At 33.0% G+C, this 71,556-nt stretch overlaps 6 protein-coding genes, 1 long non-coding RNA gene and 1 other non-coding gene across 19 annotated transcripts; 4 read left to right on the plus strand and 4 right to left on the minus strand.

Annotated features, from left to right (window-relative positions):
• Positions 1–15,333: 15,333 nt before the first annotated feature.
• LOC146939597 (F-box protein SKIP19-like) lies at positions 15,334–17,002 on the minus strand. The gene is made up of 3 exons (XM_085749789.1): positions 16,659–17,002; positions 15,726–15,948; positions 15,334–15,615 (listed from the first exon to the last, which is right to left on the minus strand). The coding sequence occupies exons 1-3, from the start codon at positions 17,000–17,002 to the stop codon at positions 15,334–15,336; spliced, it is 849 nt and encodes a 282-aa protein (XP_085605915.1).
• Positions 17,003–24,138: 7,136 nt separating this feature from the next.
• On the plus strand, positions 24,139–29,279 carry LOC146939598 (alpha/beta-Hydrolases superfamily protein). Its single transcript, XM_085753203.1, has 5 exons — positions 24,139–25,008; positions 26,426–26,484; positions 26,646–26,774; positions 28,206–28,341; positions 28,695–29,279. The coding sequence occupies exons 1-5, from the start codon at positions 24,307–24,309 to the stop codon at positions 29,028–29,030; spliced, it is 1,362 nt and encodes a 453-aa protein (XP_085609329.1). The 5' UTR covers positions 24,139–24,306; the 3' UTR covers positions 29,031–29,279.
• Positions 29,280–30,805: 1,526 nt separating this feature from the next.
• On the minus strand, positions 30,806–35,220 carry ALY4 (ALWAYS EARLY 4). 2 transcript variants are annotated; one of them, XR_015031705.1, is made up of 7 exons: positions 35,085–35,220; positions 33,966–34,250; positions 32,958–33,101; positions 32,787–32,855; positions 31,993–32,180; positions 31,412–31,681; positions 30,806–31,358 (listed from the first exon to the last, which is right to left on the minus strand). XR_015031705.1 is itself a non-coding variant. In XM_085753204.1 (7 exons), exons 2-7 carry the CDS (start codon positions 34,194–34,196, stop codon positions 31,034–31,036), a joined length of 858 nt encoding a protein of 285 aa, XP_085609330.1. In that variant the 5' UTR covers positions 34,197–34,250; positions 35,085–35,220; the 3' UTR covers positions 30,806–31,033. The 2 variants fall into 2 exon arrangements, 1 of the variants encoding a protein (XP_085609330.1); XM_085753204.1 differs by having other exon boundaries at positions 30,806–31,208; positions 31,631–31,681.
• Positions 35,221–36,864: 1,644 nt separating this feature from the next.
• Positions 36,865–43,277, plus strand: LOC146939600 (uncharacterized). Of its 11 annotated transcripts, none has more exons than XR_015031707.1 (8): positions 36,865–37,228; positions 37,601–37,789; positions 38,826–39,581; positions 40,193–40,311; positions 41,214–41,362; positions 41,668–41,748; positions 42,813–42,942; positions 43,065–43,277. It is a non-coding gene; the product is annotated as an uncharacterized LOC146939600 (long non-coding RNA). The 11 variants fall into 11 exon arrangements; XR_015031708.1 differs by having other exon boundaries at positions 40,207–40,311; XR_015031712.1 differs by having other exon boundaries at positions 40,207–40,311; positions 41,231–41,362.
• A 1,172-nt stretch (positions 43,278–44,449) lies between these two features.
• Positions 44,450–44,522, plus strand: TRNAA-UGC (transfer RNA alanine (anticodon UGC)). The gene has a single exon. It is a non-coding gene; the product is annotated as a tRNA-Ala (tRNA).
• A 3,834-nt stretch (positions 44,523–48,356) lies between these two features.
• On the minus strand, positions 48,357–49,708 carry LOC146939602 (uncharacterized). Its single transcript, XM_085757937.1, has 3 exons — positions 49,621–49,708; positions 49,314–49,528; positions 48,357–48,725 (listed from the first exon to the last, which is right to left on the minus strand). The coding sequence occupies exons 1-3, from the start codon at positions 49,696–49,698 to the stop codon at positions 48,464–48,466; spliced, it is 555 nt and encodes a 184-aa protein (XP_085614063.1). The 5' UTR covers positions 49,699–49,708; the 3' UTR covers positions 48,357–48,463.
• Positions 49,709–60,926: 11,218 nt separating this feature from the next.
• On the plus strand, positions 60,927–61,568 carry LOC146939603 (protein AGENET DOMAIN (AGD)-CONTAINING P1-like). The gene has a single exon (XM_085757938.1). The coding sequence runs from the start codon at positions 61,012–61,014 to the stop codon at positions 61,450–61,452; it is 441 nt and encodes a 146-aa protein (XP_085614064.1). The 5' UTR covers positions 60,927–61,011; the 3' UTR covers positions 61,453–61,568.
• Positions 61,569–68,127: 6,559 nt separating this feature from the next.
• On the minus strand, positions 68,128–70,054 carry LOC146939604 (HMG-Y-related protein B-like). Its single transcript, XM_085753202.1, has 2 exons — positions 69,878–70,054; positions 68,128–68,853 (listed from the first exon to the last, which is right to left on the minus strand). The coding sequence occupies exons 1-2, from the start codon at positions 69,929–69,931 to the stop codon at positions 68,353–68,355; spliced, it is 555 nt and encodes a 184-aa protein (XP_085609328.1). The 5' UTR covers positions 69,932–70,054; the 3' UTR covers positions 68,128–68,352.
• Between the last annotated feature and the right edge of the window lie 1,502 nt (positions 70,055–71,556).

The raw sequence follows: 71,556 nt of genomic DNA on the forward strand, positions 1-71,556 counted from the left end.
TCATTTCACTTAGTCACTAAGAAAGTCAATATGTGTTTGTACTCACTCGAGTTCTCTCTCTCTCTTCTTTCATATCTCACACTTTTAGTCTTTCTCTTTCCTCATTACAACATTGCTCTAGGGGATGGAAAAACTTCTTTTTGTGTTTAAAAAAATAATTCGCTTTGGGCACGGGGATACCCTAACCTACTAGAGACAGGGATGAAGTTCTACTTCTCATCCCCGTTGGATATGAGTAGGGTAACATGTAAGTGTATGCTAATCGAAGACGGGGATGGGAAAGGTAAAACCCGTCCCACCTTGCCCCATTGTCATGCCAATGTAATTTGAAGTTTGATCGTGAGGGAAATATAGCCTGACCAAAAATTGTTTCATCAAATGATCAAATTCGGGTTCTCCTGAACATTTAGTCATTTAGTGAAGCTCATTAATCACGTGAGCCCAATTAATTTAGTTGTTGTAGCTCATCTTTGAACCTGAATAACCTTTTTTTTACAATACCAAAAAAATGAAATAATTTTTTGTTTTTAGTTGTGTTAAAACATTACATGTTTTTAGTTGAATGTTTATTCTATGTTGAACGTAGGTTTTGGATGTCATTATTATTTTTTTGGTATGACGTTTGTAATTTGTATTTCTATTTCAAATTTCAGTTAGTTTTTGTTTTTGTGTTTAACATATAATTTATCTTTCACTCTGTGCAAGAACTATTTTTTCTTTTTACATTTGTGTGTGCGAGTCAATTTTTTTTCATTATGTGCAAATAAATATTTATCACCGTATGCAAGTTAGAGCTGTCAAAACGGACGGCCACGGGCCGAGCCAAAAAGCCCGGTTGAAAAACGGGCTCGAAATATACTACCCGAGCCCGGCCCTACACGGGCCGCGGGGTAAGCGGGCCGTTCCGTATTAAAAATTATATTTTTTAAAAAAAGTATAATAAAATACTCCTAATAATTTTTTATGAATAATATTTTTAATATGTTTAAATAATTCCTAGGATAAAAATAAATTGTAAACATTTTCGTACAGACGTCGTAAACTAAAACGGCGAGGAAAGAAATTTTAAATAAATTAGATACGTTATAGTTATAGATATTTATATATTCGATCTTTAAAATTATAAATAACGAAACGAGTAAATTTTATATTACATTTATATTTGTGTTAATTCATTGAATTTTCACTTTTATTTTTTACTTTGATAATCAACTAAGTAAAGAATTATTTGAAAAATATATAAAATTTATAGAATTATTTTTGTTACTTGTGTGAATCCTGACTCTTTAATTATAGCTATTTGTATTATCATATTTCTAATATATGTTGTAATACGCCAAAAGTTATGTTGAATTGAGATGTGGCTTGATACTTAACCTCCCAACTATTATTTGACGTGGCCTTTTTTTGTGTGTTAACCATCTGGTGTTTTAGGAGAATGGATCCTGGTAATTAGGTATGGCACCAAAACCCATACTTGTGGGTACCCGCGTAAACACACTCCGATTGGACAGGTTTTCCCGCTTTGATTGGGTTTGGCTTTTCCTTGATTCCAAAACATAGGTACGGGACATGTTACATGGATATATATACTCACCCGGAACCCATACACAAACCCGTCCTTCGGATGTTAAAAATTACTATATTACTCTTTTTTATATAAATAAAAACTCAAATCCTAAACCATTTCACTCAATCAGTAAAAATGTCAGTGTGTCTGGACTCACTCGAGTTTTTGATCTTCCTTTTCCACATGTCACACCCTCGGTCTCTCTTTTCTGCAGTACAACATTGCCCTAGAGGCTGGAGAAAACTTCTTTTTGTATTAAAAAAAATCATTCGCTTTGGGTACAGGGATGAGATACCCAAACCCGTCGGAGACGGGGACGAGATTCAATTTCTCATCCCCATTGGGTATGTGTACGGTGGTAGGTAAATGTATGGGAATTGGGGATGGGGACGGGGACGGGGACGGCGAAGGTAAAATATGTCCCCATCTCGCCTCATTGGCATGCATACTGGTAATTTGGAGTTCGATTGTGAGGTAAGTATAGTTTGGCCAAGAATTATTTCATCCAAGAATCAAACTCAGGTTCCCCCGAACAATTCATCATTTGGTTGAACTCATTAATCACTTGAACCCAATTAATTTAGTAGTTGTAGCTAATCTTTGAACCTAAATGACATTATTTTTTACACTAACAAAAATGAATTTTTTTGTTTTGTTTTTAGTTGTGTTAAAGCATGTAGCGTTTTTAGCTGAATGTTTATTCTATGTTGAACGTAGGTTTTGGATGTCTTTTTTTTTTATGATGTTTGTAATTTGTATTTCTATTCCAAAATTCCCGTTATTTCATTTGTTTTTTTGTTTTTGTGTCTAACATATGATTTATCTTTCGTTTTGCATATGAACTATTTTCTCTTTTTACATTTGTTTGTGTGAGTCAATATTCTATTTTTATATTTGTTTGTGCAAATCAATATTTATTACTGTAAAATTTGCTGGGCTGGTCCGCGCTGTTTTGAATTGTTGTAATGTTTGCTTTTAACTTCGTCTCAAACGTTTGGTGGTTTATTTTTTTTTTTTATGCAATTTGAAGTCTATTTTGGTTATATTGGATTGTATTTTGCTGATTTTATTTTCATCCCAATCATCTTTGTAACAATTAATTTTCTTGCCGAATCTTTGTATTTTGCTTTGCACATGTGCGTGAGATACATGGCTTGAATTTGGACTATATTTTATTTTCGGAGACAGTACTTTAGTTTTAAATTATTTTTGCTGTGTGAATATTAATATCTGAAGAATTAATGGTTGGATGATGCGGTACTGGGATTAATTTATAGTCAACCAAATGAAGTAGTTTTAACCGTGCGACGCACGGGTTAGGTCACTAGTTGAAAGACATGTGTTTTGGTTCTTTGGGAATGGAACACCATGACAAAGTGAAATTGGATTTGTTTTTTCTCAAAAACATTTTTCATTGTTTTTCCTTTAATATTATTTTCTTCTTTGTTCTATTTTCTTTTTACAGTATGTCAATGTTTCTTTTTTATTGATTTGTTTCATATTAAAAATATATACATAAAGTTTCTATTGTATTTAATTTATGGTTAAATATATTCTTGATTTTTATAAAATTGGGAACTTATAAGTTTAATCATTATATAATTTTAATAGTTTTTTTAGTTCTTAGAAAAAAAAGATTACTTATAATTTTAATTGAATAGGGACTAATACTAAGTGCATAATTTTTTTTGAAGAACTAAAATAACTATTAAAAATTAAGTAAGGACTAAACTTAAAATGTTCTAATTTTATAGGGACCAAAAATATATTTAATCCTTTAATTTAAGTCTAAATAAATGATTGATTAATTAAACTAAATATTAATTAAATCATTAAGATAAAATTTAATTAAACATTAATTATTTAATTAATTATATTTCAATTAAACTCAAATTATTAAGTCTATGTCCGCGTTATCTCATCTAAATCTCAATCAACCAAACATATTTTGAATTCCTCTGACGTCGGTGATGACGTCAACATTATTTTATTCAAATCTCAGTTAACCAATCAAGTTCAGATTACGGATTACGCTGGCGTAAGCGCTTACGTCAGCATTATCTTATCCAAATTTTAGTCAGTCAATCAGATTGCATTTACAGATTACGAGACGCCAGCGTTATCTTAATCAAATTCAATATAAATAAATTGCATCCTCCCACATTCACTGCACATTTAAACTAATCATCATCTTCACTCAAAACTATCTTGCGAAATCCAACCCATGATCATGCCTCCAAAAGAGTTTTTTGTCCAAGGATATTACGAGGGACATTTTCAAAGGACAGACACATAAGGTGTTGTATTTTCATGTAATAATTCATCCTTGTTTAAAGTGAAGAAAAACATCAAACTTGATGGACTTATCCAATGTATCCAGACAAAGATTAACCCAGACAACTCCAATAGGGTGGTGGATCTTGTTGATCGATACCCTGCAACTTTTGCACAAGGACTTGTCTGGTATGAGTCATTAAATCTTGTAGGAGATGGCGATGTTCAAATGATTTTTGACATGTTCATGACATGTAAGCATCTTGGTATTTCAACAATGGAGGTTTATGCAGGTTTGGTGGATGCCCCATGTGATGAAACCCACGTAGAACCACCATATTTGGAACCAACACCTTCGTCATACCCTCACTCCATAACCATTTCATATCCTTTGATTGAAACACAAACCAATCATAACTCCATGCCCTCTTCATCAGCACATCGATCATATGAATCCATTTACAACATTTTTAAATGAATCTACAAACTAAAAATTTGCTTACATTTGAGACCGGATGAGTTAATATTTATGACTAAGTAAATAGTTAATAGGGCACTTCTACGGTGCAGGAATCTGACTTTTAAAAAAAAAAAGTTATTTTGTTTATGGTTACATGACTATGTACATTATCATGTTGATGGTTACGTAAAAGAACAATTAACAATTTGAATGATCCCAATTAATTCCTTTTGAAAAATGCTAAATTTTGTTACGCTTTGGCGTAAAATTGTTAATTTTTATTACACTTTGACGTAAAATTGCTCAAGAAAAATGGTATCATATTAGTATTTTAGTAGCTTCCCTCATTGCCTCATCTCCGTCTACTGCTGCCAACTAGTACATGACTCATCTGTTACGAAACTTGTTTCTGATTTAGCCTCAGTTTATTTATATAAATATGAATTTTGGAGAAGATGAGTTTTGATTAAGCAAGATGGTATGTAATATCCCGCCTGTCAGCATCGGTATATTACCGTTGATCGTGCCAGAGGAATTAAATTCATGGAAAGTAAGTGTGATGGAAATATTTTATGACATGTCAGCTTTTTACGGGAAAAGTATCAGAGTCGTTTTAAACACGTTCAAGGCAAGGGCAATTTGGTAATTGCACGCTAAAGAGATATTTATTTGGTTTTGGTCCCAAACTTATCCATTTTCCATTTACTTTCTCTCTCTAGGGTTGAGAGAAAGATTTTGGCTCTCCCTTCTCTCTAACCCATCACCCTCTTCCTCTCTTCATCTCCATCAATCCTTTGCGAATCTTCTTTCTTCAAGGCAAGGCTTTAACCTATGTTTCTTCAAGATCATAGAAAAGTATGCAAGCTAGAATTTTGTTTGAATCTTTCCTTTCCTCTCATCTCTCACGCCACTCTCTCTTTTCCTCTTCACCAATCTTTCATGATACTTCATCCTCTCATGGTAAGCTTCCAAACTTGTTCCTTTATGATCATTTAAGATTAAGGAAGTATGACTTATGTTTGATTTCTTCTATTTCTCCTCTTGAAGAAGTGATTGGAAATCTAGGGTTTTGGAAGGAATCAAGGCAAGGATTAGGGTTTTAGTGAAAGTGATGATTGGAGCATGAATTTGAGCATGGTATGGTTTCTTGAAGGTTAAGAATCAAAGAAGAAAAGATTCAAAGTTGGAAGCAAGAACTAGGGTTTGATGGCTTGAGCTTGGAGCTTGGAGCCGTTACAAGATAATGTTTAGGTGAGTTCCATAGATAGATATCCTACCCTTGGGATTATGTTTATGTCATGTAAGATTAACATGAAAATTCTAGGTTCCAAATATTATGTTTAGTACCCCTTTTGTACCATTTATGATCAAATATTGTTAATTGATGCCATGCACAAGTTATAAGCTGTTTTTATGATGTTTTGGCTGATTAGAATGAATTAGAACACTTGAATTGAGGTTTTATATGCAAAATCACGTTTTCTGCAAAATTCTGGACTGCTACAGTTCGCCAGGCGGAATTTAGCTCGCCATGGCGAGCTGGGGATCAGGGCTCTCTGGAGTAGCTCGCCATTTAGCTAGCCATGGCGAAATTTTTCGCCATGGCGGAGAGAATTTGGCCTGGCGAAATTGACTGCACAGCATGTGTTGTCAATTCGTTTTGTGGCCAGCATGGGCTATCCGAGGCTCGATCTTGCAGTATCTTTTTAAACTATGAAACCCCCCAATTCCAAGTGTCTAAAGTACAATTCCAAACAAGGTTTGAACAAGAGTAAGGCATGGCAAAACACTAACAATGTTTGATGATAAATGATATGTGAGAGATATATCAAGTCATGTTCGGGTAGTAAGTTATACTTTAAGTAAGGGAAACCTAGAGCCTCGACATAGTTGTTGAGAACTAGCAAGTTAAGCAAGAATCCCTAGAATGATAAGACGCGAAGTGTAATCTCTTCGCATAAGAGTTAAGTGCCATACGAGTATGGCAAGACGTGAATCGATTCCATATCCATTCACGAAGTAAGTTAAGCAAGCATTAAGCTTACCTCTAGTGGGATCGTTTAAGGGTCCGAGGTAAAAGAGAAGGCATGTTTAATTTTATTTTTCATGCATAAGACTAAGACTTATAAGAAAGAGTGTCATGTCTCTTGTTATCCAAATTGGATTCAAGGGGTTCCCCAAGGGGAATGGTTAAGCCGCAAGGGAGCCGCATTTCACTAAGCTAAGGTGCCGTGTCTTTTGTATTCCATCCAAGGTTGGGTACAAAAGGTTCTCCAAGGGGAACGGGGTAAGCCGTAAGGGACCCGCACGTTCACTAAGGGAGTCCGGTGCGCTCTTGCTAAGCATTTCACCGGTAGTAAGGGATTATCTTCCGGGGTTACTCCACTCGGGACTAATCCATAAAATGAACCAAGATAATTGTTTGTTACACGCTAACATAATCAATGAAGCTGACTATGCATATTCATCATACATTTATGTGTTATGTCATAGAGCCTTGGCATAGACTGTCAAGAACTAGAAAGAATATAGAAGTAAGTAGTCAAGAACTAGCAAGCTAGGAAGAGTCACTTTTGTGGCAAGAGATGATATGTTGTTAGATGCAACATATTCAAGTAAGCAAGTTAAGAGAGTTATACTGACGGCGATCATAGGTTTCCCTAATCGTCCGGTTTAGAGTTGTGTCATGACTTTAGCAAGTGAAGGCCTTGATGCGTAGATCGTATCTTGGCATTGCGGTTTTAGTTTTCCCCTTAACCGCCATGACACGTGTAAGATGAGAAGCCTATAACAAGTAAGATAAGCCTATGACGGGTTTAGCATGCACTACCGTCTAGGAAAGCAAGACTCCACACACGTATAATCAACCGCCAGGTTGTATTGTAGACACGTGGCGACTATAGGTTTTCCCCCGAGGTTGCCTATAGCCTAGGGTTAGGTGGAACTCACTGAGACATTATGTCTCATCCCAATCCTTATTTGTTTCAGATATCAGGATGGTTTGCAAGCTAGTAGCCGAATGGATGCTGTGACAAGTGTTGGTTCGTACCCGATGCCGGATGATGTGGATCTTCAAGGATGTATACATTATGTATTAGGAAAGTTAAGATGTAATCTCTTGTACGAACGCATGTTGTTGTATAAACATTCATTCGAAGTTTTATTGTTGTAAATTTTAATGTATCCAGTATTAAAGATAACGCACGTGCTAGACTTTCTAGATACGTCTAGTGTGGGTGTTACATGGTATGGTTGGTGTTGGAGCATATGAATTTTGGAGAGAAAGGGATGAAAAAAATTGATTTGGAAAAAAAGATGATAGGATAATGAATGTTGGAAAGTTTTATCCAATTTTGATGCATAAGATTTATGATTTACAAAATAAAATAATAATAAAAATGTTTAATTTTGATTTAATCGGAGACACGCCTTATGAGCAAATGTACGATACACCGCGTAGTAATCTGACATGGCATGAATTAAATTCACAAATGCTCAATGATTGATCATAAGATTAACTTCACAAGAAAAGTCATTCTCATGACTTCATGATAGAATTTTCCTAGTTACTAATACAATTTTGAAATGGAAGTAGTAAGTAATATAATTTGAATTTAATCGACACAATTAATCATGTGCACCAATTTTCTTTTTTAAAATGCATTCCCTTACCCCTTAATTATCAACATATTCCACAAGCTTCCCTACTTATTGAAATTGTTTATTCCATTTTGATCCCCACAATTTCTACTTACTAATAAACATGAGGAGAAATTGACCCCATTACAAATTAAATTATATTAGTCTTAGGTTTCAAATTAGGAGCCTTCAAATATTTGATATTGCTTAGATGAATGTACGGAGGCGGATCAGTAACATTTCAAAATCTAATTAGGATTATTTTCTAATGGCGAGGATTGTAAAGATGTGTCTCGTGACTGAAATTTCAAAATCTCAAAAGTCACGCTCATTTGAAATGGTTCTAATGGAAGTTGAGGTTATCTTTAATTTTTTGTTTTTAGTGTTCTTATACTAAATTAAGAATGTTTATTGGTAAATCTAATTATGGATTTTTGTTTTTTTTTCTCGGGGAAATAAGATTCATGCAATAGCCAAAAAGAGGTTCATATACGTGTTTGTAAAACAATTGAGAGAATGTGTTGTATGTAGTATCAATTTGTTCCATGTTGTCTAGAACACGTGAGAATATCAGACTGTTAGGGACAATTTCAAGATAGACAAAGTGTATGACACTAAATTTACAAGGGTTGACAATAATGATTTACCATAAAATTTGTATCATTTCACTCTACGGGTTGGTATCTTCCAAGATGATTTTGACATAAATTTGGTGGTTGGTGAATTTGTTTATAAACAGCTTCATTGTAATAATGTAAACTATCACACTATGATGCTATTGTTTATTCTATTCAGATATTATTGGTCTATTAACCATTATTGAAAGAAAAAAAAAGATAGAATATGTTAGAAATAACTTCAATGCCAAAATTGTTGTCATTGAGTTAGCACTGTTTGTTATTGAAACAATTCATCAACATAGTCAATTCACAGATGTTTCTAGGGTTTGGTGATTGAAGATTTTTCTCCAAAGTTGTATTGAAACAACGAAAGCTTGCATGGATGAGAATATGAAAAAGGGTGTGAAATCACGAATGTTCTAGGGTTTGGTGATTGAATATTTTCCTCCATTGTTGTATTGAAAAAGGGAAAGGTTGCATAGAAGAGAATATGAAAAAGGGTGTGAAATATGTAATTGAATTTGATTTTTCATCCCTAAAATCAAATCTAGCGATTAGTCATTATATAAGTAGTGTGTGTTTGCAACGATATTATCAAATCTCTCTCTCTCTCTCTCTCTCTCTCTCTCTCTCTCTCTATATATATATATATATATATATATATATATATGTATGTATGCATTAGTTTTTTTATGAATAAATTCGTCCTTAAATTAGTTATGCGATGAAACAAAAGTTTTTTATTTTTTTTAACATGGGTTTTTGTCAATTTAAATTGATTTAGGCAGTTACAAGTAGGTGGTTTTTTTATATGTTTTTTTGCATGTATATCACATTGATATTTGGATCAAGTTCTTCCATTTCTAATTCTGAACAAACATGATAGATTATTTTTTTCTAAAAAAATATGTTTAAATAGGGCCCACTTCAATTTATATTAATCAAACTAGAGATTTTCTATTGCACTCAAATATAAAAATAATAATTTTGGGCAAATAAGATTAAAAAAATGTCATAAAAATAACAAAATACTTCAAATTATGTTATAAAAAATAGCCAATGTAGGTTAGCACACTTCGTAGGGAGTAAACTTACCCGCAAGGTCATGTGTTTAACTTCCGCCGTCAGTGTGATGATCTTTTTGATGGGTGATATGTAAGTACCTCTACTAATGTTTACTGAGCCTACTCTAACTATGGTAAACCTTCAAAGTCTGAAACCCGAAATGATAAAAAAATTTAAATGAAGGGAAACAGTGAAATAAAAAAATCACTTCAAAGATATGTGTATTCCCTTTATATATAAGATATATATACATTTTGACATGTATTTTACTTTTTTTTTAAACAAATATTATCAACATAAATTAAAATATATAATAAAAAAAAAGTCAGCGCTAATTTTCCCGTGCATGGCACGGGTTTCAAACTAGTATTTGATATTGCTTAGATGAATGTACGGAGGCGGATCAGTAACATTTTAACATAACATAAATAATTATTCCTCTTCAAAAAACATTAATTTGAGACCAGCCTTAATAACAACAAAATTGATCACATTTTGTGAGGATGAAACTTCAATCAATCATTCAACCTAAACTTTTCACAAGGTTTTAGTTGACTTCTAACATAAAATTTGATGAATAAATGACACAAAAATGCCAGTAGAAAAGAATTTGAGATCATACAAAATTATTAACAAATAGTGAAAATCTTAGTAACTTGTAAATTCATCGATCAAATAACAGGTGTAGTGTACTAAATTATTATCAAATACACCAAATAATTTTAACACAGAGAACTTAAACAATTTTAGCGCGAAGAGAACTTTTCCATTTAAAAGTGGGATTAAATGAGAGGTCACTTGGTTTGGAATCTTTCTCTTTAACCTCGAGAAACTCAGTTCAAAACCCGACATCATATAAACATTAACATAGGCAGATGAGCTTGGTTAACTCCTAAATCATTAGTTAAATATGTCTAGCTCTATATGTCGTCCAAACATAGAATCTTAAACAAAAACCAAAACTGGAATAATTAATCAAGAAAAACATAGAAAATCCATAAATGATTAATAAAGTGTTGCGAATTCGATGAAAAACTCACACCAATAACAACTTGATGTGTGAAGCAAGGGATAATTAAGCAACCAAAATCAAAGTGTATGGAACAGTTATAATCACAAGCCAAAAGTAGAAAACAACAGCGAGAGAAAAGGAAAGAGAGAACACAAAAGAATTTGTTGACCCAGTTCGGTCCAAATTGACCTAGTCTGGGGGAGAGAGCAGCCCTCCGTTCCACTATATGATGAGTAACGTTACAAAAGAGATATCAATGGGTTACAAGAATAAGTCTCCCGCCTAATTCTACCAAAAACCCAGCCTCTTCCCGTAACCAAGAGACTCAATCCTAATAGTGTTTCCCAAGGTGAATCAACCCTCAAAACCTAGTGTTTGTTCCAAAGAGACAAACTCTATACAAACCTTAGTTTTGTTGTTGCCTTTCTAAACCCTTGTTTCAGCCCCCTCTATCTCAAGGTTTACACTGATACAATGCCTATATTTATGGTAAAAGAAACTCCCATAAAATTGTAACAAATCTGGCCCAAAAAATACGTTTCTGAAAAATAACAACATGCAAAATCGGCCACCGATTTTTCCAGAACAGGAAGCCTCCCAAAAGGCAGCCAAAATCGGCCACCGATTTGTACTTTCAGCAAACATCAATTTTGGCCTCCAAACTCCAATTTTGAGTCACTTTCACAACAATCTCCACCTTGACTCCAAATTAGTGATGATGCCCATTTAACATCAACACCTTGCTGCTCTTTCCCTTGCTTCCCACTACACCAAGTAGCTCCACAAGTTTACACCCTAACCCCTTTAGCCATCAGAATGTCTTCCGCCTTCTCGAAGGTACTTGCAGTCTAACTACACTAGGAATTTTAGGTAGTTCCACAAGCCTTTACCATAACCTCTTCAACACGAGACATCTCCCGCTTCCTTGAAGATCTACTTGTTCCCAATCACCCTTGGCTTTTAGAATAATCCACAAGTATACACCTCCCATCCCTTCAGCCCTCAGAATGTCTTCCGCCTTCTCGAAGGTCCTTGTAGTCTAACTACGCTAGGTATTTTAGGTAGTCCCACAAGCATTCACCATGACATCTTCAACACAGGACATCTCCCGCTTCCTTGAAGGTCTCCTTGCATCCAATCACCCTTGGCCTTCTTTTAGAGTAATCCCGCAAGTTGTGCTATCCCTATAGCACCCAAGGTCCTCCATAGTCGTACCATTACCGGTGTGTTCAACTCCACCTCACGCTGAGCGTACTCTACCTCAACTAGCAAATGTGTACATCCCACTATGTCTTCAACCTTGAAACTCCACCTCAACAGGTAGATCATCAGTATTGTTGCCTCCGCCTCTCCAGACTGATCATGAGTATTCTTACCACCGCCTCTCCAGGCTGATGTTGAGTGTTTAACGTCTCTCCAGACGATCACCGCTCCACTAGGCATCAATCCCAAGGTGACTGATGACAGTCCGTCATACACTGTTTTTAGAGTCTTTTTAGTTAAGTTTTTGATGTATTTTTATTAGTTTGGTGTTTAATTTAGAGTCATTTTGATTAAATCATCGTTTGTAAGTTATTTTGTCACATAGTAGACTTTTATCATATTTAAGTGATATTGATGGTCAAAGGAGCAATTATGTATTGTGAAACAAAGAAGGAAGTGCCGATCCATTTTGTGTGAAGGAACATGGGCAATTCATTGTTTATTAAGTGACATCCATTTGTTTATTAAGAGGCATGTGGTTAAAGAAGAACATATGTGGCTTAACATATGCTATTGCCGTGAAAGAATATAAAGAAGGAAGGCACCATGTGAAGAAGCATTTGTTTATTGTTTCTATGTTACATGCCATCATGGAATAAACAAGTAAGCATTTGCCAACACCTAGCCATTTGTTTATTGAGAAATGAAGAGATTGTGTGATCTCTAGCTTGCTAGTGCCGTGAAGATGAATAAAGAAAAGCATCATGTAATGGAATTATTTATGACAAGCAAGCAGCCAACACTACATCATGCCTTTATTTTATAGTATTTCTTTGTTGAGAAGCATGGGAATGAGAATGGATGGTCCGATCCATAGCAGGACATGTGACAAGTAGAATAACTTTTGATGCAACAAAATGAGAAATGTGATTAAACAAAAGTATATAAAAGCCAGCAGCAGCATAGTAAAGGAGATACACGGTTTGGAACAAGAAGGTCATACGGCTTTGGCAGCAAAGCAGAGCTTGGAAAATGAAGATGAAGAGAGGATGCTAGCTACAGCAGCCACATGATGAGAAGAGAATGATTGCTATGATGAAAGAAGACTTCAAGAGGTTAACCAATCTGTTGTATTTTCTTTTATTCATGTTGTTTAATTCTCTAATTATGAGTAGCTAGTATCCTTATGGTTGAGACTTAGATGAATCTAATGTAGCTCTTTGGAAACATAATTTGTATTTGACAAAAGGTCTCTCTTGAATTTGAATGGAAGTCTAGTTATAATTCAGTTTTACTTGTGTTCATTGCCTTTCTAAAATGATTGTTGTAGGACCACTAACCATAACTACCTCAATTATATATATGAATTGATCTTAGGAATTGAATGACCACTAACCCTGGCTTTTGATCTTGATCTAGTAACTCTGTTTAACTCAACATTAGGAGCCCAGAGATGGGAAATTGAGGGTTATGACACATAAGTTAACGTTCCATAATTGCTTGCTAAGTTATTGCTGCCACGTAGACTCGGGATAGAGTAGGCGATTCTAACTTAGGAATGGGTGTTGATGCGCGAGAGCGATTAGCACTACTTTGTTAACTTGTCGTTAGACTAGATGAACATTGATTGAATGGGGGTACAAATTACCATAGAGAAACATTAGAGGATTCGAAGGTCTTGACCATACTTCTCTTTAATTTCCATAAACAAGCTTTTATTGTTTCAAACAGTTTATCTACATAAACCAATCCAACTGCCTAGGGCAACTATATAAACTTTACAGTGACCAACATCACCTTCATCCTCCAAGCAACACCACACCATCAGAGCACCTGCATCCTCATAACCCTCAGTGACAATTTGTGCGGAGTTACCATTAATCTCCGGACAATCCTTCATGAAGTGACCCATCTTGTGACAGTTAAAGCATTCAGACTTTGACTTCTTACCACTCTTTCTCCGGTTACCTCTACCTCTACCATTCCCTCTTGAGACACTTAGGCCTTCACCGTTTTCATGAATTCTCAAGTCCTTGGACTTGGTCAACTCCTTGGTTCTCAAAGCCGCTTGAACTTCTTCCAAGGTAACAGTGCCTTCTTTGCCATAGAGCATGGTATCTTTGAACGATTCATAAGATTTCGGTAGAGCACACAACAAGAGTATAGTTTTATCTTCATCCTCAAGTTGCACCTCAATATTCTCCAAGTCATCAAGGATTTTGTTGAACTCTGTAAGTTGCTCCATGATGGCCTTTGACTCCACCATTGAGTAGAGTTGTTGCTTTATAATTGCCGATGAGCCAAAGACTTTGTCATATACAAAGATTCCAACTTTGCCCACATCGATGCCGCGGTTGGTTCCTTTGCTACTTCTCTCAAAACTTTATCTCCGAGGCACAAGACAATGGCACTCCTGGCCTTGTACACCATCTCGGTCTTCTCCGCTCGTGACATGGTGACCGGTAACGAACCTTCACCCTTCAAAGCTTTCTCACACTTCTGCTGTATTAACACCGCTTCCATCTTTACCTTCCATAACCCAAAATCGTTATCTCCGGTAAACTTCGCAATATCCCACTTCGAACCCATGGTACTTGATTATCCTTTGACCCTTGCCCCACGGTGGGCACCAATTGTTGCGAATTCGATGAAAAACTCACACCAATAACAACTTGATGTGTGGAGCAAGGGATAATTAAGCAACCAAAATCAAAGTGTATGGAACAGTTATAATCACAAGCCAAAAGTAGAAAACAACAGCGAGAGAAAAGGAAAGAGAGAACACAAAAGAATTTGTTGACCCAGTTCGGTCCAAATTGACCTAGTCTGGGGGAGAGAGCAGCCCTCCGTTCCACTATATGATGAGTAACGTTACAAAAGAGATATCAATGGGTTACAAGAATAAGTCTCCCGCCTAATTCTACCAAAAACCCAGCCTCTTCCCGTAACCAAGAGACTCAATCCTAATAGTGTTTCCCAAGGTGAATCAACCCTCAAAACCTAGTGTTTGTTCCAAAGAGACAAACTCTATACAAACCCTAGTTTTGTTGTTGCCTTTCTAAACCCTTGTTTCAGCCCCCTCTATCTCAAGGTTTACACTGATACAATGCCTATATTTATAGTAAAAGAAACTCCCATAAAATTGTAACAAATCTGGCCCAAAAAATACGTTTCTGAAAAATAACAACACGCAAAATCGGCCACCGATTTTTCCAGAACAGGAAGCCTCCCAAAAGGCAGCCAAAATCGGCCACCGATTTTTACTTTCAGCAAACATCAATTTTGGCCTCCAAACTCCAATTTTGAGTCACTTTCACAACATAAAGCATGCTCATGGATAGAAAGGACAAACACATAAGTAAAAAAAAAGGAAATCATGTTTTCCATAGCCTTGAACAACATTCTATTGCAATAAAATCATTAGCTTTTGAGTCTCTTGAAGGAGTTTTCACCTTATTTTCCATCATTACTTAGACCTTCACATCCATAATCAACCAAATAGATCAATATAATCCTCATTTCCAAAAACATCAGTATAATCCTCATCTCCAAATAGATCAATATACTCCTCATTTCCAAAAACATCAGTATAATCCTCATCTCCAAATAGATTAATATAATCCTCGTCTCCAGAATCATCATAATGACTGTGACAATAACGGTTTCCACGGTTATACATATTTGACAGTTGAAAATCTTTGATTTGCGTAACGCACCTTTTCAACAAACTTTCAGTCAAATCTAGTTGATAACATTCCTCAAGATGAAGAGTCTCGAGAAGAGGACAACCATCAAGAATTGCAATCAACCCAACTTCAGTGAGACCATTTTTTTAATGAAAAGATGACGTAGTGCAGGCATGTTTTTTCCAATTGCAATTGCCTCAGCATCACCATACATGACCATGCATTCTTGTACTTTTGTATTCACAAATTTTAGAGATTTTAAATGAGGGCAAGATCGACCAAGAACTTCAAGGGAATAGCTCGATAGGTTGAAAATTTCTACCTCCTCTAACTTTGTAAGTTTGCTCACAGCGTCACTGAATCCTTGATTTGAAATTCTTGAACTATCACCAAGTTTCATGCATCGTAGGTTACTGGAACTGTAAAATATGAAATGAAAAATTATTGATAGAATTAAAAAGTATCTTGTTAACGACGACAACTTTTTAAGCATGATAAAATAACCAATTATTTTTTAAAATCGTCAAATATTTTTATTTTTAAGACGATTACATGCAATTTCATAAAATACTTACTAACTATGGTCGCTGAAAAATGTCCGAGCATTAACATTTCTCAATTAAAGCTTAATTGCAGTTTTGACTTCTTAAGTATAACAATCTTGTGATTTTGACCTCTTATAAATAAGCCCCCTAAATTTACCCATTTTACACTTTTGACCCCAGACCAATTTTGACCAAGCCAATGCATACGTGACACCCACATCATTTAAAGTGACGTGCCACATCATTTTCACAAGATTATGATATATAAGGGGCCAATCTCCAATCAAGCCTAATAAATAAAGTGATCTAAGTGCCACCTATGTATTGACCCAATCAAAATTAGTACAGAAACCAAAAGTACAAAATGGAGTAAATTTATGGGACTGATTTGTTATTATTTTTTATTTTTTTATAAGAGACCAAAATCACAAAATTGTGATACTTAGTGGACAAAAATTGCACTTAAGTCTAAAAATAATACAAATAGAGCCATCATTAACATTGAGCAACAAAACATTTTAAAAATAAAATCATTGATGATGAAAAACAAAAAAATAACATTTGTATGTGAGAAAAAAGTATACTTCCAAGCTAAGCATCGAAGGAGATCATCAAAGCCAAAAGAGTTGATATAAATGTTTTCCAGATGACCACAACTTCTTCGAATGGCATGACAACAAATCTCTACCAAATGGTGATAATCCCAGGGTCGATAACCGTGACCGACCATTCTAATAGTTCGCCACATTCGAGGTTCTTTGAAAATGTTCCACCATAGAGGGCAAACTAGACATGCACTTTTCACAATGTCAATTGTATCAAGTCTTTGAAGGATGTTTACTGTGACGTCACTTGGAAGCTCAAGCCAATTTGGAACCATTGTGCTCTCACCTTTTGCTTCATGAGTAGGAACGGAACAAGATGCCATCATCATAAATAGAACCAGAACTCATAAAGAAAAGAAATATCGGAGAGGAGGATAACCAAGGGTGAGAGAAAGATAAAGAGAAGGTAAGAGTGAATGAGTTGGTGGTTGGTATTTTTAAAGAAAAGAGTGAGTTGCTGTTCTAAGTTCTATTTCCTCCGTATCTATATATAAGCACCCTTTTATTAGAGGCAAATGATCCTCCTATATAAGGACGGAGGAAATACTTGTTGGCGTGTACTGTACCAAATCACTTGTACCAGTAGTAGTCGATATGTAAACAGATTTTGTTCAGAGTAGTAGCAGTCAGTAGTACCAAAGAAAAAAAATCTCGGAGTGTGTGAGAGAAAGATAGAAAGAAGGCAAGAGTGAGTGAGTTGGTGTTGTAACTTGTAAGACCATTTACAATGGTTAACCCCATTCAACACCCTTCAACACCCACTTTTTCAATTCCCAACACTCCACATCATTTTCTCTCTCTTAATTCAACACTCATTCAACTTTAACCTCTCCAATGGTTTTTTTCATTCAACACTCTACCCCACCACCTTTTATTTCTTATTCTTATTTAATTTTATATTTTTGTTTTTATAATTACATAAAATTATAATTATCGATTATAATTAAATTAAAATAAAGAAACACTGAAAAAAATTGAAAAAAAATTATTTAAATAATTTATTTTTATTTTTGGGATCCATTTCTCTAAAAAGAAGATTAAAACTTCACTTAGTTTGCTAATAGAAAGATATAATAAGAAGAAGATAGTGAAAAACTTGGTATTTTTTTCTGTGTCCAAATGAAATGAACCAAGTCTCTATTTATAGAGAGAAAAAAATCATGAATTTTGATATATATATATATATATATATATATATATATATATATTTTTAAAATTATTTTTCAACAAAATAATTGATGTACAATAATTAAAAAAATTAAAAACCGGACAACCAATCAAAGACCAACACGCGTCCCCATCATTCCACATTTCTGCCTCTCTCTCTCCTTCCTCTGCAACTAACGCGCCCTGTCGGCGATTGTGCTACACGCGCCAATTTTGGCCCAATCAAAGCGTGACGCGTGGCAGTTCGCAGGCTTTCAATTGTGTTGAACGGTTTCATCCTCTCTCTCATCCATGTCAATCTTCAACAAGCATTAAACAACCCATTGGAGTGCAATTTTCTGTTTAATGCTTCATTCAACAGACCATTGTAAATGGTCTAACTAGTAGTAGTAGTAGTCTAGTAGACATGAGACTTTTGTTCAGAGACTGCACTCTAGGAGAGTGTGTTATGTATTACTTGACCTAGTTGACTCTGTCACGTATGCCAATGCACAATTTTAAACTTAAATTTCTTTAATAATCTAGTAGAAAAAATTACGAAAATTTGATATTTTGAAAATATTAATCGAGACGAATCTAACAACATCTTATATGTTATATTTTGTTTTTATATATTAGTAGAAAAATAGAGTCAAAACATGGTACATGAATAGTGCAAATATTCTAAATAGGTCAAGTAATATGGGACGGAGGGAGTATCAAATCAATAATCAATTACTCCATTTCTTTGATATTTCTAGAAAGTTGTTATTCCCACCATCCCACAATAGATGACTCATTTGAAAATGTGCAAATTTGACCTAACTTACTTTGACCGTATTTTTCTATTAATATACAAAGATAAATAATATCACATAAGATGTCGTTAGATTTGTCTCGATGAGTATTTTCAAAATATCAAATTTTCATAATTTTTTCTAATATATTATTCAAGATATTTAATCTCAAAGTTATGCATTGACATGCGTAATAAGGTCAACTGTGTCAAGTATTATGGGACGGAGGGAGTATTATTTATTTTTGGATAATACTTCTTCCTGTTACATTTATGAGCAACTTTTGCTTTTTTAGATTCATTAAATAAGTGACGTATCTATACTATATTATGTTTTAGATACATCACTTATTTAATGAATCTGAAAAAGTAAAAGTTGCTTATAAATGTGACCAGAAGGAGTAGTGATTTAAGATTTGTGTATTATTTTTTAAAAAATGATTAATTGTATTGATTTTAATTGTAAAATTAATATATTTATTAAAATATTTTTATTAATTATAGTTAATGAAATAGTTAAATTTGATAAAATTTAATAAATAAGATTATAATAGTAAAAATATTAAATGTTAGATTGATTTTTGAAAGTTACAATTACTCTCAGATAGAGAATTTTGTTTTCTCAAAACTGAGAAAGCAGTGTATCTTAGCATTTGGCATGGTGAAGCGGTGTATCTTAGCGAAGTAACTAATAATGAATGATGGATACTCCCTCCGGTCCTATATAAAAGAGAAGATTCTTTTTTTAGGTACATTGAATAATTAATGTATCTCGTTTACAATGAAGATTAGATACATTAATTTTTAAATGTATATAAAAAAGAATATTTTCTTATATATAGGACCGGAGAGAGTATTGGATATAGACACTTGTTCCCAGACAACAGTACTCTCCTATGTGAGTGTGTATCATCAAAAATTACTCCATCTCTTAAACATTTCTGAAAATTGAACTTCTTCCATACATTAAAATAGTATTGTTTTAGCAAAATAAATGTCGTAAGTAACAAGATTATTTTAGTAAAAATGTAATTTTCTTAAAAAACATTATTAAATTTCTAATATATTTGTAAAAACGTTAAACAACACTTATTTTAAAATAGAGTTAATATTTGTTTTGTGATAAACTTCTTCCAAGAACGGGGCACTTGGCATTAGGGGTGTGCAAAACTTTTGGTTAACCATAATCAAACCTAGTGAGCATAATATCTCTTGTTCTCTTTAATAATCTTTATGATTGTCTTTTCAATTATTCAAACTTTGAATTGCTCAAGTATCTGTCAAATAATCTGATTATATATGTTATTTTCAAATGCGTATAATAAGATCATACATAAGAATCCTATAAGCAAGGCGTAGGAAAATACTTAATTTTCTGAATTCATAAATTTTTTAATTGGCAATATTTGAGACTGAAAAGTCTCTCTCTGTAATTGAGGTCACCCATAATTTATTAACTTTAATGTCAATTTACTTTGAACTTCATTAATATAACTCTTTTGTGATATCTAAATGATACGTTGAGAAGAGTCTCTAAGTATCAAATGTCTAATACAAAAGAGGTGTTCCCAAGATTTTTCATCGCCAAACAAAATTGAATTTCAAAACTTTTAAAACCGAACTGAACTGTTTTGAACCGAACCAAAACTATTCTGAACCAAACTGTTTTGAACCAAACTGACCTTAACTGTTTCAGTTCAATTCCATAACTGTTAGAAATGGTTCTTTTTTTTTTTTTGGTTCGGTTCAACATCTAGGTTCAATTTTTTTGTCTATCCCTGGTTGCTAATAGCCTATTCAATCTTGTACACCGGGCAACCAACGGTTTTGCTGCCAATACAGTTGTTTTTAAGAGCAACATATGAATAAAAATAAGAAAAAACGTTGACTTTTAAAATAAAAAAAACTCAAAATCATTTAAATCAAAATCCCCTTAGCACGGACATTTATGATCAAAGACTTGTCCAATGTCTGAAACGTATCAATGCTCTACACTGACACTACACTGACACATGTGATTACATTAAATTATTTCATTCTGTTGAATTATTATCGGCATCATGTGTCCAGTGTCTCTGTTCGTGCTTCATAGATCAAAATCAAAACTACAAAATTTCCAAAAACATTTTGAATTATACCTAAACCAGGAAAATCTCTTAGCTCATACTTCATATGAGCATGCATAGACGCAAATCCTTCATCATCAACAACCAAACCATCAACAACTTCCTCATTCCTCAACGTCCTCCTCACCTGCGTCGCCTGCTTTGTTCCTGTACCGGTCCCCGTCCCCGGTGCCGGAATCACCTGTCCATTAGTACTCGGAACACCGTCAGAATCCCTCCGTTTCTTCACCGTTTGATCTTTAATAACCGGAACGGTCGCATTCACATTATTACTCTGTACGACGCCGTTTGATGGAGGACGAACCGGACACTGGACACTGATCGGAATTACTAGCATTAGTATCACCAGAGAATTTGGGTTTAAAACCGGTTTTCTTCGCCCAGGAAGAAGGCGGAATTGGTTTGGAATCAGTTGGCGGTGGCCAGGAAGGGTGGCGGTGGCGGTTGTTGGGATCGGAGTTTGACATTTTGCGGTAGAGTTAGTTGAGCATTGCGGTTAGATCTAAAGAGTGGTGGCGCGTGAGAATGTAGAAGTGCGAAAGTGGAATGGAAGAGTTTCGATTAGGGTTTTAACGAAGGAACGAAAAAAGAGAGAGTGAGGAAGTGAGTGAAACTGAAATGAAAACCCAAGAAAAAACGTTGACTAATTTAAGAGCAACACAAAAAATGAACAATTGTGTTTAATACATGTGAAGGTTCGATTTACATCTTAAATGAACTGTTTTTTTTTTTTTGTTACAGAAGCAAAGAAACAGCAAAAAAAAAAAAAACAGACAAGCAACTAAGATCTCAGGAACCAAGTTCCTGAAGCATCATTCTTCAACAGAGGGAGCAGGTCATCAGGGGGGAATGGTCACGCGATAAACCAACATCTTAAATGAACTGTTTGATATTATTTGGTTAATAAAATGAATTATTTTGTACCAAAATAAAAAAAAATTGTGTTGCCTTTTGAGCCATGTATAGAGATTAGTAAAGGAGTTTGGAATTATATATAAGAATTCAGAATTCCATAATGAGCAAGTTATGGATAGCAGGCAGGCAATTGGTGATGGAAAATATTCAGTGGCAACATTCAGACATAGGATGAGTTCTTTTAAATACGGAAGAAGCTTTTAGAACGAATAGTGTCGCACATTGTGGAGGAGTCTCGTGAGTGGATTTGTGGTTTTCACTCTTCTTGAAATGGTTGGTGTGTACATTGCCTTTGTAGCAAAATTATGAGACTTGAAGTTGGCTCAAAAGTGTGGATCGTATGAAGTGGAACTTCATGTTGATTCAAGAGCAGTTGTGTCCAATGATTAGGTTGGGTTTGTTTACAAATATTAGATTTAGAAGGTTGTTCGAGTTGAATGTGTTACCACTTTTAAAGTTCCTCTTGTATTATTCAAAAAAAAAAAAAAAGTTCCTCTTGTAAATTTTTTTGTTAAATTAGAAAGAAAAAACACGGCTAAATCTATTATAACAATTTTCCTTTCAGTTATTTCCCTTCTTGTTATAGATGTCTATATAAAAATTATGAAATCATTGATACCTTTGACATGTGTGGCCTAAACACATATTGAAAAGTCTAACACGGATTTTTTGGATGAGTTTTTTTTTTTTTTTTAAAGATGTGTGGCCTAAACACATATAGTAAAACTACTAATTATTGTTTAAATTTTAATTTTTTCACATTTTGGAAAACAAAATTATTCCTTAAATTAATGTAATCTTCTCATTTAATCTTTGAAGAAATAATATTTATTTCAAATAAAAATTATTTTATTTTATGAAAATAGTAGAGTATGAGACTTTTTTTTTTACTCAATATTTTATTTTGACAAACAATTTACCTTAGTGGTCTTACTCTTACCCTTGAGTCAACCCTAACTTTTTAATAACATAAATAATATTTTGACATCCAAATTTTGATGTAAAAAATGGTGTTCTTTAATTTAAATATGTATTTTGAAATACATGTAAGTTGTAGAGGAAAAAGAAAGTAAGCAAAAAATATATAAACATGCACATATGGTCTTGGTATTTTGCTTGAGAAATGTTAGGGTCACAGCCTTTAACACACCTTTTCAACACATTATGATAAAAATTAGTCACATCATCCACCTTTTTTATCCATTTACTTGTTTACCGGTACTCTACGTTAACCTTTTTTCTTTTCTTTTCTTTTTTATCTACTGAATATTCAAGTCCGTCGGTGCTTAATGTTAACCCACCCAAGAACCCTAGTACCCAACTTTCCCCCATCAATATGCGCCATCTTTCGTCTTTTTCTTCAACATCATACATTAATTTAGTTCTACTTCGAACAATTACCACTATTTCCCTGTCGTTTTAACATTTTGATTCTCCTACCTCTGTTAATGATAGATGTTGATATTGATTATAATAACTTTCTCTCTAAAAATTGCAACTTCTTTCTAGCTTCCGACAATAATAATCAGTTTCATGATTGGAGTTCATATCTATGTCCTCCTCTCTCGGATTTTTTTATTTCCATTGTTCAATTTTATGTTGTTGGTTCGATGACTTGTCAAATTCTCCATCTTTTGCAAATTCATAAAATCGAAATTAAAAGTAAATTATCTGTAGAGAGCAAGGTTTAGCAATGATTAGGTGAGGTGTTGACTTTTCGGGTCGACCAACATCAATGGATGTTTGGTGACAAAGGTTGAAGAATGGTGTCCCTTGTTTATGAAAGAGAATAAAAGGAATGTTGGAATTTACAAACCGACTATGCCGGTTGCCCGTTACATGGTTTTGATGAAAATAGTGATGTGTCATTGTATTAGTGGGTGTGACCAAAAGTGTTTGTTTAAACGAGGGACGGTAGCATTGTTCATTTTGCTTTTTCTCTTAGAATATTCTATAATGTTAATTGTTATGCTTTGTTAGTAGATGAAATTGGGATCATTGTTCTACTCCAATTTGAGCGCCCTTAAAACTGCATCCAAACTTTCTACAAATAATCAATTATGTTTTCAGTTTGACGATGGGTCCATGAAACTAAGGGTGAAAGGGAAAAAACAAATCAACAGAAAATTAACACCGTTAAATAGAAAGGGATATGTTAGCCTATTTTATGAGAACTTAAGGGAGGTTAGTGTAAATTTTAAAATTAAAGGAGGTGTCAGTGTCATTTACATAGATTTCTGGGGAGGTGAATGTAATTATCCATAGAAATAAAAGTACAAAAAAGAAGAAGAAGTATCCACACATGGAAGACAAGTATCCTACTAGTACTTTCCCAATCAAACAAAAAAGAAACAAAAAATCACAATCTGTCTCACACAGATAGATAAACGTCACAATCTATGTACATCATCACCCTCCAGCTAGCTCCAAACCGAATCTTCCATCTTTCATTCCATGTGCTCAAACAACACATCCCACATGACATTAACACATTAGCATATACTTAAACCCTCCATTAAGCATCCTCTCTCTAACTAAACCACACTCTTAAACCAAATCCACCTTCCATTAACAACCCCAACAAACTTAAATAAACTCGGTATCCGACCCAAGAACCGACTGAGATACCTCAACTCAAGATATAATGTCTGTAGCATGTGGAGCCGAGTGTGTTTTAGTACTCGGCTGCGCACGTTGGCTATGGAAACGCTGCACATACATCGGAGCCGACGACAGCGCCACATGGCCACCGGCCACCGCCGTCGAATTCGAACCAGTGCCACGTGTCTGCCGTATCATCCTAGCAATCTACGAACCCGATCTCCGCAATCCAAAACTCTGCGTACCCGCAAACGGATACCGCTTAAACCCCGATTGGGTTATCAAGCGCGTGACTTACGAAGAAACTGAAGGCCACGCGCCGCCGTATATAATCTACGTCGATCACGATCACCGCGAGATTGTAATGGGGGTGCGTGGTTTGAATTTAGCTAAAGAAAGTGATTATAAGCTTTTGTTGGATAATAAACTTGGGATGCAGAGATTTGATGGTGGGTATGTTCATCATGGGTTGTTGAAATCTGCGGTTTGGTTGTTGAATAGAGAATCTGAGACGTTGAAGAAGTTGTGGGTGGAGAATGGTGAAGAGTATGGGATGGTTTTTGCTGGACATTCATTGGGTTCTGGTGTTGTTTCTTTGTTGAGTATTCTTGTTGTGAATCATAGGGAACAATTGGGTGGGATTGGTAAAGAGAAGATTAGGTGTTATGCTCTTGCTCCTGCTAGGTGTATGTCACTTAATTTGGCTGTTAAATATGCTCATGTCATTCATTCCATTGTATTGCAGGTTAGTTAGCTTCTTCGAAATGTGTTTAAGCTCGTTTGAGTTGACTTATTTGAGTTTATTTACTGGCATGATAAGTTTTGAGATTGTTTGAGAGAGTTTATAAAAACAACTTATGTTATGTCCATCAGCTTATTTATATAAGGATTCCGAGATAGGTTATGAAAGTGGTTTATAGCTTATGTGAAAGACTAGATGAGATATGATTAGAAATGACAACATTAGAGAGAGCGTCGACGTAGCACTTATAGTAGAAAAGATGGTGGAATATAGGCTTAGCCGCTTAGGTGGTTTGGGCATGTAGAGAGAAGATCTATAGATTTCATAATTAGGAGAGTAGATAAGAGGGTGGATAGTCAGATCACTAGAGGCAGAGGAGGATCTTTAAGAAAGATTTAGAGATTAATGAGTTGGATCCAAATATGGTTTACAATATAACATTATGACGTAATTTTATCCATGTAGTCAACCCCACTTAGTAGGATACGGCTTAGTTGTTGTTGTTGTATAGTAATTGCTTATGCGTAGGTAGTTATGTGATAAGCGTTTATGCTATAAGCGCTTAATGAAGTTGTTTATCCAAACATGACCCTTGTTGATTACTGTTACTATGCTACTTGACATTTAGCTACTATTGATATTGTTGGTTGTATGTTTTGTTGTGTTGTCTGACTCAGTTTATTTTAGTTTACTTAGTTGTTGCATTTTGGGTGTATGGTGGCGATCCTAATCTAAAGTCTCAACCATATTATTTTGGATTTGGATTCCACGCAATAACTGTGTCATACAGTAATTGATCTTGGTTGTCAGATCTCAAATTAATGGTAAAGGTGATCTGATGATAAATTCATAATGTGATGTGAGCCTTCTGATCTCAAATTATTGTCTGAGATTGATTACTGCGTGATGTTACTGCAATGAATCTGAATCCCTTACTGCAGTTGGATTCTCTGCAACCCCTCTTGCCTTTATAGCAAATCATAATTGTTGATTAATTTAGGAGCTAGAAGATTAACACTTTCATTTGCTAGATTGATTCAATGCCTTAGATTTTGTTAGAGGAGATGTAAAGGGCTAGAGAAAATCCGAATAAGGTAGAAGAAGCTACATACAAATGTAGAACTGATACATGTATCAACGGGTTTGGATTCTCTGCAAGAGCTGTACCATGCAGAATGCTGCAAAGTTGTTGCGTTTAAGAGTGAGATCCCTTAGATCCAATGGTTTTGCAGCATGTTACACTATGCAGCCGTTTGTGTGTAAACTTATGTGTATATAGATGTTTGTGACATTTTTATTCTATCTCTTTTGTCTATGGAAGAATGTAGATGACTTTTGACTCATCAAACTGCTTGTAGTTACTATTACTAATCTTATGTGGAGTAATTTATTAATTTTATTCGGTTATTTATTGGTGCAGGATGATTTCCTGCCAAGAACGGCCACTCCATTAGAAGATATATTCAAATCAATATTTTGGTTAGTAGTGCGTCCCTTCTTGTGATATTGATATATGAAGGCATTGGGCATCAACTTAAGTGTGTGTGTGTGTAATTTATTCTTGATTTTCTTATGTTTGCTATTGAGCATAGCAAAATGCGATAATGGTCTCTTAAACCAGGTGTTGATGATTGAAACAGCTTGCCCTGCTTATTATTCTTGGTTTGCTTGAGGGACACCTTCATACCTGAGGATCGGAAACTAAGAGATCCAAGGAGACTTTACGCACCTGGACGAATGTACCATATTGTCGAACGAAAGTTTTGCAGGTATTGACTTGCAAACAGGTTTTTTTCTGATACTAAAACAAATATTTTAGGAATATACTTGTGTTTGGTCTTGTGCGAATTATAGGTGCATTTATGAAACCTAGCAAAAGAATATAACTTCAAACCTCCAAATATATGCAAGTGAGGAGAAATTTAGAGTTACATTCTAAGAGGTGGATGAACGTATCTTGACTCTTTGAGACTTGAGAGTGGGACAATTAATGTACACTTAGTTATATTCATGAATGGATGCTGCTGTCCTATTCTATAAATAGGAAGACTTGCGAAGAGTTGAAGCATCCCTTGTTTTGGGTGATAATATAGTTGATACAAACCATGTTCTAGAGAGTGGGGGGTGTGTGTGATAATTTGATGTTTGAGATGTGAGTGTTATCATTTCTTGTTACTATTGAATGAGAGTATTTTAGAGTGATACACATACTGGGTTGGGCTATGATTATTGTAATCTTATTTGAGATGCTAAAAACATTTGTTGAGGTATTTCTGTGGATGTAGGTAAAAGGTGCTGAACCACGTAAATTTTCGTTTTTTTTTCATTCTCTTTGCTGTGGGATCTGGGAAGGGGAATTGACCAGTTCTAGAATTCAGAACTCCAAAAATAACATCCCGAAAACCTTTTGAATCAGAGCAGAGAAGCTAGAAGTAAAGCAGTCGGTTGTTTTAGAGCTTAGATAGAGTTGTTCACCAAAGATCCTTGGGTGGATAAGTTAATCACTGGCTTTGTGGTTTTCCCCAATAGTTATATGTGGGATTAGGGGGTGTACATGGGTTCGGTAAAACCAGAAAAACCATTCAAACCGGTCCGGATCGACCCAATTTGACGGTCTGGGTTGGGTAAATGGGTATTAGTGGTTTGCAAAATTACAAAACCAGTTAAAAAATGTGGGTAATGGTTTTACCCGGACCCAACCCACATAAACCAAACAACTCGCAAAAAAAGAAGCTAGTAAAAGCCAATTCATTATTTACAAGTCCATCCCAATTTTTTTAAATCAAACCCTATCAATTTTGTAATTAAAATTCAGGCTCTTGATGAAATCTGACTTGCAAATTGCAATGATGCGTTTAGGCTCCTGAACCTTGTTATTTTGTGAGCCATAACCTACACGGGATAACTCTGGTGCTAAATGACTTGCTCAATATAGTTTGGGTGACAGCATGGTTCATGAAATTATACCTTTCTTGATATGCTTGGGGAATAAGGTTACCTTTCTTTCCAAGTTCTAAGTGCATTAAATAAAAGGAACTCCATATTTCACTATTTGTAGCATCTTTTGTGAGCCGCATAAGAGAACAATATCCAATATTACTTATATGGCCTTAGAAATGATCATTTAGTGCGACAGAGGAATCATACACATGCAATGCTAATACTGTTGTTATTCCTTGCTGCTTGGTGAAACACAACAGATGTGGGAGATATCCTCCCGAAGTGAGGACTGCTATTCCTGTTGACGGAAGATTTGAGCATATCGTCTTGTCCTGCAACTCAACATCAGATCATGGAATTATTTGGATCGAAAGGGAGGCAGAGAAAGCCTTACAAGTAAGTAAATTATCTTGTAAAAATATTTAATATTTGCTATATTTTAACAGTGTTCGTTGAAGTTGGAGACTCTTTGTTATTTAGAATAACAATGAATCAAAATTTCAGAGCACTGGCACTTCAAATTGGAGGTGTTCATTGTTCGACACCAACACGATACTGGCACAGATGGTTACATCCAATCACTTCCATTCTTATAATTTTATTACTGGTTTCTATGGTGTCAGTATCAGTGTCGTGCTCGGTGTCAATGTCTATTAGTGTTTCATATATCAAACTGTTGGTGGAATTCTCTTTATTAACCCTTTTTCGCATTTGATGAATTTCTGATTTGTCATCGTGTGCCCGTTTAGTTAATGAAGGATCAGGACAGCTCCAAAACCATGACAGTCCCACCAACGGTACAAAAATTTGAGAGATTGAAGACGATAGAAAAAGAACATAAAGATGCTTTAGAAAGAGCTGTTAGCTTAAATGTACCTCATGCAGTGGACACCGTTGAGAAAGAACCATCAGAAGATAATGAAGGTGAGGCAGCATCCGGTAGTAGTGGTGACAAAGAAGCCGCCTCAAGTAGCGAATCGAAACCAAGTGGTGGAAAATTAAACTGGGAAGAAGTTGTTGAAAAGCTCTTGGAGAATGAAAGAGGAGATAAACACATTGAAGAGGATACAAATGTCCAACATTGACTTGTTTAGGTTTAAATATCAACACACATTGATGTATTTGGTTCTTGTGTCTTATAGGCATTCTTGAGTTTTAAAATTTAGATGTGAAAAGATGTACATTTGTTTGAAAAACAACATTCGAGAAGGAAAAACTACAAACAATTAGGAGAGGTGCTATTCCAATCGGTTGTGATATTATTGAGGTAAAACCTGAGATTTTCGTTGTATAGTTGTGAAATTAACATGAATTGACAAATTGTTTTCATGTTATGAGAAGACGTACATTTTAGATAATTATTTCAAGTTATCTTATATTAACACAACAGTAGCAATCTCCAAGCACAAGGTGTGCCTAAGAAAGTACTACAAAATACGAAGTGTTTCAGAATCCAAAATAAAGAGAAGCTAGCAGTGATTAGCCAATGCCTAAACATGTCATAGGACTTGACCACCACCTCTGAGTACCATAAACAAACATAGTTTTTTATTGATTCATTATTTAGTTGCACGGCTGTAACTGTCTCTCGGTTCATCTCTTTTTATCTTATTAAATTTATCAATTAATTAATTTTCAGTTGTGGATGTTACTAATCAATGCAAGGCAATTACCTTGAATGGCAGATGATTTTCTGATTCACAAAGTTGGTATATATGAAAAAGAAGTTAATACTACTGAGGGGTTCTATATAATAAAGGGGATTCCAGAGAACAATTTTCTGCAGTCCTGCAGCTGATCATTAGTTAAAATAACGTGCAAACCATTTTTCAACTTATTTTCATACTCCATAGCCATAGCCATAGCCATAGCATATAAAAACAACTCCAGCTCTCTTCAAAAACGCTCCAGCTCTCTTCAAAAACGTAGTTCTCTCCAGCTCCATAACACAATCATCTACATCTCTCTTCAGCTGAAAGTGTAAACACCTACTATAAACTATCAGCTCTGCAACAGTGTTTGAATTTTGGCCATAATGTTTCTTCATAACTAGCAAACCAACCCCTTTGAACAACTTTCTTGAGATCCGGTTCCTAAGCCAAGCATTCTCAACGAAATGCACGAGTTTGAGGCAAGTGACAACTATATGATAATGACCATTATTTTGGAAATTCTTGCTATAGATTGGTCGACAAAATGACCATTATTTTGGAAATTCTTGCTATAGATTGGTCGACAACACAATAAATAAATTGAAAACCACTTCGTTTGGAATAAATATAACAAAATCAACTCATCTTTTGAATTTGAAATGGAATATAAACAAAATTAACTCATGTTAACAACTTCTCTCCTATTATCTCATACCCATCATTACTTCTCTCCTATTATCACATATCCGTCATTATTTTTAACATCTATATTTATATAGCCATTCTAAAAAATCCACATTTTACTGCTTATTAACTTGATATATGGAGTTAACAATTACTCCAATATGGTGTTAATCTTTGTTCTCATCCCTCCAATGTTGTTGAGGTAGTAACGGCATCACATTTGAAGCATCCAGGCTTAAGTAAAATGTAGTTCATATCAGCTTCTTTTCATTGTGGCCAGCAACTACAAAAGTAGGTGGGTAGATAAACACACTTCATAAGTCTTCAATTAAATTAACCAACTCCTAAGCCTTGAAAAAACTACAGCTAAGTTCTACCTCTAGCTGAGTTTCACAGCCAATAATCCATCACCAAAGGTAGCAATTTTCAAAGAGTTGAAATATGCATTGAATCAGTGAAGACTGGCTAAAAGTTCTACCAATACCTTTGAAAAAACAAGTTCTACCAATAATGAAGTAAAATAATTGGCAAAAACAACTTCAATTCATATAAACTGGCAGCTTCAAAATCAACCAACTTAATCATTCAGCCCCTAACAAGATTCCAACGCAGTTCAAAAAGGATAACATTTATCAGCACAGCGAAGTGAAATATTCAAGGTAAAGCCAATGACAATGACAAAAAGCTTCTGTACAAGCAAGCCAATAGCATATTTTGACTAAAAGTACTAATTAAACTTGCTGATTCTGAGATCATGTTTGCATAGCCTCGGCATGATAGGTCTCGAGTTCCTTGTCAAGCTGCTCAGCTGACTTCTCAACTCCATCCTTTCTTCCACGACCTCGACCTCCACCCCTGCCAGGACGGCCTCGGCCACGTCCACGCACGCTCCCACCCCCACCCCTTGAACCACCACGACGTCCCCAACTGTAAAAATAACAATGAGAGGTCATCAGCAAGCAACTTCATTGAGAAAAAAAAAAAAAGCCCATTCTAAGCAGATGACAATTCATTAATTTCACCATTCAAAATATTTAAAGAAAGAATGCATGTACAAACATTTTAATATATGCCAACCTAAATGGGAAATTTTCTATAGATGCCAAACAAACATTTTAATATATGCCAACCTAAATGGGAAATTTTCTATAGATGCCAAACAATAGTCTAGTTTCTACCAGTCATTTTACTTCTACAGTTGCAGGCCATCATAATCAAATGCATAAGATATATACAAATGCATGTAAATCTTCATATAAATATGAAATAGCACCATTATAAGTTAAATTTACAAATTTCACCAAAAATAATAAACAAAAAATACACCACTACTGATCTCAAAAACTTACCCGGCACCACGATTCAGCATGGCAGGACCTCCACCTCGTCCACCTCTAGGCCTGGAACACCCCATACAAAAATGTAAATAAGTGATTGAAGATTTCAACAGAACTTAGAACAATTAGAGGAAAAATATATCTGACACTTGCTGCCTGTTTTGATCTAGTAGTTTAGATATGGACATCAATTTTCACCATTCACAAAATAATATTTACTCCCTCGGGTCTTGAATAATATAAATTTTTGACCAAATACAGTTCAACTTTTGTTTAAAAAATCACCACAGGGAGTTCCAAGTGATGAGCAGATGTATAGGGATTGACAGAATCGTATCAAACAAAAGTCGGGTAGCTTAAATTGAGCAACTTACGTCATGACAACTGTCCTCTTCCTCTGTCCATTCATAGCAGAGACATTCACCCGTGCAGTTACAGGCAATGCTGAATTTGTTCCAACAATCTCAATCTTCATGGGCTTTCCATCCAAAAGCACATTGTTATATCGTTTCAGAGCAGCAAATGCATCACTTCTTCTATTGTAGACAACTTCAGCTGAACCCTGTTACATGGTGCAACATTTATACTTAATAAAACATGACAACATAGTTGAAAAGCTCAAAAGTATAAAATAAAACTGTTATGATTACTACTTAACAGAACATACATTGTGTACTTGTTATTGAAGAAAAGACAACCTAAAAAATACAACTTCCCAAAACATTTAAAGACTGTTTGGTGACCCTTAATTTCAACATGAACGGCAAAGTAGCAATTACTGTATCATTTTCTCAAAACGATTAATGGCCAGCTTTCTATGGAATCCATTTGGGGGCCTATGATCTGATCTGATACAAAACAATCCCCACCCAACAATTGGAAATTATACACTAAAATGTGAAAAAGGCTGATCTCGTAGAAGACCTCATAAGAAATTAGTTTTAGGTTATAATATCCAATTGGGTGCAGACTGTTGATCTCACAGAAGACCTCAAACAGATAAGAAATTAGTTTTAGTTTATAATTTCCAATTGGGTGTGGATTGTTTTGTGATGTGAAAAAGACTGGTCTCGTAGAAGATCACAAACAGATAAGAAATTAGTTTAATCACAAACACTAAGCAAAACAAAATGACATGAGTTTAAAATAAAAAAATCCAAATACTTACAGTTGGGTGTCCATTTTTGTCATAATGAACAGCATAGCGCTTCAACTCCCCAAGCTCAGAGAAAAGTTCCTGAGTGTCAAATAAAGTTTCAACTGTCAAGAGAACGCCAGAGAGGTTTGCTAGAAACAGTGACTAAGAACGAAGCATATGATGATAGGACATGATCTATACCCTTATGTCTTCATTGGTCACTCCTCGGTCCAAATTGGAAACATACAACTTTGTGTCAGCTTCTACTCCTTGAATTCCTGCAGCTCTAAGGCTATCCTCAAACAAATCACTCTGCCATGCAAGAGTCTTGGGTCTGCGAATAGACTGGCCAAAGCAAACAGAACAGTTCCAGAATGGCAGAAGAACATGTCAGATTATGACCAAAAAAGTTATTTACTTCTTCAAGATTTATCAGAACAGGAATATCCCCAGATTAAAACAATAACAATATTAATGAAGTAGATCCGGTCATGGTGATATATTCAAATGAAAACCCACAGTCAAACATCAGTGTTCTATGTTAAAGATGGCAAATTGGAGTAAGAATTCAACCCACTGCATTTAAACCGGTGTAATGTTACAAGTCAGAGCTCCAGTGCTGATAGTAAGCGAAAAGCTCCATCTCAAAACACCATGAAACAGGGAAGTAACTGAATTCTTGCACCGCACAACCATATACTTAGCAAGAGGATCCAATAAAACAAAGGTCCGCACACACCAGCCAAAGATTTAAAGTCACCTCATCTTAATGAAACAATTAGAATGATATTGTCATTTTAACCCCACTTTTAGTTATATGATTTTTGTGCTACTTGTAATAGCTCCATTTTGAAAATCACCTAATGAAGCTCCTTCAGAAAATATGCTAGGATTCACCAAAGAATCCTGCATACATCAGAGATCTGTAGCAAAGCCCTCAAAAACAAAAGCAAACAACTCATAGATGCAAATAAATTGTGACACTATGAAACTATGCAAAATGGTTGAGCATGAGCTTCTCCACGGAACTAATAATAAAAGTAGTTCCTCTTGCTTTTGAGTTTCTATCACGGAACTAATAATAAAAGTAGTTCCGGTTGCTTTTGAGTTTTCTATAATACTGAATCATCTCATTAATGGACATAGGGCAATTTATACTATATCAGAATCTCAAGAACATGTATAAGCATCCACGATTTTTGAGCTTGCCTTGGCAATAGCATAAGATGACGCGCGAGTGTTGACATTAAGTGGGCCTCTACGAACAGCAGTTCTTCCACCATTACCAGTCCTTCTACCATTAACAGCACCGGTCCTCCTTCCACCACCTAGAGTCCCACTTCCACGGCCAGAAAGGGCTTTGCCACGTCCTCTGCCCCTGCCTCTGTTACTCCTGCTCTTAATTCTATCATCAAGGGAAATATCCAAGGAAGAAGCCATTGCACTTGCAATAAAACAGGTCAAATTCCTTCAAGAAATTTTAGTAATGTAACCCTGCAAAATTAACAATTTAATCAGCTACCTGTACATGAATACCCAATATTACTCAAGGATGTAGAATTCAAATAATTAAAACATCGTATGTTTATGACTTGTTCATATAAGACTCATATAAGACCGGCGTTATCATCTAGAGTAGCACCAGATAGCATAATTTGAAGAAATAACTTGTCACGGTACAGGTTTTTAATAAAATATAACTTGTCACGGTACCGGCTATTGCGTAACCGTTATTCCCGGAGATTCACTTGAAAATATTTTACAAAACTTAAATCCACGTCGGATATAACCCCAATTAGGTATTATTAAACAAACAGTCAGCACCAAAATCTAATTAGCCATCCCCAATTGAACACCCCACAACAAAATTCCAAAATCACAATTTTTCAAACAGAAAAACCAGATCCAAACTCAAAATCCATATAACTATAATCCAACTTTAAAAAATCACAATTTATCATCTCTTTTATAAGAAAATTGATAATAACGATAGAAATTCAATATTGAAACGCATAAACCTTCATATAAATCATACAACCTCCAAATTTCAACAATTAACAACCAGATAACGATTTATAACCTAAAAAGCATTAGATCAAAGCGTTTTACAACCTCCCCCAAATCAGATCCATAATTCTACACTATTCACAAATCACATAATAGAAATTTTGAAATCAAAAACCCTGTTACCCTAATCTATTCACGATCTCCTACCCCAATCCCATAAAAAAATCATCGATTCACGATCTTCTACCCCAATCACAGCAAAAAAAAACCCATCGAAATCTCAATTTGGAAAAAAAAAAAACAGATAAAAAAATTCAATACCTGGTGGAGATGATAGAAAAAAATCTCAATTTGGGGGTAAGAGCTTGATGAAGATGACGAAGGCAGGAAAATAAGGGTTTCAAATTGAAGAAGGTTTTAGGGTTTCGGATGAGAGAAAATTTAGATTTGGATTCTCAGAAAGAAAGTGCGTTTTGTGTCAATTTAAAGTGATGTAAGGGCTTTCATGTCTTTTTGCTTTTTTCCAAACCGCGTACAGCTGCCGTCATGGATGGATGGGAGATATTTTTGTTTTCTTATCTATATATCCTCACATTTCATGACTATTTTATTTATTTTAATTTTATAAAAACTAAAAAGATATTTCAATGTATGATAGTATGATTGAATTGATTTTAGATTTGATATTTTAGGCTAAATTAGTATTGAGATGTATATTCGTTAAGCGTGTTTGGTTATATAGAGGATAACTGATACTGTGAATTCAAAGCTTTTGAACACTGTGATTTTAAGAAGTTTTGATGTGCAGCTTCTAGTTCAATGTGATTTTCTATCGTGATTTTGGTACTTTTCAACGCAAGTTAGGTTTGGAGGCTTGAGACGGAATGTAGCACTTCTTGGCAAGTTTTTATGGAAATTAACGGCAATGGTATTAGGTACTAATGTTGACGATGAGACGTTGTGTCTAATAAGTACTTCAAACATGGTAATCTATTCATGATCATGAATATTAGTAATGGTATGTATAATTCATTAAATGCGTGTTAGATTGTCTGCTCGAAAGCTATTGTTGTCAATCAGATCCTTCACCTCTGCAATAGTCTGTGTACTCGTGATATCAATTACTGTATGACCAAGTCAAACACTTGTGAATTTATTTTGTTATTGGAAAGAAGCAATAGAGAATTTGACTAATCTTTGAAAACTGCATTTAGCCAATCTTTCGCTCGTCGCATCATAGAATATCCAAAAAGTCATACACATGTCATGTTTACGCCGGTGTATTTTTTGGCGTAATTGGGTTTAGAGATCGTGAATTGTAGATTTTTACGTTAGATTATAGTTATGTGAAATTTTTGGCGGGGGTTTTAGTTTAGATATGATATTGCTAGCTGTTAACAAGTTGTGTGATGTTGGGATTTTGTCTCGGGTTAAAAAATACCTATTTGATTTATGAATGTTGGATTTAGGGATATAGTTATGTGGGGAATTTTAGATTTTGGTGTCGAGTGGATAAAAATACATATTTGGCTCATGATATTAGTTCTTGTATGAACGAGTCATGCACCTGTGTATTTTTATTAGTTGGATTCTCTTCAACCAAACACACACTTGATGTTCGAAAACTCTAAATTCACGACAGCAGTTGACGACAGTGCAACACCTAAAATTTAAATTGTTTACCCTCTTTGGAGTTATGTAGAAGTTTTCCTTACCTTGTCTTGGCTTGACATTATGTCTAAGATTGCTCTTTAGAATTAGCAACATCTTAAATTTGGGATGAGATACAGAGAACTAGCTACTATAAAAATATAAAATAGAAAAATATAAACTGAACCATCTAAGATTAGTCAACACAAAAAAAAGGAAAAAGTAAAAAAATTTGGTCTTTTAAAAAAAATACTCTAGTACCCATGTGTTTTGGCAAGGAGCGGGAACGTTGGTAAATTTATTAGACAAAGGATTAATCCTTTATATCTAATCCTAGCAAACATGCTTACCCTAATTCCTAACCCCTAACCCTACTTTTTTGGCTCCAATCTATCCAGACCATTAGATCATTGTAATTAGGGGAGGTTATCATATCAGCCGTTGATCAAATCTCCGTTGATCAACGTTGAATTTTCCCCTTCTCAATTTCCCGATACAGCTTTCCTTCACTAACCCTCCTCTCTCTCTCTCTCTTTCTCTACCATTTTCCATCTCCACCCCCTTTTCTCTTGCCTCCATTCTCCCATCGCCAGAACTATTGCGGAGATCCGCCGTATCACCACCATCACCCGCCGCCAGAAACCTGCCACTCCGGATAAAGAGAAAGAAGCCATCGAAATTTGCAATCTCAACTGGAAGCTCCTGTCGTTGCTCTCTCCCTTCATCAACAAAGCTTCTCCCGTTGCTGAATCTCAGACATCCATTATGCTCAAGCTCCCTCCGGCCAAGCTACGTCGTTCGTTTCTCTCTCTCTGGTATGTATACTTTTCTCTCTCCTCCGCTGCTCTCATCTTCTTCTTCGATCTATCTCAGCATCTCATTTCCACTACTCTTTCCTTTAATTAATTCACATTATTGTCATGATTGCACGCTACACTTTACTGCTCGAATTTCGTTTTTCAATTTTGTTTTTAGGGTTTTTGATGGGTTTCGATAGTTTATGAAATATTGATTTTCTATCAAATATTTGAAACTCATTTCTAGAGTAATATGGAAATAGTCTTTGGAGGTATTTTAAATACATCAAATGAGTTAATTCATGTTTTTGGAATTTCTAACTAGGATTGTTTTCTTTCTGTCATGTGGTGGTCATATATACACTAATGCTGCTAATTTGGTTTGTGCAGTTAAAGAGTTGTTTTGGTTTCGACACTACGGATGTTAGTGCATTTGGTGACGGAGGCATTTTCATTGGGAATTTAAGGAGACCAATTGATGAAGTCATTCCGAAGTTGGAGAAGAAAGTCTCTGATGCAGCAGATAGAGAAGTTGTCTTATAGTTCATGGAAGAACAAAAAGATGGCATTACCAAACAGGTACTCTCTGCAATGAATTTGAGACCTTGGCCATTTTATTTTCTTGCTAATATTTATTGTTAGAACATCTTCAATCCAACAAAGTTAAGAACAATACTTCACTCCAATAGGATAAAGTTAAAAACAATTTTTGCATAAAAATGTAACTTGCACAGGAGAGAGACGAACACAATAATATTAAGAATAATGTACGAACATATTCTATTCATGAAACCGTTCTTACATGTGGTACATACTTCAACATATACATCTTTTGTTATATTTAAGAACCATAGTAAGAACATGCATTGAAGATGCTCTTATATGATCCGTTAGTATTGTCACTTCAAAAACCATGATTCAGGTCAATACATTTTAGGCCTACTACATTTTATTAGCAATTGTAAGAAATCTTAATTTTAGAACAAATCTGTTTCATTTGAAAAGTATGAGGATTTGATTTAAACAATTACTTGATACTTAAGCTAAAAGTACAAAAATACAATTAAGGCTTTCAGTTAATTGTGTGCTTTATACATTCAGAAAATTGAAGATCCATTTCTTCTTTTGGTTGCACCATACAAACCTGAATGTATTCTTTTTTTCCGGCAACTAAAATTTACATTTATATTAAGTTTTCCATGCTGTTACATTTGGTTTGTTTGTATGTTTCTGGAAATTAGTGTGTTATGTGGAGGTGTGTGTACGAAGGCTGTGTTTGAATCAAAATATATCACTTTTATCGGCTTTGGTCGTGTTCTGTTATACTTTTAATATGCTAATCTGAAACAGAATCTTCTTATTCTGTTATTTTTTGTTGCAAATTGCCTTCTAAACAATTCCTAAATTTCATTCCTTCTAAACTTTAATTGATTTCCAACTCTTTAGTTGATGGATATTCAAGTATTTGAGTTCTCTTGAGGTTGAAGATAACAAGGATGTTTGATTCTTTATCTGATTCACCCATCAGTGTTAGAGTGGTGACGAAGTATGTTTGATTTCAATGTATATTTGCTAGCTAAATACTATTATTACTATTTTTTCTTTTCCACTGCAGGTTGAAGAATTCAGGTGGTGGTTGTGGTTATGAAAACAGACCAATGCCTCTTCTGTTGCTATCGTCTATATTTGAGTTTTTTTTAGCTTTTATTTGTCACAACTATTGTTTTGTGTGTGATTCTTTATCTGATTCATTTGTTGGAGGTCTGAATGTGACAATTATTATTTTTTACCATGATTCTCTCTAATAAAGATATTTGTCTTGAATTTGGGACTCGATTATTTTTTACATATGACAAGTGCTATTGAATTTCAAGGTTTTGTAATTGGCTATTAGTTTCTATTGTTTATTTCTCTATATGGTTTTTGTTTAAATGATTGAATTTTATTAATGACATTGTGTTTATATGGCTTTAGGAGGATGTAATACATATGCAAAGTAGTACAAAAATGTGTTTTATTTTGGTTTACAATGAGCTTTTTTTAATTCAAGCTTGAGGAGCTTATGCGGCATCACAAAAATACGCCATTGATGTTGTTTTTATAAAACTACCAACTATTTTGATGTGTGTTAAAACTTGATATTCTCTTTCCAAATTCATTATTAATGCCTCCTCATAATTTTTCTCTCTATAAGGGTGTTCTAGGAAGCACGTTCTATAGTGAAAGAGACTATTCAGAAATTGAGTTTACGTGCCAATCTGAAAATTTATTATATATGTTTCTCTATAAATAATATGTTACTCACTGTTTATATTTTTCCCTCTTTAGGATCAATAGAATTCGTGTTGTTCAAAGTAGGTTTGGCATCAATGTAAGTATGTCTATTTATCTTTATGTAGCCCATATCTAACGAAGTTCTTATGTGTTGGACATAAACTGAATGTGCAGCTTTGAAAGTTGCAGTAATTTGATTAACATCTGATTATAGGTCTTACTATAAAGTGTTTTTGTTTGGCTTGCAAAAATTTAATTCTATATATCGACTGAAAATCCTTTGTTTATGTAACTTATCTCGGTCAAGTGACGTTTCATGGAAAGAAAGTGCTGGTACTAATATTTGATTGACTTTTACAGTTATGAAAGGAATTCACTTCACTCTTGAATAGCAATATTTCTTTAATTTATTTGATGTCAGGAATATTTACAAGTGTTTGCTGGTATGAAGCATCAAATGTTCTTTAATCCATTTAGAGGAATCAATTGCATTGTCTTTATTCTTACATAACAAATAATTCTGTACTGTCATGAGCCATCTTTGTGATTTATTTTTCTTTGTTATATATTCAAGATTGTAAATGGGTTTTGCCATGAAGTTTTATGCCATGTAGTTTTATGATATCAATAGGTATCATTCTCTAATTGTTTGGTGTCATTCTCTAATTCTCAATTGCTTTGTTATCATTGTTCAATGATTCGATTCAGTTTGATTTTATTAGGTACCTAACAGATAGTATTCTTCTCTAAGAAAGTTTAGCTGATCAAGGGCAAAATGATTATTCTATTATCTCAATGGATGCATCTCTGAAGCATAGTTTGAACACGTAAGGCAGTTTCTCCTTTCTCTTTTTGGACCCATTTGATTAGCGACAAATTTGCTATGTAATATTTTCACACGTAAGAGTAATTTTCATACATGTATGTTGTCAGATGTAGGTAAATGCCCAAAATAACTTGGAGAATTTTGAGTGAACTTATCATATATTATTTCTATTTAATAAAAGTTTGGTTGAGCGAACTTATTCAAAGTAAGGGATGTCAATGTGTTCGATTTTTGGTGTTATTTGGTGATGATTGTGTTGATACCTGATCATGAATCTTGGTTCAAGATGAGACATGTCTACGTTTTTAGTTTGAAAGCATTGAGATTGAGTTGTAGGAGTCCTGTGCCAGATTATTTAGGATAAAAGATATTACTGACATGTTTTCTCAACCCATTGATCTAAACCTTTGAAGTTTCATAAATAGCGAACATAAATTTTCACCAATTGTTTGTAATCATCTATATCTTAACTGCTCAAAACTAGATACCTTTTGTGTTTTTGTATAGATACTAGATAACTTTTGCTTGGAGAAAAATGTCTTTCCACTAGGCCAATCGATAGCTTTTTAATATTTGTTGTTACTCATAAGGTCCTTTGGCAATTGTTTAGAATGCACACATAGTGCAACATGATATTAGTTGCATTTAATATTTTATTTGACTTTGGAATGCCGAGTGCACTTGAATAAAGGAATAACAACTATGCATTTGAGATTGTACAAATCACTGATATTAGTACATGTTCTCAATGTAAGCCAACTGACATTTTCTTTCAAGCATGCTTTCCCTGCTCATTGTTAAATGTGCCTAAACTTTTTTGGTGTATGTTTATGTTTTAAAACATTATAACCTAAGCCACAAACTAAATAATGCTTTGTTTCATTTGTGTTGATCGAGTTCAAGACATGACTGCATTACAGGCTGCTGTGAAAAATGTGATTCATGAAACACAATACCAACAGAAGCAAATATACGAAATTATGAAGCTTTTATCAATTTTTATGGCGTTCAACCGTGAAAAGATGTTGCAACTACATTGCTTAATTTAAAAGGTTTTTCTCTTTTGCTGAATAGCATTGTGTCTTAGTCCATAAATTAGATTATATCTTCTATTTCGGTACTATAGAGGTGGTGCTTATGCATATGCAAATTTAATTAGTTTTATCAGGAATGGCAACTATGCAATTCAGATGATCTGTAACGACTTAGTTTCTGCAGGGATGTTGATTTTCTCCACCATTTCTTTCTTTTTTAGTTTTTTTTTCTTTTGATTTATAAATTTTGTTAAATTTGACATGTTTATTTTATTTATTTATTTATGAAGTTTGTGTTGTGGTTTTTTTCCTTCTTATTTTAGGGATGGTGGTTTGGCTGGGTTTGAGTTCATATGTTGAAGATGGTGGAGTGAGGCATTGATGAGAAGGTCATGCGTTGTCAGGTTTCTAAATTTCTTTTGGTTAAATTTTTCTTAGACTTCTATTGGTTTCTTTCTTATCATTTTGCTATAGTAGAAATTAGAATTAGTTGGATTTCTTCTTCATGTTCTCTTCTTATTGATTTTTTTTTTCTCTTATCTCACCAACTATAGCTACATGCTCATGAAGTGCTGTTGTGAAAATAAGTTAATTTTAATTTTTAAATATTTTATTGTCCGTGTCTGTTATTGCATATGTATATAGTTGTAAAATATCTCTCTGTTATCCTTTTTATAAATATTTAATTATGTCTATGATTGACTTACATATTGTCTCAAACCACGAAGATCAAACTGCCTTATATTTTGCTTCTTATAATCAAGTCTAGGAGTTAGTGGAGGATATTAAGGTGTTGGCGTGGCGTTGGTGTTTGAGCCGTTTGAGTTCGCCGGCTTTTTTGTTTTATGAATGGCGGTGGAACCCAAAAGAGTGCCTTTTGTGGTAAAGGGGAAGTTTTTTGCGACTTCAGGTTGAGGCTGGGGTATGTGGCGTCTGCTGTTTCTGTTTGTCGGTGCTGCCAGTTTATATTTCAGCCTCAATTATGTTCAGTTGCGGCTTCTGCTGTTTCTGTTTCTGCAATTTACGGTGTTGTTTCTATTTTTGCTTCCTCCATGCGGTCTGTTTGCTGTCAGCAGGCTTTTTATTATGTTTTTTGGGCGGATTATAAGGGTTTGGCTTTGGGGTTTTTCGGTATTTCGGTGCCTTTTGAATTTTCCTTTTCGTGCCCGTGAGCTTTAGTTGTGCATCTTGCACACTTTCGCTGTTAATAATATTTGCTGATCCCAAAAAAAGAGTCTAATTATTGGTTGAAAAAGTTCAAGTAGTATCGTTAGGCCAATGTCAACCTATTACATGAATATGTTTTGTTTAATCTCAATGCCTCTTGAAAAAAAAATGCTTTTGATTCAAAGTTGTTGAACCAAACACATAAGATTCTTAGTGACAAAATATGCTTACTCATATTGTGTATGACATGATCATACTGTGTCCTGACTGATTCCTATTGGTTGTTCCCGTCTTTTTGCAGGTAAATTCAGTCTGTAGGTGATGTTATAAGCCATGTACGCTTTGTGCAGATGCAACCAAGTGAAACACGCACTGATGATGTTCTTTTGCTGCTAATCCGTTTGGTGACTTGAAAGGCATAATGTTAATTGGTAAGTTCAAGTTTGATTGGCGTATTTTAAGTTGAAGCCTTTTCCTGTTTAATTATGTTTGATAATATAAATGTTCTGGCCTCACAAACTGTTTATTTTTTTTTTTTTTAATTTGGAAACAGGTAATTGAAAAGCTAAGTGACCATATGCTAATGTCTTTATTCGGAGCTATATAACTACAGTGTTAATGCATTATGTTATGATTCATTATGAAAGGCAGATGTTTACCATTATTATGTGTCATTTTTTAGTTAATGTATTTTTGAAGGTACCTTAATTAACAATTGTGTATCCAATGCCGTGGTCGAGTGAGTGTACTTTTGTCGAACTCAAAATAACTTATTTGTGATGTTTTCTCAAATAACATCTACGATTGATAAAAAAAAAAAAAAATAACATCTACGGTAGTTTTTCTCTTCAATTTAAGTTATTAGCTATATATGACCCGTGCGGTAGCACGGGTAGATGATCTAGTAGCAAATATCCAACTCAACATTAAACCTAGTTTTCTCAAATATATTGCACATTTACCTTAACAACGTTGTAATGCTGAAAGACCTCTAAAATGTGTATGTTTATTTTGACCTTGAATGATTATTTAGAATATTTGAAGGTCTATTCTAAATTGGCATTAACATGTTGATTGAGTGGTTTTACCAACACACCTGCTAGAGAGAAGTTGTGAGAGAGTGAATAGAAATTTGGTGTGGATGAAAGCTTTTGACTATCTTTCCTACGCAAGCATTGGAACTCTAAACACTTTGGAGGAATTTTGTCACAAGTCCCAAACTCATATCAAGGAAAAAAGTACATAATGAATGAAGAAAACAAAAAAATTGCTACTGCCCCGCACACGAGCCCACGCGTCTAGCGCACAATGAAGAAAGAAAATGGAGTTTTTATAACGTGTGTGCGATGTGTGAAGAAAAACATAAATATGCTTAAAAAGGGCACGCACGACGTACATGGTAGCATGCACCTCATGCGTGTCAAAACAGATTTTTGCCTATAAATATGCTTTTTCACCCATAAAGAGGGGATTCAAAATCCTGGCAACTCCAAATCATATATGGGTGATCGAGCAATCATATATATGTGTTTTCAGCCTTGAAAACAAGATTGAAGCCAATGAGTTGGAGAATGGCATTTGAGTTACGGCAAAATGCCTTGTATGGATTGAACACTACTTTTTTATGGTGAATACGAGGGGCCTAAGCTTCGAGGAAACAACAAAAAACCTCTAGCAAAATTAGTTCATGATTCATCAGTCAACAAGCCAAAATAAAATAAGACGGAAAAAATTTAAAAAATTTTGACACCATTATCTAATGTCAAACAATGTTTCACAAGCTTCTTTGCTCCCTGATTAGCCTTTTTTCTTTTTTGGTACAATCTGATTAGCCTCTCTGAAAATTCCTTGATTTTAAAAGGTTATTTTCACCATTTTTTTTAAAATATATATGTTTCGTTTACTTTATATGCAATTAAACAAGAAAATGAAATATATGGGGATGTAGCTCAAATGGTAGAGCGCTCGCTTTGCATGCGAGAGGCACGGGGTTCGATCCCCCGCATCTCCAGCATCAATTTTTTCTCTTTCTCTTCCCCATGGGAATAATATTTAACTTTTTTTCCTTTCACTTTCTCTTATAACTAACTAAATAATCCCCTCATTTTGTACTGTTTTTCTTTCCTTCAAGTTCTTTTCTTTACCAAACTCCACTTAAAAGAAAATGGCTTAATTGCATGTTTGATCCCTTATCTTTATTTTAGGTTTTAAATTGGTCCCTTACGTTTTAAAAGTTTTAATTTGGTCCCTTACGTTTTAAAGTTTTCAAGTTGGTCCAAAACGTTAGTCACGTTGAAATAAGTTAGTCCCTTTTGCGACATAATATTGAGTTCAATTAAACAAAAAAATTAAGAAAATATTTTAAAACTGATTTTCTAAATAAGTTAAATTCCTTCGCCCACATTGTCAACCCAAATCTTCAAATGATCATGTGACGGAAGGGACTAACTTATTTAAATGTGAGTAATGTTTTGAACCAACTTGAAACGTGTAAAACATAAGAGACCAACTTGAAACTTTTAAAACATAAATGACCAACTTAAAACATAAAATAAACATAAAGGACCAAACATGCAATTAAGGGGGGTGTATTCAATTGGGATTTGGAAGGATTTTAAAAGACTTTTTTATGATGAAAAAGTCATGTGGTATTTAATCAAGTTTTTTGTTTAAATTAAAAAAGTCTAGTGGTATTCGATTAGGATTTTCTAGACTTTTAAAACAAAGTCTAGAAATCTTATGGTATTCAATTAAGACTTTTTACAACTTTAAAAAAGTCTTTTGGTATTCAAAAAAATTCTGATTTCAATGGATTGTTAAAAAAAATAGGATTTATATGGATTTTGATGGACTTTTCAGTGATTTTTTAGCTTTAAAAAGTCTTTACCAACATCATGAGATTTCTATGGATTCTCATTTTTTATTTGTTTTTTGTTTTTACATCTCCCTTATCTCCTTCCCCTTTCTCTCATGTCCTTCTATCGAATATGTTTCTTATTTAACTTCATCTCTTCCATTTTCACAGTTTGTTATACCATGCATATTTCTCTCGATGCAAAACACAAAATGTGATAGCCAAACTCTCATGCAATAACTTCCTGGAACTTTTATATTACGTACTGTCTCATCCATGCCAATTATTTATGGAATGAAATACAGTATCAAACTATCATCACAGTGTCTGTCATGCTTCGAAAAACGTCGCAATCAAAATTGAATTTCTTTTGGAAAAAAGCTAATAAACACCATATCCAGACACTCATTTGCAACACTGTATGTTACCAAGCATCGTCTGGAATAAATAAAAATACCAAGCATATAAAAGATTGATTTTTCATTAAGTTGCTGGGTAATTAACACCAGATGCTTTTTTATTGAGTTACTGACATAGTTTTATGGTAGAATTGATTTTTTTTTTTTGGGAAATAATTTGCAATTTAACAAATAAGAGTGTTTGAGAATATTGTGCGCGCTAGAGAATGTGTTTTAAATGGTTTTTTTATTTTTATTTTTAAGTTTAAAAAGTCCTTTGAAATCTTATAAATCCATAAAGTCATTTCAAATCCTATGAAATCTTATGATTTAAATACTTTAAAATCCCAATTACAAATCTTAATAGTCTTTTAAAATCTTAAAAGTCATTAAAATCTCTCAAAGTCTTTTAAATTCAACATGACTTTTTTATACAAAAATTGTCTTTTAAAATCATAATCCAATACACCCCCTAAGCCAAAGAAAATTTATAAAAAAATAAAACTTATAATAATATGTAATTTTACCGTCGTTCAACAATTTTTTTTTTTTGTGGTGCCGAAGTTTGAACCCCAAACCTTGCATAATACATTGTCATTATTACTAATTGAGCTAAGCGTTCAACAACATTTTTTTTTTTGGATCAAAACAACAAATTTTATTACATACAAGTAAATAAGCAACAACGTGATCTTATTATACTAAATGTTAATTGTGCTGGTTTAACCATAATCTTGTCCTTCTTGGTTAGCTTAATTATCATTATATTGTTTAACCATACTCCCACCCGTTTTTGTTGCTTATTGGAAAAAAATATAAATGTCGAGCATGCAAAACTCAAAAACACGACCTGATGGGTTCTAAAATATATAATAGTAATAAATTGTTTTGATAAGTCATACACAAACCTTTTCCATAACAACAACTCTCTTATTAAATTTGTAATTTTTTTAAATGTATTAATGTACATTTTTTTTTAAAGAAAATGTATTAATGTATATTGTTATGAAGTTCGTGTCATTCCTTCAAAAAAAATGAAGTTCATGTCATAAACATTTTTTTTAAGTTTTAATATAGACCGATCTAACCAGAGTCATCCGATTCAATCTGCTTTAATACATGTACATTTTTTTTTTTATAGAAACCAAATTAAACAACCAGGTCATCCGGTTCAGGCATTCAATTCATCTGGTGACTCGGTGGTTTGACCAATAAACCAATGACCCACCCTAGAGATTGCAACTATATTGTCTGCTCCACTTGAGAGATTTATGGCTTCTAAGATATATAGTAGTAATAAAAATTTGATTGCTACCGAATTAAACATCCGGGTTATTCGTTTCAAGCATGTGGTTCAACCAATGATCTAGTGGTTCGACCAATAGGTACCTACCAGATTGATGACTGATCCGATTTTCAAAATATTGTCGTATTCCATTAAATGGTAGTGGATGGTTTTTGATTACCAGTTAGTGGATGATTTCTAATAATATAACCAATTTAATACTTATATACGAAACTCTAAAAAAACTTACGCATCACACGGATTAGACTTCAAGGTCAAGGCGGCAACTAGTGAAAGAGTGCCTATTATCGCGAAAATGCACTTCACCAAAACGTCCTCAATTATCTCGCACCCCTCACCTAGTCTATTGTTATCCATTTGCATTATTTATCATTTAATTTAAATTTAATAGTCCAGTTTCTCTCTATCCTCCTTTCATCTTCCACTCCAACAACATCACTCTCTTCTTAAATATTTTACTGTCATGGCTTCAAATTCTCTGCCATGACTTCCAAGTCGTTTGTTTACTCGTTAATTAAGTTTCGTGAGATATTCACGAGGAAGTGATTCGCTATATATAGCACCACTCCTAATGAAAACGTTATAGGTACAAAACTCGTCCTCAAAACGTGCAATCCAAACACATGAATACAAACCAAATTCTTTGCATGTAACATTTGATTTAAATTCAAATTTAACTTCAAATTAAACTCATTGGTGCCTTGAGGCAAACCATTTGCAACAAGCGCTAGCTCCTCTGGTTTATGAATATGGGTTATACTTGAGTGTCTATGAAACTAGATTGCAAGCTAGTCGTTGATGGCATATAGATTGAGTCATAGAAGGGAGTTTAAGGCTTTATTATATGCTTGTAAAATATCATGCACTCTTTACCAAACTTTAGGATAAATTTTGTTAGGAAGAAAGCCAACAATGTAGCTTATTTACTAGCTCGAGCAGCATTGTCATAAGCTAATCGTCAATTCTTTGCTTATATTCCATCCCGTATTATGACTATTTTGATGAGTGAAAAAGTTAAATTTGTGATTGTAAAAAAAAAAAAATATCATTTTAAAGTCTCAATTGAAGTACAAGATTTGTTTGATAGCAAAATGTTTTTTAAAATCTCTTAAAATTTCAATTCAATAACCGTCCTAAAGTTAGTTGCTCATTTTGAGAAGTCAAATAAATTTGTAAGATGCTTGCTTGCTTAAAAAGAAATAAAAACAATTAAAGGCTTTTAAAAATCTATCTAATTAATTTGGCAAATCGTTTCGGGAAGAATGTACATAAGAGATGCACTCCACCAATATAGTTTGAATTTACTCTGAAATTCAGAAGAATAGAATATATACAAAGAAGAAGATGCTATCTATTCATAAATAGATAACAATGTAAAACAAAAAGAGAACAAGCTATATGGAAGTTGAGAGAGAAACTTGCACATCTTCAAGATAGTCTTCTCTTGCATTTTTCACCAACATAAGGGATAATAGCCAGAAGAGAGATGAATTAAGGCTCATGAATGCTGCACTACCCATGAGACCAGTCTTGGCAGTAGGGCAATCTGGCTTAACAGAAGTTGTGATGTTAGCAGGATAGGAATTGGATTTCCAGAGATATTGTTCTGTTACTGTTGGCCATATTGTCATTATCGCACCCAATGTACTGCAAGCCCTGAAATAAATAAGATGAATGAGTGTCTCTTCTTTTAGGTATCTCTTGGAAAAAGTTATGCAATCCTAATAAAAGTTACGCAATCCTAGCTATAATATAGTACAGATACATCAGTTGTTCAATGAATCTAAAAATAAAATATTTGATTATAATAGTGTTCAGAGGGAGTATATAAGAAAAATTGCACGCGCACACACATCATTATTAAATACTACTAGTCATGGATGAATTTAGGAATACATTTCAAGTGTCGCTAAATAAATAGCAACCGAAATAACAATGAATTTTTAATATTTTATACTTTTGCGACTGAATTTTCGATCACTATTTTTGCTACTAAATGTATTAGAACCGGTTTTTACTTTAGCGACTGAATTTTCAGTCATTATTTCCACCGCTAAAGAAATAATTTCTAATTTAAAAAAAAGAAAAAAATCATGTGTGGCTATAACCACACATGACATGAGTTAGATCCACCTCTGTTACTAGTCAATAGAGAAAGTTTCAAACTTTATAGGTAGGTTTATTGAAAAAAACTTTATATGTAGAAATAAAGCAATCATAAGAGTGTTGGATAAGAGAACTTACAAAGCCAAGACCAAGAAGATAGATAAAGTTGTGTATTTCAACAAGGCTGAAGGAGGAACAGATGTACCATTGTATGAATAAAATAACGATATCAAACCCATGCAAGATGATGCCACGAGAAACCCTAAAGAAGAGTATCCAAATGCCACCGTTGGATCACTTGGGTAATTGCACATCATAGCATCTTTTTCTTGTACAATAACTCCCATTGGAGGCTAAAAAATAAACCCAACACGTGGTACAAAAATCATATTCCTTAAAAATTTGAAGCTAAAACCTTTTTTCTAAACATTACTATAAATATTACCTTTTTATTTTCACCAACAATGCCTAGAATAAAAGAAATTATTCCAAGCATTATCACAATGAGAGACATCTTTGTCATAGTAAGCGCCATGTTGCTGTAGAGAAAATATGATAGTACAGTGATTTAAACCTATAAAATTGTTGGCTTAAAAACACACTTAAAAGTTAAAACAACTATTGTCTATCCCAAAAATTGTAGCAAACTACTTAAAATTATTTATTATTTAGACTAACAAATTATTGAATTTTTTTACGGAAACTAATTAAGTAAATATCAAATAATGAAAGACAAGAACAAAAACACAAATTAGCAAATCAATAAAGTACTGAGGCCTACGATCATGGCTTCTTCTTTTTGGTGTAATCATGGCTTCATGTGTAATCTTTGATTCGTTCTACTTGAATTTCTTTATTTTAATTCAATTATTATTAATTTCTTTACTAAAGCTACTAACCTATTTGGTCATTCCTGAATAATCTTTTTTTTCCTTCCTAAAGTAACCCTTAAATTTGTCATGCAAAGAGTTTAAAATTCAAGAAAAGCATAGAACACAAAAGAGTTGAAGACTAAAATTAGGTTGATCAAACAAATTTATAGTCTCACATATTATAATATAAGCTCACCAATTAATTGCTTTACAATTGCTGATCGATTATGAGATTATTAACATGCAAATGGTGATAGATCTTAATCATGTGATAAAATCAATATGACCAAATTAATTGAAATACGAATAGAAATTCAAATAAGAAACTAGAGCCTAAATCCAAGACATGGTAAAAGTATCTCAACTTCAAGATCCGAGAAAGACCCTAGAAGACATCTTAGTTGCTATATATATGTTAAACAAAATTAAATTAACAATAATAGTCTTCATCAAAATAAAGTAGAACCATAAAAACCCTAAAAGAGAATGAAAGTAGAACCATAAAAACCCTAAGAGAGAACGGATACTTACTCCCAAAGTCTCCTTTGTTGTTTGCAAAAGAAGTCGATTCTGTCTCTATTCTCTCAATGGCTGTGCGGCTTCCCTTTTACGGTATAGTTATTATCACTTGCCTATATCTCTTCAAAAGGTTAAGTGCTAGTAGTCAACAACAAATATAAAGATTTCCCTAAAAAAAACAAATATAAAGATTATAAATGCTATTTTTATGCTACCAAGTAACAAACTCTCCTTTATAGAAAAGGTAACAAACTTGAATTAAAAAAAAAAGTAACAAACTCTAGATTATTAATTAAAAAAAAAGAGTAACAAACTCTAGATTAATCCAAGGCCAAAACCATATAATATAAATTATTTTGATTGTGATGATATTTTGCATTTTTTCAGTAACAAACTATACTTTAAGGTATAACACAACCCTAAATCATGTATTCCCTTTATATACAACAAACACATCAATCTCAACAATCGATTTTCACAAGCCTTTAGTTTTAGAGCCCGTCTGTTATAGTTTTTTTAAGAAAAAAATCATTTTTTTTTAAAAAAATCACTTTTAAGAGTTTTGCATCCGTTTGTTACAACTTTTTAAAAAAATCAGAATCTAAAAAAATCTAAAAACAGCTTCAAATGAGAAGCTGTTATGAGCAGCTTCTCAAAAAATAGATTTTTTTTAGAGGAGGGAGAAAGGGCCCGTTTGTTACGGATCAAAATAAAAGTGATTTTCACATAAAATAATTTAGAGATTATGGCCCCGTTTGTTACGGATTAAAATAAAAGTGATTTTGAGCTCGTTTGTTATAGCTTTTTTAAGAAAAAAATCACTTTTTTTAAACAAATAATCACTTTTAAGAGTTTTGCATCCGTTTGTTACAGATTTTTAAAAAAATCAGAATCTAAAAATAATCTAAAAACAGCTTCAAATGAGAAGCTGTTAGGAGCAGCTTAAAATAAAATAGATTTTTTTTAGAGGAGAGAGAAAATATAATTTAAAAGATTGAACTAATTTTGTAACAAAAAAATCCCTTTTATATAGTTGTATCCAAACAAACTAGATTATTTGTTTAAAAAAAGTGATTTTTATTACAGTAAACAAACGCAAAATAGATTCTGATTTTTCATATCTTACTTACTAAAGCTTAACCCCTAAAGCTAACCCTAACCCTAATATTTTCCCCCATTTTTCCCTCCACTTTTAAAGCCATTGGATCTTGCACATTTAGGCGCCATTCAATTTTAGCCATTGATCATATTTCATATTTATCTCTTCTATTTTCCGAAACAACTTTTTCATATTTATCTCTTCTATTTTTCGAAACAACTATTTCATATTTATCTCTTCTATTTTCCGAAACATCTTACTTACTAAAGCTTAACCGCTAAAGCTAACCCTAACCCTAATATTTTTCCCCCATTTTTCCCTCCACTTTTCTAAGCCATTGGATCTTGCACATTTAGGCGCCATTCAATTTTAGCCATTGATCATATTTCATATTTATCTCTTCTATTTTCCGAAACAACTATTTCATATTTATCTCTTCTATTTTCCGAAACAACTATTGCACATTTATCTCTTCTATTTTCCGAAACAACTATTTCATATTTATCTCTACTTCCGAAACAAATTGGCCCTACAACTATTTCATATTTATCTATAGCCCTATTTTTTTGAAACAACTATTTGATATTTATCTCTTCTTTTTTCCGAAACAACTATTTCATATTTATCTATAGCCCTATTTTTCCGAAACAACTAAATCTAACCCTAACCCTAATATTTTCTCCCCATTTTTCCCTCCACTTTTCTAAGCCATTGGATCTTGCACATTTAGGTGCCATTCAATTTTAGCCATTGGTCATATTTCATATTTATCTCTTCTATTTTCCGAAACAACTATTTCATATTTATCTCTTCTATTTTTCAAAACAATTATTTCATATTTATCTATTCTATTTTCCGAAACATCTTACTTACTAAATCTTAACCCCTAAACATAACCCTAACGCTAATATTTTCCCCCCATTTTTCCCTCCACTTTTCTAAGCCATTGGATCTTGCACATTTAGACGCCATTCAATATTAACCATTGATCATATTTCATATTCATCTCTTCTATTTTCCGAAACAACTATTTCATATTTATCTCTTTTATTTTCCGAAACAACTATTTCATATTTATCTCTACTTCCGAAACCAATTAGCCCTACAACTATTTCATATTTATCTGTAGCACTATTTTTTCGAAACAACTATTTCATATTTATCTCTTCTTTTTTCCGAAACAACTATTTCATATTTATCTATAGCCCTATTTTTCCGAAACAACTAAATCTAACCCTAACCCTAATATTTTTCCCCCATTTTTCCCTCCATTTTTCTAAGCAATTGGATCTTGCACATTTAGACGCCATTCAGTTTTAGCCATTGATCATATTTCATATTTATCTCTTCTATTTTCCGAAACAACTATTTCATATTTATCTCTTCTATTTTCCGAAAAAATTATTTCATATTTATCTCTACTTCCGAAACAAATTGGCCCTACAACTATTTCATATTTATCTATAGCACTATTTTTTCGAAACAACTATTTCATATTTATCTCTTCTTTTTTCCGAAACAACTATTTCATATTTATCTATAGCCCTATTTTTCCGAAACAACTAAATCTAACCCTAACCTTAATATTTTTCCCCCATTCTCCCTCCACTTTTCTAAGTCATTGGATCTTGCACATTTAGGCGCCATTCAATATTAGCCATTGATCATATTTCATATTTATCTCTTCTATTTTCCGAAACAACTATTTCATATTTATCTCTTCTATTTTCCGAAACATCTTACTTACTAAAGCTTAACCCCTAAAGCTAACCCCGTGAGACCCGTGCGATGCACGGGTCGGCGTTCTAGTAATCTCTAAAATATAATCTCTAAATTATTTTATATCAAAATCACTTTTATTTTAATCCGTAACAAACGGGCCCTTTCACATAAAATAATTTAGAGATTATATTTTAGAGATTTTGTGAAAAATCAGAATCTATTTTACGTTTGTTTACGGTAACAAAAATCACTTTTTTTAAACAAATAATTTAGGGCCCTTTTGTTACGGATTAAAATAAAAGTGATTTTGATATAAAATAATTTAGAGATTATATTTTAGAGATTATAGGCCCGTTTGTTATGGATTAAAATAAAAGTGATTTTGATATAAAATAATTTAGAGATTATATTTTAGAGATTATATGAAAAATCAGAATCTATTTTGCGTTTGTTTACTGTAATAAGAATCACTTTTTTTAAACAAATAATCTAGTTTGTTTGGATACAACTATATAAAAGGGATTTTTTTGTTACAAAATTAGTTCAATCTTTTAAATTATATTTTCTCTCTCCTCTAAAAAAAATCTATTTTATTTTAAGCTGCTCCTATCAGCTTCTCATTTGAAGCTGTTTTTAGATTATTTTTAGATTCTGATTTTTTTAAAAATCTGTAACAAACGGATGCAAAACTCTTAAAAGTGATTATTTGTTTAAAAAAAGTGATTTTTTTTCTTAAAAAAGCTATAACAAACGGGCTCTATATGAAAAATCAGAATCTATTTTGCGTTTGTTTACTGTAATAAAAATCACTTTTTTTAAACAAATAATCTAGTTTGTTTGGATACAACTATATAAAAGGGATTTTTTGTTACAAAATTAGTTCAATCTTTTAAATTATATTTTCTCTCTCCTCTAAAAAAAATCTATTTTATTTTAAGCTGCTCCTAACAGCTTCTCATTTGAAGTTGTTTTTAGATTATTTTTAGATTCTGATTTTTTTTAAAATCTGTAACAAACGAATACAATACTCTTAAAAGTGATTATTTTTTTAAAATAAGTGATTTTTTTCTTAAAAAAGCTATAACAAACGGGCTCTTAGTTTGTTTGGATACAACTATATAAAAGGGATTTTTTGTTACAAAATTAGTTCAATCTTTTAAATCGTATTTTCTCTCTCCTCTAAAAAAAATCTATTTTTTAAAAAGCTGCTCTTAACAGCTTCTCATTTGAAGCTGTTTTTAGATTTTTTGTTAGATTCTGATTTTTTTAAAAATCTGTAACAAACGGATGTAAAACTCTTAAAAGTGATTATTTATTTTAAAAAAAGTGATTTTTTTCTTAAAAAAGCTATAACAAACGGGCTCTATATTTTAGAGATTATGGGCCTGTTTGTTACGGATTAAAATAAAAGTGATTTTGACATAAAATAATTTAGAGATTATATTTTAGAGATTTTGTGAAAAATCAGAATCTATTTTGTATTTGTTTACCGTAACAAAAATCACTTTTTTTAAACAAATAATCTAGTTTGTTTGGATACAACTATATAAAAGGGATTTTTTGTTATAAAATTAGTTCAATCTTTTAAATCATATTTTCTCTCTCCTCTAAAAAAAATCTATTTTTTGAGAAGTTGCTCTTAGGGCCCGGTTGTTACGGATTAAAATAAAATTGATTTTGATCTAAAATAATTTAGAGATTATTTTTAAGAGATTTTATGAAAAATCAGAATCTATTTTGCGTTTGTTTACAGTAATAAAAATCACTTTTTTTAAAAAAATAATTTAGTTTGTTTGGATACAGCTATATAAAAGCGATTTTTTTGTTACAAAATTAGTTCAATCTTTAGATTCATATTTTCTCTCTCCTCTAAAAAAAATCTATTTTTTTTAGAAGCTGCTCCCAACAGCTTCTCATTTGAAGCTGTTTTTAGATTTTTTTTTTATTCTGATTTTTTTTTAAAATCTGTAACAAACGGATGCAATATTCTTAAAAGTGATTATTTTTTTAAAAAAAGTGATTTTTTCCTAAAAAAAGCTATAACAAACGGGCTCTTAACAGCTTCTCATTTGAAGCTGTTTTTAGATTTTTTTTTTAGATTCTAATTTTTTTAAAAATCTGTAACAAACGGATGCAAAACTCTAAAAAGTGATTATTTGTTTAAAAAAAGTGATTTTTTTCTTAAAAAAGCTATAACAAACGGGCTCTATATGAAAAATCAAAATCTATTTTGCGTTTGTTTACTGTAATAAAAATCACTTTTTTAAAACAAATAATCTAGTTTGTTTGGATACAACTATATAAAAGGGATTTTCTTTTGTTACAAAATTAGTTCAATCTTTTAAATTATATTTTCTCTCTCCTCTAAAAAAAATCTATTTTATTTTAAGCTGCTCCTAACAGCTTCTCATTTGAAGCTGTTTTCAGATTATTTTTAGATTCTGATTTTTTTTAAAATTTGTAACAAACGGATACAATACTCTTAAAAGTGATTATTTTTTAAAAATAAGTGATTTTTTTCTTGAAAAAGCTATAACAAACGGGCTCAAAATATGGTTTAAAAGATTGAACTAATTTTGTAACAAAAAATTCCCTTTTATATAGTTGTATCCAAACAAACTAAATTATTTGTTTAAAAAAAGTGATTTTTATCATGGTAAACAAACGCAAAATAGATTCTGATTTTTCATAAAATCTCTAAAAATATAATCTCTAAATTATTTTATGTGAAAATCACTTTTATTTTAGGGTCCGTTTGTTACGGATTAAAATAAAAGTGATTTTGATATAAAATAATTTAGAGATTATATTTTAGAGATTATATGAAAAATCAGAATCTAGTTTGCGTTTGTTTACTGTAATAAAAATCACTTTTTTTAAAAAATAATTTAGTTTGTTTGGATACAACTATATAAAAGGGATTTTTTGTTACAAAATTAGTTCAATCTTTTAAATTATATTTTCTCTCTCCTCTAAAAAAAAATCTATTTTATTTTAAGCTGCTCCTAATAGCTTCTCATTTGAAGCTGTTTTTAGATTATTTTTAGATTCTGATTTTTTTTTTAAATTTTGTAACAAACGGATACAATACTCTTAAAAGTGATTATTTTTTTAAAATAAGTGATTTTTTTCTTAAAAAAGCTATAACAAACGGGCTCTTAATCCGTAACGAACGGTCCCTTAATTTTCCGATTCTAGGTTTTAGAAAATCAACAATGTACAAGGTACGTAGCAAAAACATCAGAGTGCCTTATGATAACTCGAGCCGGAATCAAGGACATCAAAATCACAAAGAAATCATGGATTCTTGCCCGACAATCCTGCACCGTCTTCGATCTCTCACTGGTCAACTACACCTTCGAAGTTCAAGCAATGAGCTCCAATAAACTCCCTTTTGTTCTCTCTGCCGTCTTCACAATCAGTCCTTGGGTTGACCATCACGAAAGCCTTCTCAAATACTCCAAACTAATCTCCCCACACGATAGACTCTCCAACCACGTCAATGAACTTGTTCAGGGAATCATCGAAGGCGAGACACATATCTTCGCCGCTTCCATGACTATGGAAGAGGTTTTCAAAGGAACAAAAGAGTTTAAACAATAAGTATTCGAGAAAGTTCAACACAAACTGAATCAACTTGGGATATTAATTTATAAGGCGAATGTCAAACAATTGGTTGAGAGGATGGATGCTTTTACTACCACTAAGAAACTTAAAGACGAGTTTCAAACAATGGACATTGATCTTAAGAAGGAGGCACAAAAAAAATCAGAAGGAAGGTGTCAATGAGGTAGCAACGAATGCTGGCGGCCGCACTAGTGATTCTTCAACATCGTCGTTGGATTCTTCTATCAACATAAACCAAAGAAGAGAAATGGAAGCCTTCTTGGCAAGCTGCATACCATTAATCTGAAAGCTGACCAGGATGTTGTGGATGCTATATATACGAACTATCTGATGCATATGATCATCATCCATCTGTTAGCATAACTTCTGCGACTGGTTCTGTACCAGACGTTGTCATCCGTGATCAATATGGTTCTTACAAGCTCATGGAAGTATCTTATATGACTTTTATATCTAAATTATGTCTCGTGATGAAGATGGTCATCGTTGTCGCAAAAAGATAACATGTTTTGTTTCCTTCGTGATAAATATGGAAAAAAATTGAAAGTATCAGACATGGATCGCCTCATAGCGGCTGGCCCTATTGAAATTATTGCAGACACTTCCAAGGAACTAAAGAAAGAGAAGAAATTAGATGGAGGATCTTCTGCTGCTGCTACTTCTGCTCCAAACGGTAATCTGACAAGGTTGTTGAAGAATTAGAAGCTTCTGTAATGTTAGTATAGAAGGACAAACGAGTAGCCTTTTGCCAACAACTCCGCCAATACCAGATGGACGCATGATTCCCGCAATAATTAGGTCTGCAAATGATAAGGACGTGAAGCCTCCTTCTGTAGAGACACTTGAATTTAAGTTTCTAATTTTCTGTAAAACAGAAAAGTTCTTCATTAATTCAGGCGTATAGTTGTATATTTTTTTGGGTGGTGGTCGAGGTTTGAACCCCAGACCTTGCATATTTTATGCATTGTCCATACCAACTGAGCTAAGCTCACGAGGACTGGCGTATAGTTGTATGCAGACTCATGAAATGATATTCCAAAAACCATAATTTGTTTTCTTTTCTTTTCATTTGTTTTTTGGAAGGGTGATTAAAAATTTAATGCATTTTTCCTGTTATTGATAAAGTTCGATGATGATATATTTCATGTTTCTCATGTTGAGGAAAGTGGATTGAAGATGATATTTCAGTTCTAAATAGTTCTGATATTGCCGATAATGTGAAACTTGTAAAAGAAAATAAAAAAAAATATAATTCTTGATAGAATTCATAAATTAGAGAAAAGTGAAATAAAAAGAGAGTTGATTAAGGCTTATATAGGAAATTAGACCAACTAATTCCTAAGGCTTATTTAGTGTGTGTTGCCCGAGTATTCAAGAGGTGGAGAATTCATAATTTTTTTGGTAGAAAGTATGACGAGGGATTATTATGCCTTAAAAAACTAGTTTTGAAAATACTAGAAAAAGATCATTGAAAATTCGAAAAACAAATACATTTTTTTGACCGAAACAAAGTTAACTATTATCATTTATCAATCAATGTTTAATACAAGAAGGATAAGAATAAAAAATACGGTGACTAACCCAAGAACAGGTCACCCTAGCTAAACTATGAGCAACCATGTTCGTTTGGCTCCTAACAAACTTCACCTCGAAGTTGGAATGTAAAGATAACTGATAAATAATACTAGAAACAATAGAATTCCGAATCACCAAGGCACGAAGACGATAGAGCTTGCACTAGAGTAGATGAGTCGGACTCGAAGACAACCCGGTCCCATCTGTTCGCATCAGCAAAGTGAAGAGCCTCGAGTAAGGCTACTGCCCCCTTCAAAATTGTCATATTTGCCCGCTGCCATTTCGTTTGAGCCCGAATAAATTGCCCGCGGGAGTCTCTAACACAACACACAAAAGATGTAATATGGTTACGGTCATGGAACACGGCATCCACATTGCACTTCAACCATGTCTCGTGTGGTTTCACCCAAACTGAGTTGTTACCTTGCACTCTATTCTGCCCGTGTTGCACGATCGGTTGTAGGGAATGTTTATGAACCTCCTGTCATTGCTGCCATGCATCTAGTGCCGTCCTCCCAATGCTTGTTGAAGTATGATGAGCGGCATTCCAAATGACATCATTACGTGCAGCCCAAATTTGCCAAAGAAGTGAAGCCACCCGAACAGCAATGTCTCGGCTTTCGGAACGACATATATCAAAAACAAAATATGTCAAACTGCTCACAGTTCCAACTCGCGGTTGCAGCACGTCGAAAAAAAATACATTTAATATATTGAAAAACCGTTTTGAATAAAATAAAAAAAACATATTTGGCTGGATATAATTAAAACTTATATGCGTAGTTTATTGAGATATTTTTGCTATGTGAAAAATAGGTTTTTTTATTAATAATAGACTTTAATTATTTTTACTAAAAATATATAAATTCATTACAAAAAGAAATTATATATTTAATTGATAAGATTAAAGGTAATATACCTTATTTTGAGATATTTATGACAAATAAAAAAATCAGATATGAAAAGCAAAAAAAAAAACATAGAAATATCAATAAAAAATTATAAATTTATTAAATAAAAAAATAATTAGAAGTTAATAAAAAAATGCAAATAAAATGTTAATAGATAGGGTCAAAGTTCTTTAAAAAAAGATATAGGGTCAACGTAATATATGTAGTAATATGTTGAAATATTTATAAAAAAAGAAAAAAGAAAAAAAAAAGTTAATAGATAGGGTCAAAGTTCTTTAAAAAAAGATAGGGTCAAAGTAATATATGTAGTATGTTGAAATATTTATGAAAAAAATACAGTTTTGAAAAAATAAATAAAAAATAAATATAATCTAATTGAAAAAAGATAGGGTCAAACTACCCATGATTATCTATTTCAATGACACCCAATAATATAATAAAAAATAAATATAATCTAATTTTTTTAATGACACCAACAACAATTTTTATTATACAAAAAGTTGTTTAAGGGTAAAAATGGGATAATGGAAAAGTAAGTATAATTATACTCATCTAATTTGTTACACTTTTTAAAGGATAAAGAAAAAAATTGGACATATATATACTCATATAAAACTGGACATATATATACTCATATCGTGTTTGTTACACTTTTATTTAATATTTGATTTTACTATTATATATTTGTTATATGTGTTATTTGTATTGAAAGTTGAAAATAATTTTGGAAAGAGAAAAAAATCTACCCAAAAGAGTCAAAACATGTTATTTTCTTTATATTTAGTATCTATATCTATACTACATATAAAGAAAATAACCTCTTTCAGCTCTCTTGAGCTGACTTTTTCTCTTTTCAAAAATGCCCTCAAAATAATAAACAAAATACGAAAGAAAAACTAAATATATGTGTAAATCGCTCATTTAACTGAAATAGGGAGATAGATTGATATAGAGAGAGGGAGAGAGAGAGAGAGGAGAGAGAGAGAGAGAGAGAGAGAGAGAGAGAGAGAGAGAGAGAGAGAGAGAACGACTTGAAGGGGATGATTTTAGGCCAAAAGTAATCCTAAATCATCCATCTCCCGTAGATCAAGAAGAATAAAAAATGGCGAGGACTAGGTTAAGAGAGGAGAAGTAAAAATAGGAGAAATTCTAGAGTGATTAGGATGTGTAAAACATTTCTCCGGTACTAGATTATTAATATATCGTTTGATTTTTTTAAAATGATAAAGATTTAATTTAATCAAAATTTACAGATATTCAAATATGTCTAATATCGATTGTTATGATAAAAATAATTATTGACCAAAGAAACTAAAAAAAAAAATTTATTTTAGAATTTTAAAGCAATAAATTCCTTTTATTGACTAATTTATTAAATAAAAACACAATCTTAATCCTAATTACAAAATTACACATCAACGGAATACACATTATATAAGAACTAGCCAATCTCTCTCTATTCTTGTCTCCACCCCTCTCCCCTTCTCTCACATTTTGGTTTGTATGCAACCATGCGTCCACCAATGAGGAGAGTTAACTATCGAGTAGGTGACCTAGTTGAAGTATGCATCAAAAATGAAGGGTTTTGGGGCTCGTACTTTGAGGCCAAAATTGTTGCATGCCTCGAGAATGGGGAATATGTGGTTCGTTACAAGAACCTTCTTGAGGATGATGAATCTGGACCTCTCGAGGAGACACTTTTGTCAAAGGACCTTCGTCCAATACCACCATCTGTCCAAAATCCTCATGAGTTCCAACTCAACCAAAGGGTTGATGTTTTCTGCAATGATGGATGGTGGTTAGGGAAAATCACTAGCAAGAAGGTCTTCAGGCGAAACCATTATTACATTTGGGTGTACTTTCCCACTATCCCTAGAAGGAGGTTATGCTGTTGTGATCAGATCCGAGTTCATCATGAGTTGTCTGGAGGAGACTGGATCATAGAATCTTAATTTGAATTATCAACATGCTCATTTACAATGGCTATTTGTTTTTGTCGCTTTTATGGTATTAATATGGAATAATGACATGTATATGGATCTATAAAATCGATTACATGATATTTACAATTCGTAGAAATTGGGCTTTGTTTTATGTATTTTCAGCAAGTAATTGACCATATTTAATTGTCTTTATTGCGTTGCTTTTGTGTTTTCTTTTCCTATTTATTTATGCGCGCATCTCTCATTTATGTGCATTTCTATCTTATTCTTTCAATGTAGATGTATTAAACTGTTGTCAATTGATCAATATCAAGAGTGGGTTACAAAGGAACCAGATCCTCCCGATCGGTCTTTCTTGTCAATTTCTCACAACAATAAAACCCAATTGTTAGATTAACCTAACAATTGAAATATTTAAGCCCAAATTGTTAAAACCATAGTTTTAAAAACCGGACCGGCCGGTCCGACCGGTTGGACCGTGAACCGGTGGGTATGTCGGTTCGAGCTGATAAATGGATCGGCCATGTTGTTAAACCGGCACAAACCAGTGTGGCTCGGTTAAACCGTTAAAAACCGGCGACTCGGCGGTTTTTCACAAACTGGCCGGTTCAGTGCACGCTCTTTGAAAAGAAAAAAGAACCAGTCAAACAGGTTTTCGAACAATGAAAAGCTGAAGAAGGGAAGATAGGTAGTTGCGAAAAAGAAGAAGATAACAATTTGTTGTGCAGTTAACATAGCCATTCCGCCGCCGCCGTCGTCCATGTGCTGCGAGTTGAGTGATAAAGATGACGGCACATTGTGTAATTTGTGTTTCCAAAAGTTTATATAGTCTAGGGTTTCTTATAAATGGGCTTGGGCTTGTGGTTTGTATGTTGGGTTTGCCTTTTTAGACGTTGGTTTTGTGCTTTTAAATGGATTTTGAAGGAAAAAAATGTAAGTTAGATATATATATATATATATATATATATATATATATATATATATATATATATATACCCATCTTCTCTATTAAGATAATAAATAATAATATACCTTCCTCTAAAAAATAATAACATACCTTTATATAAAAAATAATAATATACCTTTATAATTAAAATATATGTATTTTTTGCACAATTCTTTGTAAATATATGTGTTACAATTAAAAATAATATTGTAAAATTTATTTAAATATGATATATATGTTATGATTTTGATGAAAAAGGTTTTTTTTTTAAATTTTTATCTCAATTTGATATTTTAATTTTATCAACAAAATAATCAATGTGGTTCGATCCAGTTCAATACAATTTCCTACTTATACACATTCTCTATAGAGACCGAGTTATATAAACGAGTCATCTGGTTTAATCCGGTTTAGTCATGCGGTTCAACTAGTGACCCAGTTGTTCGACCAATGAACCGGTGACCCAATGGCCTTGCCGAGTCGATGACCGGTCCGGTTTTTAAAACTATGGTTAAAATAAAACATAGTGCAAAAGAAAAAAACCACCCATCAAACAGATTAATCTAACGTTGTAAAACCATCATCGATCGGTCTACCCTCAATGTGGTATGTATATACTCATGGATGTTTTCAAAGTGGCGATGAGACCAAAAATTAATGTTTCACATGGTCGTCCCATAACCCGTCGATGGGGCCCAAAATTCTCTTTTTTATATGTCTTGTACTAAATTAATTGTTATATACAGTTAAATTGAGGAAGTTACAAATTCACCACAGAGCTCCAGTGGTGTGGCCACGCATGGTTGAGCATTTTTCTTTGGGCCCAAAATTTAATTTTTTTGTCAGTCCTTAAAAAACTAAAACCAGGCCTATGACTTGTTTAAGACGACCCTAATTTTTGCCCACTCTTTGGCTTAACAATGTAAAGCTGCTTTGGTGAGTTAAGGTCTAAGATTTCAATTTGAACATCATCATCAAATTTAAAAAAAGGAGTTGAAAGGGTTATAGCAAATGAAACACGGATGAGGGGCTGGAGAAAAAGAGCAACGACTCCATGTTTAATGTGTTTTAGGGTTATGTTTTGGGTTGAATATTAGTTTTTTTTTTCTTCATAATTTGGCCTTCTAATATCATAGTTATTAGATTAATCAAACGATCGAGTCTTTATTTTTTATTCTTTTGAGACAGATAAGACCGACTGATTGAAAGGACCTGGTTTCCTGATTACGAGAGTAAAATTTTTTAAATATCATTCATAAATAGAATATAAATAAATTGAATTTTGACATGTTGAATAAGTCAAACCGAACTGAACCAAAATTATGATTTGGTTCCTAAAACTACTTTTGGTAGAAAAAAACCAATTTTCTTACAAAAATCGGTTTAGATTTAGTTCGGATCTGGTTTAGAACCTGTTTACGATAAAAATAGGCTTATTTATATAATTCACCCTTGTAAATGTGTCGTTTGAGTTTTTGTCCCTGCACTAATATTGTCAAACAACCACTGCAAATATTTGAGTTTTAATCATAATCATTTACTGATGTGGCATGTGATTAGTGGCGTGACAATGATGCGGCTAGGGTTGGGAATTGCCCAGGCCGGCCTACAGGGGCCTACGCCCTGGCCTGTTTTGGTCTGGCCTGGCCTGGCCTGGCCTGGCCTGTTTAATAGATAGGCCTAGGCTTAGGCTTTTTAGAAAGCCTGTTTAGTTAAATAGGCCAAGCTTAGGCTTCCAGAAAAGTCTGTTAAGCCTAATAGGGCGGTCTATTAATACTTTTTTATTAAAAAAATATTTTTTTTATATTAAAATAATTGCATACATTAAAAATATAAACATTTTTTTTCTCTATCTATTAGTCCCTTAATAGGCTTTATTGTTATAAGCTTTTAAGTAGGCTTTAATCTAGTTAAAATTTACTTGTAGTTAAATAGGCTTTTAAGTGGGCTTTAAGGTCTGTTTAACCTATTTAGTAGGTCAAATGAACTATTTAATGGCCTTAATGTAAAGTATGTCTGTAAGTAGGCTTTCAGGTCAGTCCAGACTTTTAAATAGGTCAGGCCAGGCCTAGAAAAACGGCTTATGATAGGCCATAGACCACGCTCAGACTTGTTAAGTTTTTCGTAGGTCAGACTCAGGCCTATCAAAGCCTAGCCACCTGGCCTATTCCCACCCCTATATATGCGGCACAAGTTGGATGGTAAAAGACCATGATGAGTCAACAAATAACACCTAAATTAACCTTTTTGCCCTCAATGCTTCCAGACACGTGTGAAAAGATCATTTTACCCCAACTTCTTTTTCCCTTGCATAAACCCTTCTTCATCCTCCTTCACTCCCAGATTCTCTTTCATCACCAAACCAAAATTCTCATCCAAATCCAAGTAAAAACTAAAGAAGTAGTAGAAGATAATTTTAATATGGTAGAAATAGAAGTAGTAGATAACCTTTTTAAAAATTAGTTTGTTATCGATTTTTAAGGACTATGTATCACAAATGACCATGTAACTCATTAAATTAGAGCCATTAAGAATTTGACCGATGACAAATAAATAAATTTGCTGGACATTGATTTTACTATAGTAGTAGATTGATTTTTTTAATAATATCCAATTGCTTCATTTTTTCGAAAAAAAAATACAAATTGCACCTTTTTGTACTATTTTAAAAGGGATAATAGTCACTTTGGTCCCTGAAATTGTAATGAGTAGTCAAAATAGTCCTTCAATGTATCAAAACTTCAAAGTAGTCTCTGATTGTACATTTTGTTAGTCAAAATAGTCCTTAACGTTAAAATATTTCATTAATATTGTCAGATTAGTCCTCCAATATACTTACTTATTGTCATATTAGTCCTTATAAGTACATGTTTATTGTCATTTTAGTCCCTATATGAAAATAGTTATTGCGAACATTGAGAGGTTATTTTAGTGTCAAGGACTATTTTGACTAACATAATGCACAATCAGGGACTATTTTGAAATTTTGATACAATGAAGAACTAAAATGACTAATCATTACATATTCAGGGACTAAAATGACTATTACCCCATTTTAAAAAGTTTGTTATCGATTTTTCAAGATTATGTATCACAAATGATCATATAGCCCTTTAAATTAGAGTAATTAAGAAATTGACCAACATATTAGTAAATTTGTTCGACATTAATTTTAATATTGAAATTGACTTCTTGTTCAAAAAAATATTGAAATTGACTTTCTAAAAAATTGGGACTTAAAAATTCTTTTTGAATACTCCCTCCCGCAATAGATGATCCATTTGAAAATTTTCAATTTTGACGTAACTTACTTTGACCATATTTTTCTAATAATATACAAAGATAAATATTATCATATAAGATGTCGTTAGATTCGTCTCGATGAGTATTTTTAAAATATCAAATTTTCATAATTTTTTTAAACATATTATTCAAGATATTTAAGCTCAAAATTATGCATTGGCATGCGTAATCTGGTCAACTGTGTCATGTATTATGGGACGGAGAGAGTACATTAGTAGTAAAGAAACTATTCACAATAATCACACGGCAAACACGTAGGATTAGGATATCACTAGTCATGCAGGTTCAATAACAAAAAGTTTCAAGGAAGATCTTAAAGTTGATTAAATAAAAAGTTTCAACCACGTGGAATTCCCTACACTATCCCAAAACGACCAAAATAAAGAAAGCAGTAAAATATCATAACAATAAGTTTTCCCCTGATAACATAATCAGAGCGAGGGTATACAACTCCCAACATATTGTAAATACTAGGCACATGGTCAATAAAATAGGTTTCATAGTATAAAACTCAGGCAGACATCAAGTATCAGAAGCATAAAAAGAAATGAGCTTCCTCTAAGCATACCTTACTCTTGCAGAATGTTTGCGCCATCACAAGTGCACGATCACAAGTTCCCTTAATCGCAATAAACTTAGAGCTTCCTATTTCTCAGCTAGGAACCATAAAATCCTACAATCTCTTGTGGATTATGGAAATGTTGTTCAACAATAATTGATAAAGAATTATGCATTATGATATATTAAGTGAGTTAGAGTTTTATGTTTGATGAAAAAGTGGTAGTTGAATATCATATACTTAATGTCTTATGATTTTGTGTTAAGACGTGGTGTCATATTAAATTGTGTTGTTGCTCAAAAGTCAATGATCCACTGACCCTCCTCATTATCCAACTCGGTACCAGAGTTGCATGGTTTGACCGTAGACTCCTTGATTGATGTTGAGTGTCGACAATATTGCAATTTATATGAATGAAAGAAAGCTTCCACTTTAAGGAGAGTCCAGATGAATGGATAGACTCACATTTGAGGGGAATATTTTGGTATATCAAGTGTGAGCAAGGTCTCACATTATATGGAAAAGTGATAAATGAACATCATATATGAGATAACTCCTATACTTAATGTCTTAAGATTTTAGATAAGACGAGGTGTTCAATTTATTTGTGTGTTTGTTCAATGTTGAATATTCTTCATACCCTTTCATGATCCAACAACCCCCTAATTGCAATTGGGGAAAAACTTGGAGAATTTAAATCACTCAAAAAAGTAAATGATCAAAATCTCACAATTTGATACTTGAAGACTAAGTGGAATTAAGCATTTGAAAATTGATGTAATTTATATCCAAAGAATTTTATCTTGATAAACGATTTAAACAAAATTGGTAATATTAATTAGCATTGACAAATACATTTTTAAATATATAATTTTAAAAAAAGTTTGAATTTCCCATTATCTTATTTGGTTTTCTTTTTTTAGAAGACCATTACCTATTTTTTTTTTTTTTTTTTATAATTATAAATTTCATTCCATCGTATGAAACTAACTTATAACAATAACATTAACACTATTATATAATAATAAGGTGAGTTTAAATATCATCAAAGGGCCAATCATATGGTTTCATGTCTACACGGTTTTGATTCAAGACGTGAAAGGCTTGATTGAGCAAAGTAATGTCACTAATTGGCATACTCTTAGAGAGGAAAATCATTGTGTAAAGTAGAAACCAAAAAAAAAAGTATTTTTAATGCTAACTTGTGCCCTTAAAGGATAAGTTAATGAGTTAAATGTAGAAAATTTTTGTTGTATTCCGTGCATTAAATTTAATTTTTAACTTTTAATTGATTAAATGTACAAGTATTAAGGAAATATTTCTATTTTTGGGTTACTTAACATAAGCCTTAGGACACAAGTTAGCACGACCCTTTATTTTTTTGGCTTAATTGCATATTTGGTCCCTTAATTAATTTTTAGGTTTCATATTGGTCCCCTAATTAATTTTTTTTTCGTTTTAGTCCTTTAATTCAATCTCCGTTTGCCAAAGGTCCCACTCTGTTAATTTTAACCAAAAATGTCTAAAATGGATCAACAACCGTTGGATTAAAAAACAGATGTGTTTATACATTCAAGCTTAAAACACATCTGCTTGTTTAAGCATGTCACACCATCCATGTCAATTGAAACTAGAAATATATAATGTGACTAAAACCAAATAAAACAATCGGATTCATCGAATCTAAGATATGTTTTTCTTTCTGCTCGTCAAGACTCAAGATTACATTAGCCTATGTTTAGCTTTGTTATGTATTACACTACCAAAAAAGCTTTGTTATGTATTTGCCGGTCTCAAGTTCAAGTAAAAGAAGAGGGTTGTGTTAAGCTTGAATAACAAATGTAAAATTTTGAACAAACTCTGAAACATGAATCGGTTGCTGTCAAGACTACAAATTGTCATATTTCCACAATTTTTACAATTTTCAAACCAACAGAGCTCACATGAGTCACATCTAACTAATACACAATTGTACATAACAATTCACGTAACACAGACAATAGTCTAACCCCCAAACTAAACAATTACACTCTATTTAGGTTCTTAAGAAACATCACTTTCATTTCCATGCAAGACATAAAATCCAAACCATGATCAATCATTAAGCGTTAATTTCAGCCAATGTTGTGGATTTCATCTTTGGAGGCCTACCCCTAGGCCTCTCACTACCTCTGGTCCCTACGGCCAAAGGCAATGGTCCGTCAAAGGCTCCAGTTGGTCGGGACATCTTCCTGGGCCGACCTCTAGGTCTTCCGGTCCCACCAGATGCCTTCATTTGTGGAGGCCTTGGTGGGCCATTTGGATCCTTTGGAGGACGGCCCTTAGGTTTGGGTGGTGAGTACATGGCTCCTGGCGAAAAAGACTCTTTAGCCTTGGGTGGTCTTCCACGACCCCTTCTAGGTGGAGCATTTGGGTCACGCCTGGTGTAGTTGTTTTTCCAAAATACTAATTCACCACTGTCCCTCATTCTTGCAAGGTGCAAGTTGAGTAGTGCCTTGTGTCCTTGAGGTAATCCACCGTATGTGGATTCTATGTACTTGGATATTGAGGATTTGTTTGAACCATTTTCTTCATTTAATCCTTCTATTGCCTTCAAAATCATCTGAAAAATGAAATACAAACATACATTCAAATTCAAAATTGATAATTTTGAACAATTGTCAGAGTCAAAGTTTTTATCCCATCAACTAATCACAGTTAAACACTTTTAAAAAAAAAAATAATAGAAAAATATTATTAATTAAAGTAAGGGTATTACTAACCAGTGTCCCAGAACACTCTTTAGACATTCTAATTTAAGTAATTACTCTTTAAAAATGTTAAACTTTTCAATTTTTAATGAATTGGTTACACAAACTTTCATAAAAATTTACATTTAAGTCCTTAGCCAGTGCCCTAGCATTTACCTTTAAAGTAATACTAATATTTTGTCAAAAAAATCACATAGATAAATATAAATATTTTTAATAAAATTAAGAAAAATACGAACAAATTTTTTTATTATAATTTTTTTTTTGTGATGTTTGGGGTTCGAACCCCAGACCTTTGCATTGTCCTGAGGTAATCTCAAGGACCTTGTTATAAATTCATTAAACAATAGGCTTATGGGGCACCCAATTAATTAAATATTTTTATTGTTGGTGTAAGATAATCAAAGTTGAGAATATCTCATTTTGATGCCTTTCTCTAACTCCACATATTTGTAATCTAAAATTAACATGCAAGCATAAAACAATGAAAATCATAACATCTGTAAAGATCTAAAGATATAAACTTAATTAAGGTGAAAAACTTAACAAGCTATGACTAAATCAGTCAACATTTTTCTGTAAAAAAGAAGTTAGTGAATATTTTGGTATATCTAACATAGTTTTATCTTAAAAAAAAAAAAACATAGTTTTAAAACTTGATAAGATAGTTCTATAAATAAACATGTGATTAATGAAATGGTCAAAGGTTGATCTTTGACTCTTAATATAAAAAAATTTAATTGAACAAAAAAAAAAAACTCACCTTGTGTGTCCAACAAAATCTCGAACAGGAACATATATTAGTCTATGCTAATCAGCGGTAAAAATTTCATACTTATAAAATACTAATGAAAAAGAGGGTTAGTTGAAATTTACCTCACGGTAAGATGGAAGTGAAAGAGGTTTATTAATAACCACTCCAGTAGCCATAAAAGTTGATAGAAGAGTTTTGAAGATTTACAACCTCGGATCTTCAGAAAAAACAACCTTAAAGAGCAAATAGAGTTTCAAAGTAGCACTGTCTTGTTTGAATAGAATCTGCAAGCAATTGAGGATCTGATTTGAAGGTAGATTATTATATACAAAATAAAATATAAAAAACACAAATGGTTCTTTCTTTCTTTCTTTCAATCAGAAACAAATGGACGGTTAATAATTACAGATGAAACGTTGATCCAACGGCGAGAGCTTACCGTGAGAGTGAAACACACGGATTGATGACGTGGAATAAAGTTTCGTTTTTGTTAGGTTATTGGAATTTTTGTTTTTTAGTGTTGTGAAAGTACCATGTTGTCCATGGTTGTGTATGATGATGATTATATTGATTAACAATGACTTGTGCATGTGGGGCCCAGTAGCAACAAAGCCTAAACCAGAATCTGAACTCTGTTTTAGTGACACAAACAGGTGCAGGTCCAAATTTTAGGTAGCATTTGGGTGACGTAACATTTTGTGATTTTGGTGACATCGATCAATCATAATATTACAATCATTTTGAAAAAGAGAAAAAAAATCACTTAAAATATTATAGTTGGTCGATGTTATCAATTCTATATCACCAAGTGCTACCTAAATTCTTGCTAGAAGATTTTACCAACTGTGAAGATTTTTTTCACGGATAATATCCATGTACACATTTTTTTCACACACCTCTTTGAGCTCCACATATTTAGTGACACATTTTGTTGTCTCTCTCCATGGATATGGTAGCTATGAGTATATGACCTATGTTTGCTATGTCGTTTAAGGTAGGAGACGTGAATAGGTCTCCTACGGTAGGAGACTATATAAAAGACTGTTTTTATTTTTTTGCTACTAAAATAACTTGTGTTTGGAGGTGGTTGTACATTGGTAACTTATTGTTGGAGATAAATTCTATTTAAATTATTCATTTAACTGCAGGGCAATCTTGGAATATCCTCTTAAATAAAAAATATATTTTTCCACCCGATCTGTAATGATTACAACATAGTTGCTATTCCTTTGAACACCATTAATATAATGACTTCATTTTTTTCTTTAGAGAAATATAATGACTTCATAATATAATGAGGAAGTTGAAAATATATTCACGTTTTTACTATGGATTGAATATTATGAGTTTTTTTTTAAAATAATTGAATATTATTAGTCGAATGGTCAATAGATAACAAAAGTGTTACCCGTGAGCAAACTTAACTCAGTTGGTAAGGACAATGCATAATATATGCAAGGTCCGAGGTTCGAACCCTGGATACCACAAAAAAAAAGATAACAAAAGTTAAATAAGTTTTTAGTCCCAATTAATATATTAATATATTGAATATTGTTTTTAGACTTCAAGAAAAAAAATTGACATGTTTTAGTCCCTATAAATTAAAATTTGTTTAATTTTGCTTAAAGATTTTAATTTTTTAACACTTTTTTACATAAATGTTAAGAGCATTAAAAGGAACTCTTTTATAAAAAGTTATATTTTTTTTTCACATGCAACGAATTAAATTAGAATATTTCTCAACATCAAAGTTTTAAGATTAATATTTGGAAGATTATTATCATAGAACAGGTGTTAGTCT

This window comes from Medicago sativa, chromosome 3, assembly GCF_051527215.1.
Source record: "Medicago sativa cultivar Bolivia chromosome 3, Bolivia_mono, whole genome shotgun sequence".
In the NCBI taxonomy this organism is placed as follows: Eukaryota; Viridiplantae; Streptophyta; class Magnoliopsida; order Fabales; family Fabaceae; genus Medicago; species Medicago sativa.

Coding starts and splice junctions, on each gene's coding strand:
- ALY4 (XM_085753204.1), bottom strand. CDS start 34,196: ATGGCTTCTTCCTTGGATATTTCCCTTGATGATAGAATTAAGAGCAGG. Junction 31,682..31,992: donor AAGAGGACAGTTGTCATGAC/GTAAGTTGCTCA, acceptor GGGGTGTTCCAG/GCCTAGAGGTGGACGAGGTG. Junction 31,209..31,630: donor ATGCTGAATCGTGGTGCCGG/GTAAGTTTTTGA, acceptor TTATTTTTACAG/TTGGGGACGTCGTGGTGGTT.
- LOC146939598 (XM_085753203.1), top strand. CDS start 24,307: ATGTCTGTAGCATGTGGAGCCGAGTGTGTTTTAGTACTCGGCTGCGCA. Junction 26,485..26,645: donor ATATTCAAATCAATATTTTG/GTTAGTAGTGCG, acceptor TGATTGAAACAG/CTTGCCCTGCTTATTATTCT. Junction 26,775..28,205: donor GTCGAACGAAAGTTTTGCAG/GTATTGACTTGC, acceptor GAAACACAACAG/ATGTGGGAGATATCCTCCCG.
- LOC146939602 (XM_085757937.1), bottom strand. CDS start 49,698: ATGACAAAGATGTCTCTCATTGTGATAATGCTTGGAATAATTTCTTTT. Junction 49,529..49,620: donor TTGTTGGTGAAAATAAAAAG/GTAATATTTATA, acceptor TTTATTTTTTAG/CCTCCAATGGGAGTTATTGT. Junction 48,726..49,313: donor ATCTTCTTGGTCTTGGCTTT/GTAAGTTCTCTT, acceptor TATTTATTTCAG/GGCTTGCAGTACATTGGGTG.
- LOC146939603 (XM_085757938.1), top strand. CDS start 61,012: ATGCGTCCACCAATGAGGAGAGTTAACTATCGAGTAGGTGACCTAGTT.
- LOC146939604 (XM_085753202.1), bottom strand. CDS start 69,931: ATGGCTACTGGAGTGGTTATTAATAAACCTCTTTCACTTCCATCTTAC. Junction 68,854..69,877: donor CACTTCCATCTTACCGTGAG/GTAAATTTCAAC, acceptor TTCATTTTTCAG/ATGATTTTGAAGGCAATAGA.
- LOC146939597 (XM_085749789.1), bottom strand. CDS start 17,002: ATGGCATCTTGTTCCGTTCCTACTCATGAAGCAAAAGGTGAGAGCACA. Junction 15,949..16,658: donor CTTCGATGCTTAGCTTGGAA/GTATACTTTTTT, acceptor CATATTTTACAG/TTCCAGTAACCTACGATGCA. Junction 15,616..15,725: donor TCATGTATGGTGATGCTGAG/GCAATTGCAATT, acceptor CCTCTTCTCGAG/ACTCTTCATCTTGAGGAATG.